The 72,089-nt window shown below is 40.0% G+C and overlaps 1 long non-coding RNA gene and 1 pseudogene across 1 annotated transcript; one reads left to right on the forward strand and one right to left on the reverse strand.

Moving 5' to 3' along the window:
- Nucleotides 1-13,548: 13,548 nt before the first annotated feature.
- Nucleotides 13,549-58,143, reverse strand: LOC127054430 (uncharacterized). The gene is made up of 3 exons (XR_007775255.1): nt 58,068-58,143; nt 40,585-40,660; nt 13,549-13,989 (listed from the first exon to the last, which is right to left on the reverse strand). It is a non-coding gene; the product is annotated as an uncharacterized LOC127054430 (long non-coding RNA).
- Nucleotides 58,144-66,789: 8,646 nt separating this feature from the next.
- On the forward strand, nt 66,790-70,734 carry LOC127053801 (parapinopsin-like; annotated as a pseudogene).
- The last annotated feature ends 1,355 nt before the right edge of the window (nt 70,735-72,089 follow it).

Here is a 72,089-nt window from a genome sequence, read left to right on the forward strand (position 1 = left end):
ACAGGAGTCAGCAGTGTGCCCTTGTTGCCAAGAAGGCTAACGGCATATTGGGCTGCAAAAGTAGGAGCATTGCCAGCAGATCAAGGGAAGTGATTAATCCCATCTATTCGGTACTGGTGAGGCCACATCTGGAGTACTGTGTCCAGTTTTGGTTTCTTCACTACAGAAGGGATGTGGATAAATTGGAGACAGTCCAGTAGAGGGCAACAAAAATGATTATGGGGATGGGGCACATTACTTATGCGGAGAGGCTGAGAGAACTGGGCTTATTTAGTCTGCGAAGAGAAGAGTGAGGGGGGATTTGATAGCAGCCTTCAACTACCCAAAGTGGGGTTCCAAAGAGGATGGAGCTAGGTTGTTCTCAGTGGTGGCAAATGACAGAACAAGGAGTAATGGTCTCAAGTTGCAGTGGGGGAGATCTAGATTGGATATTAGGAAAAACTTTTTCACTAGGAGGGTGGTGAAGCGCTGGAATGGGTTACCTAGGGAGTTGGTGGAATCTCCATCCTTAGAGGTTTTTATGGCCCAGTTGACAAAGCCCTGGCTGGGATGATTTAGTTTGGATTGGTTCTGCTTTGAGCAGGGGGTTGGACTAGACGACCTCCAGAGGTCTCTTCCAACCCTAATCTTCTATGATTCTTGCAAGTATTCTAGTCCTCCAGTTTCTCTCCAAGTTAGCAATGCCAAGAAAACACCTTCCTGGCTGGATCTGGATGAAACCATGACATGCAGAGGCATCATGCAACATTTTAAACTTACTAAAACAAAAAAAAATTCCTGTTTGGTCCAATCTGGAGAGAAGTATCAAAATACTTTACACGTTCCTTTTATTTGTTTTTAAAAACCACAACAAATGTTCCAAGGAGTACATCATGGAATAGCCATACTGCAGAGTTTGGAACCTTTACTGTAAAACACTGTTGTACTTTTTAAAAATAAGGAATAATACAAATCACATGTTATCCTAATGTGCATTGCCATTGTGTGCACTGACTGCACAGCGTTGGGTGATGAGTAGTCTTAAATCTAATGAATGGACTACAGGGACCTGAGGGATTTCTGCTGTGCGAGATAATGGCAGAGCCAAAATGCATCTCATTTTGCACATAGCTTCATGAAAACCAATGTCTACACTGCATATTGTTCTGGTACTAGATAGTAAACAGAGAAGGCTGTTTCTATTAGACAAGGTGTTTGACACAGCACTAGCCCACTCCAAATAGCATTGATTAACAATCCTTTTTACTGAAAACCACCAAGCGTGAAAGGATATTCCAAGAGTTTTAATACCTGAAAAAGAGGCATAAAATACAAGATTTGCAGCACAATAGTTATATTTCTGCTAGTATCTCCAAAACCAGAATATTGAAATCCAATTAAAAAAACGCATTTTCTTCTTCTATGCCAAATGATATCAGGAGATAATGGAATATTCCTCTTGGGACCCAAAGGAATTACAGAAGGGACATGTGAAAAGAGGTTATGCGCTGTTCTTTACAGTAAAGGCAACCAGGACTTGACCCAAAAAGTGTCATAATCGTAGCTTATGTCACATGTCAGATTACTGATTGTTATTGGAGACTCTATCCTGGACAGAATTTGAAACAAACCAAACAAAGGAAAAAAACCCACATACAGTGGATGGATGGGTATCCAGAAGAAATTACAACATGGATATTTGTTGTTTTTACAAGAGGTTGTTTGTTTTTTTTTAAATGGTATATGAAGCAAAACCAAGTTCTCAGGAACGTGCCTGCCCTTGTTCTGTGAGCAATGATAAACCCAAAGAATATTAAACTATCTTTAAAAAAAACACTACTAAAAACAAGATGAAAATTAATTAAACTATGAAAATTTTTCAAAAATGAATTTCAAAAGAGATAAGGGAAAGGAAAGGACAAAAAGTGGAGTACATAGAATGGAAACAGAGAACAAGGAAGTGAGGGGGATTTTTATATAATTTCTTTTGAGAAGTTCCTCTGCTTTCTTTTTCTTACAAATCTTTCCCTGACTGCCTCCTGCATCCAAGAATCCCAGCAATGTTCCTAAAATAGACGTTTTAGTTTAGCAAATATAAAGCTAGTGTTTAATATCTATTGTACCAAAGTTTTGAAGTTTCTTCAAAGTACAAAATTTGAAACCATTCACTCTTATTTAAAAGAATCATAGAATCATAGAATATTAGGGTTGGAAGGGACCTCAGGAGGTCATCTAGTCCAACCCCCTGCTCCAAGCAGGACCAATCCCCAGAGTTTTACCCCAGTTCCCTTAATGGCCCCCTCAGGGATTGAACTCACAACCCTGGGTTTAGTAGGCCAATGCTCAAACCCCTGAGCTATCCCTCCCCCCTACAATAACTGTGCAAATGCATTATGTTTTGGGCAACTGTTGCTTTCCCATTGCCAAAAACCTGATTACAGTTGGGTTAAATATTAATTCAGAAGGTTTTTCCATTAACAGTTCCCTGTTTGAGTTTGGAGACAAGCATTTTAGCAGTGTTTTTCACATTTGCAAAAGCTTTTGATTAATTTTTGCACAAAATATTTTCTGCTATCTTGATGTCTATTTTAGAGGGACCAGGAGGAAAGCATGCAGATGTCAACATAAGGCTACAAATCAGGAGCAAACCTATTACAAGTCCTGCCACGGATTCACATTGTAATACTTTGCACTTACAGTATGTCTCACTTCACAAATACTTGGTAGGTTTTAGAAGCCAGGCCTCCTGGTTTACCTGCCTTTACCAATGTACTAGGTAATAGTAGTACTGTACTTGGTATGCAAGTCACAACTTCTGTTTCCCATTTATAAAATGGAGATAATTCTTGCCTTCATACTGCATACTCTACAGGCATACCCATTTCATGGCCCCTTTAAATTTATAAAGATGGTTCTCAGTCTATTCACTTTAAAACCACCCAGAAACTGTAGCTAGTGTAGAATATGATAGTCTGTTTAGAGCAGGGATTCTCAAACTGAGGGTTGGGACCCCTCAGGGGGTCACAAGGTTCTTACATGGGAGGTCACGATCTGCCAGTCTCCACCCTGAACCCCACTTTGCCTCCAGCATTTATAATGGTGTTAAATACATTTAAAAAATGTTTTTAATTTAAGGGGAGGGGGAATGCACTCAGAGGCTTGCTCTGTGAAAGGGGTGACCAGTACAAAAGTTTGAGAACCACTGGTTTAGAGTATCTTGCTACTAGCACACTAAATCAGTACTTCATGATCCGCACTACTTGCCTGGGGATTTTTGAGTGAAGTTAAAGTTTTTGTTTTGACCTGTAAAGACCTAAAAGGCTTACAATCCAAATACCTGAGACATTGCCTCTTTCATAGCACCATACTACCAGCGTTAAGATCAGCGGAGGCATGCAAGCTCTGTTGACATAAGGAAGACAAAGCTGCTGGCAGGCTGTTATCTGTGAAAGTGTCCCAATTTTGGAATTTGCTCCTCCTCCCCCCCACCCTCAGTCTGATATGCTTCAGGGAATATTGCAAAGCTATTTTTCCCCAACAGGCATTTTGAAAAAGGGTGGAGATTGTTTGAGTGGGAGAGGGATCTGATGATTTAGGCAGGGCCTGCTCCTCTGGGGAAGAAGGGGGTAAAACAGGTCTCAGCCAAGGTCACTCCTCACCCTCCCCCACCTACAAGCTCTCTCAACTTTATAGATGAGACCTGACCTTTAGCAGCACTACGACCCTGACCTTTGCCACCATTAGCACTCCCTGCTGTCATGTGGCCTTGAGGAAAAACTGCATGGAGTAGTCAGCCAGAATTCAAGCTGGTGGTAAGAGCTGCAGACATGGCTTACCAGAATCCTTGGAATACTGATGTCAGAGCATTTTCTGTGGTTTTGCCTGGACATTCTCCCCGCTCTGTTGATTGGCTCTTTGCTCTGACCCACTCCCACCTCCTATCTAAGCCTCTCCATTTCAGCCTCATACCACACTGGTGTACCACATTTTCAGCCTCTCCTACCCTCCTCCTTTCTGCCCTGCCTGACCTCCCACCCCCTTCCATCAATGTGCCTTCACTTTCCATTTAGGCAATTCAGTTAATCTCCCCCCGCCCCCCAAAAAATGTCAAACTAATATGTTTGCTGCCATCATGGTGTTCACTTTTGCTTGTATGTTACATCCTTTTCCTCTATCTTGTATCTGTCTTGTGTATCTAAACTGAAAGCTCTTCAGGATACAGACTGACTATTACTGTCTTTGTACAGTGCCTAGCACAATGGGGCACTTATCGTGGCTGGTCCCTAGGCACTGATGTAATAAACATTATTAATCTGAGTTAAGCTGACTGACTCACTGGTTATCATAAACAGTACTGCGGAAAGTAGGATGCATTTTTAAATTGTCTCCAGGGTGCTTAAAAAATGTATGGATCGGTGTCTTATAAACTAATAAGTAACAGATGTAAATAGAAGGTCTTTAGGCTAAAATTTTCTAGATTGGGTACCTGAGTTTGGGTATTGAATTCCATATTTAAACACTTGAATTTCAGAGGTGCTGAGTGCTCTCATCTACCATTAACTGAAATAAAAAGTTTGGATGCTCAACAAAAATCAGCAAGTGAGGCCACTTAAATCTGTATTTAGACATCTGATAAAGCGCCTAACTTTTGGCCTAAAGTCTTTGTGATTCGATTCTTATTACTACTGCATTAAAATAATCTTTTCTTAGTGTAATAGAAAATGTTTTCGTTATAGCAGAAACTTTTGATCATATTCTGAGGTTTTGATATGAAAGAAATGTAAAGGGTAACTCGAACTTTTTGTTTTAGATCTAGCAAGACATAAGCCTTGCAGGAAAGACAGACAAAGCAAGCCTCTATTCACAGCTATTGCCTTGACCCCCACTGAAAACAAAATTCAATCTCCCATGCACAGCTTCTAGAATCATTAAAACAAGGCTTGAAACATCAGACGTTATTAGTAACTCATTATTATACAGTTATTACACTCAGAGTTACTTTATCCTAAGATTCCCCCCACCTCCAAATAAAAATGAAATGACATTTTTGCCAGCACTTTCTATGGCTAATTTAATTATGCTAATTATGCTAGAACCCACTTTAAAATATATTTTATTCTTTTACAGTTTATATGTTGGTAAAATACAGAGGAAAAAGTCTAAAACAGCTAGTTTGAAGAATTAATGACATGGTTAGGCAGTTGGAATTAAAGGCTACATTAGTTATTTCTATCTTCAGATACCACATAAAATATACCAAAAAAATTCCATGAAGGTGGTCCAAACAGTTAAGAGGATTAGTAATAGGATTGTGATTCAAACCAAACCCAGATTAGCAGTGACTCAATGTTGTCCCCATCTGGTGGTTTTTCGGTAGCCTATGCAGCAACTCAGTCCAAGTCCTCGAGTTAAGTGTCCACACCATAAAGACTTCCACTACATTTGATACTCATTAGGAACCTTGTAGGCATCCTCAGCAAAGAGACCACATTACAAAGTGGTCCCTTTAAGCTGAGGCATAAATCATGACGCAGTTTGTGGGAAACTTGTATTGTCATTGATTGTGCTCTATGGGCTTTACAGCATTTTCACCAGCACTAAATTAAACATTTTTTTAATAAAAAGAACTCATTATGTAAGCAAGCAAAGTGCTATATCCAAAACATGGAAGTAACTACAGAGAAACCTCAGTTAACCAGAAGTCTCTTGGCCAAAGGTGGGATATTTTCTGAAGTTCTGATTTCAGTGCAGTAAAGGCTTGATTCAAAGTCTACTGAAGTCAACTTGAATTTGAATCAGACCCAAAGCTCCTTCTGTACAAAGCTTTATGTACTCAGATGCTTACAGTGTAGTTCTACTCTGAAAACTGACCATGGTAAAAAGACATCCTCTGAACTCAACAGCTGTGAAACAGAAGATTTGTTTTGAAGACAGCTTTTGACTGAGCAACTGGGCAGTGACTGAGGAGATGAGACTGAATCTAATGTCCATTTGAATGCTATGTCGCTTCTCCCAGTTGCCATCTTGCTGTGTGCCTAATGTTGCCATTTTTATTACATTTCTTTATGTATATATAGAAATACCACATTTCATGTATGTTTCACAAATATATTACACACACACATATAAATGTGTATTTTTCACTCCATATTCTTTATGAAACTATGCTTATGATATGGATGATTTAACATACTTTATGCAAGATGGCTCATGTAAGATATCATTGGAAAGATTATGATTTTACTGAATGTGATTATCCAATTTGTATGCCTATATCATTTTGCTATCTGAAGTTAGGAATATTAGCTATGCATCTGTATTTCAAATGTGTTACTTTGGGTGTCACCCCAACCAGCCCTTCAGGTACAACAATGGAAAAGCCAGACAGGACTAATAGACCATTAGCAGAGACAATGGACTGTAAAAGAGCTTCGTCTTCCTGTGGATGCTCCAGACAGTCTACAAGCAATGGCTGCCACAGCCCTGCAGAGACATGGGTCTGAGTCACCTGGTACTGGACCCACCCCTTGGAATGCCAGTGTTCTTCCACCAGGAGACAAAGGGTTCCAGCCATACACAAGAGCTATACAAGGTGGGGAAGTGACATCATTGTGGTTCTCCTCTGGGTAGGGAGGCAGAGAGACACTGAAAAACACCTGGGGGCAAGAACTGAACTGAGAGGAGAAGGGTTGATTCCAGGCTGGGAGGGTATCCAGTTTGTGAGTGGAAATACTGGAAATCTCCAGCTGCAGGCCAGTGCAGCTGCCTTTAAAGACTTTTTGTAATCTACCTGTGACAATATTTAGGGTGAGAATTTACATTTTGTAGTATGTTTAAGTATATTGAGCTTAGCTTGCCTATTTCATTTTATTTGCTCAGTAATCTTCTTTGCTCTGTCTGTTACCTCTTATATTCACTTAAAATTCACCTTTTGTAGTTAATAAATGTATTTCTTGTTTATAATATAACCCTGGTTGTACAATTCACAATTGCAGGGGGGGAAGAAGTTGTGCATACCTTCCTCCACATTGAGGGAGGAGGCAGATTTCATAATATATTTTTGGGTCTGCACTCCAAGGGAGGTGGACACCTGAGTGCTGGGGGTAAGTCCTTTAAGCTGAGCCCTCACAGAACTGATCTCAGTGTCTGTTTCATTCTGCAGTATGGTGTGGCCCTGCCTGTGTGTGTGCTGGAGGCGGCTTAATAGAATTGCTTGGCTCAGGAAGACAGGGTACCCAGGCTGGCATAATAGATAGGCTCAGTGGTATCTCAGCACGTCAGGTGGCATCCTAAGAGGGGCAACCTGTCACAATGTGCATACAAGAAATGTAGTGCACTTTAAATACATTTTTATAATTGAAAATTCAAGACCCTTGTCCTAATTTAATTTTGTGAGTGTGAGGGGTTAGGGAGCTTTTTTATTTGTTTTTTTTCAGGTTGTTCTTTTTCCTGAAATAGTAAGTTATTCTTAAGAGGTCTGATCCAAAATTAACTGATATCAACAGAAATCCAGTCATTTCCAGTGGACTTGGGGCTCAAGCCTTAGATTCTACTCTTAAAGAGATACTAGCAAATTCCTTGTTGATTTGGCTATTCAAAGGACTACTGCCCTGTACCTAAGTGTGAGTGGTCACAGGGCAGTTCATTCTAGTAGCAGCAGATGGTGCCATGGACAAAGGAACCTAGGTGGCTCCATGTGGAGAAGTGTGTGACAGGCGGTTTCTTTTTGGGTACACAGGCTCTAGCATTTCTTTTAGGACGTTCAGACACTAGAAAGTGATCATGATACCTGAAGTCATTATTCAACCCATTAATCTCCCTTTGATTAACAAACACACACACAGAAGAGGAACCCATTCTTCAAAGTGGCCAACTCCACTCAAGTCACTGGGTCTACATTAGAGTTGAACTTGGCCCGATACCTGTAAACTAAAGTGCAAACTAAATGTTTTTGTGTATAGTCCTCTTTTCTCAAGTTATATGAAGGGGAGTAGTTTTATATTCCATTACTGACCTCTGACAGATCATGTGATCCAAGGTCCTAAGAAAACTAGGATCTGGAGTCCACAATGCTAAAGCAAAAGGACTTCATGCAGATATCATTCCTGTAAAGAGAAAAATCAATGGGGCATTCTCACCCAAAGTTGAAATAAAGATACTCGCATATCCTGGATTTTCTCACAATTAAGACTGCCATTTACCCCCAGGTTTAAGTCCTACAATAGATCAATCTTAAGAGTCTGCACTCCTCTTATAGGACCTTCAATTCCAATTGGCTTCAATTGCTCCTAAGGACATAATAATTCCCTCCAACTAATGTCAGCTATATTCCTCTTCATGGAAGAACGCCCTAACAGCCTGTTCAGAGAGGACAGATAATTAGGGTTTGATTTTTCTCCCATTTGGGTTAATAGGAGTTTTACCACTGACTTGAATGGGAGAAAGCTGGACCTTAGTCAACATGACCCTTCTTCCCTACAAAGCTCAGCACACCTTTGTTTTTCTTTTTGTGTGACTTATGTAATAATTGCTAATATAGTTTACAAAAAAGCAAATATCACTTTATTTGCAGTGTTGTTATAGCTCTGGATATGAGAGAGAAAAGGTAGGTGAGGGAATATCTTTTATGGGACCAACTTCTGTTGGTGGAAGATTCAAGCTTTACCTTCAAAAGCTCAATAGCTTATACCTTCTCCCAACAGAAGTTGGTCCCATAGAAGATACCTACCTTGTCTCTCTCTCATCACTTTTGAACAAATTAGTGTGTGTGGGGAGGAGGCCAGAAATCTACTAGTGATGCATTTTCCAGTTTAGAGGCTTCCAGGGGTTGTTTAATTTATGTTATTTTAGCTCTGTTTCAGCCTTTTTTCTGAATAAGGTGTTGGTATTTTCCAAATTTGTACAAGCTTTTCATTTTGGGTTAGCGTTTTCCATCTTTGGCTTCTGTGTACGTCTTCATCACAGAGTGCCATGAGGTTAAATTAATTGATGTTTGTGAAATATTTTGATATCCTTAAAAGGAAGCTGCTACAAAAGTGCAAAGCATTATTATTGTTTATTATGATGTGTCAGCTGGGCTTAGAAAACTATCCATATGGTTGTAGAAAATGACAAGTTTGTAAGAGCAAGAATGAATTACGTGTGTATATGTGTGTGCGCGCGCACGGTGGTTTAACACTACTGAACCCATATCTACTCTACTCACAACACAATCATTTGTATATTTTCTCCAAAACACCCTTAGTATATATTGGAAAAGGCAGTTGATACCGTGTATGTGAATATGTATATCCATTTCTGCTGAATTCCTGAAGGCAAGAAGAAGAGACTACACAGCATCTTTCTGCAACCTAGCATGCTAGGAAGGAAAAAAATCTGATTGAACAGCAGTTAGTCTGGTCTGCTTATTAAACACAGGCAACCTGCAATATCAGGAATTGCAATTTAAATCCAATCCTTTAAAAGAATTCTGATCTTAACAAGTATTGGGAGAAAGCGATGATTAGTGGTTTGACCTAGGTCTTGAGGGCTGGGGATGCTAGGTTCTATTTCCAGCTGTGTCACTGACTGAGTCAAATCCTGTCTGCCTTATTATGTCTGATTAAAATGGGATTACTCAAGTGAGTAAAGTGATTGGGGTTTGGATCCTTAGGCAACTCACTTAGGGGGCGAGCCATGCACCTAAATTCATTCAGTGACTAAGTTTTTGCCTCTCAGGCATGCATGCTGCAGCCTCGTTCTAGGCATCTGGTGCCCATCTCCCACCCAAGCCCCAGAGCAATTCACAAGTAGGGGAAGGTAAGTGTTCAGCAGATGCAGGGGAGAACACATTTTTGAGTTATTTTCACATGCAGCCTGATTTTGCTGAGCACTTATAACCTCAAATGAAATCAATGGGGAGAATAGGTGATTCCTTCTGAAAACTCAAGCTCCTGAGACCTTCATGCCTATCTTTACATATCTGTAAAATGGATATAACAACCTACCTCCTAGAACTGCCGTGAGCGTTATTTAGTTTAATTATTAAGTACTTTCAGGTCCTTGGGAGAAAAATACTATGCAAGAAGTAAAAAATTATGTTAACTATTTAATTTTTGTATTACAGTAGAACCCAGAGGCCCAATCAAGATCCAATTCCCAATTTACTAGATGTCATACAAACACAAAAGAAAGACATGGACCTGATCTAAAGACCGAATGTGGATGCCAGCCATTTGTCTAAGTTCTGTATTTAAATGCATAAACTACCACCACTGAAGTCAGTGAGTGCTGCATCAGCACATCCCACGGCAGAAGGCCTTTTGAAGTTATCAGAAAACTGGTAGCAAGTGGGGCTATTAAAAAACCCTGCTTGTCAATAAATGTTTGCAATTTTCAAGTTCCTGTCTTATCTAGTCCTGATAATTATTAGCTGAACCAGATTTAAAAAGCCATTATAAGGATCTATATATATTCTTTGAGGTTTTTGCCCACTGATTTATCTTTCTCAATTTCACTGCAAGATGGTCCCTGTAGGACTGAAGTGATTGCACACAGCTTCCGTGAACAGGATTTTAGAAGTATTTCAAGTTAGGCAGCAATAAAAGAAGACATTTGACCTTGAGAAAGCACTGTACTATAGTTTTGTTAGAGCACTCAGCAAGACTGCCTAGTTTCTTTGCTGCTAATTTCTCAAAGTAGTACATACTTCTAAATTTAGGCTTATGGAGTTATTGAACCTTCCCTGAAAAAGGTATCTGAAGTCCTGCCAACACCCAGAGCCTCTCGTTTGACTGTTAAAAGACTGATTTCCTTATTTAAATTGACCTTGTTCTATTTCACTGCAAATAGGTGAGTGTTTCCTCTCTGGACTGAAAAAAAATCAAAAAATAAAAGAAAGACTGAAGTCAACATGCCCTTTGCAAAACCATTAGAGGACAGGAGAAAATAGCAAATGAGTTTCAAATACCATGCTCACGCCCATGTTCCTTAGTCAAATAATAATCCCATTTAAAAAACAAAACACATTTTTTGCTTGACTGGTTAGACAAACAGGCTTATCTTCAAAAACTTCTCTTTTGTAGAATTTGAAAAAAAACCACAGTTTAAAAGTGTTCCTAAATGTAATTATGTAATCTGTTATGATCTCATGTACAAAAAATTTTTAACTAGTAACTAAAGCTGCACACATTTCACCAAACCTGATGGCCTTAGACTACAACCATCCCACAATGTATTTCTACAAAGTTGGAACCAAGTTTCACTTACCAACTGATACTAACCACCCTCCCTGAAGAAAGAAAAACATACTGACCTTAACATTGATAGCTTAGTGCTGTGTCCAAAGTAAAGTCTCAACAATTTGAAGTCCATCAGACAAACAGTTCCGGACACCCTACAACTATTCGTGTTTACTGGGACTTCAAAAGAGTAACTTGTTTTGTAACAAAGAAACAGAATGGAGATCTAACAATTTACTTTACTGGACTCTCAAAAGTGAGAACTAAAGCCCAGAATTATCTTGTATTTGATTACAGTCACATTCATGAAGTAACTGATATTTACATTAATGTGTCACTATGGGTCTTCAACATCAAATGACAGATATCTAAACTACTGCAGACTATTGCACTCATGTGAGTCCCACTGACTTCAACTTCAGAAGCAAGGCCTGAGAATGCATTTTGTATCAGCATTGCAAAATGTTTAATTAACGTTTATAGTGTGTTAGTTCAGCTTTCAAAAAAAGTCAGAACTTTGACTCTGATATGAACTTACACTTCCAGTCAAATCTTGCTTTCCTTGACTACAATGGAGCATTTCTTGTGGAGATACTACTACTAACCTCTTAGATAGCAAAGCATAATGTTTTTAATCCAATAAGGCAAGCAGGATTTGGCTAACTGTCCTGTAAATCAGTATTATGAGAGCAAACCTACTGGAAAGATCTAACGTATTTGTTGAGTTTACATCTATTTTTAGCAGTTTTGTCATCACAAGCTCTGTTCTTAGGAGGAGTTCTGAGAAACTGACTTACTACTCCCGTGAAGAAAACAGATGCTAATGCTTACGTTGATCATTTTCTACCTGTGGATCCTCGGTAAGTATGCAACCTTAACATTCTCTTAACTAGGGTGACCAGATAGCAACTGAAAAAATAAATAAATAAATAAATAGGGACAGGGTGGGGGGTAATAGGTGCCTATATAAGAAAAAGCCCCCAAAATCAGGACTGTCCCTATAAAAATCGAGACATCTGGTCACCCTATTCTTAACTTAGTTTTAGTCTGGTATCTATATAATACCATGATATTTCTGGAGTTGCTCCTTTGAGACAATGAGGTGGAACTCTCAAGAAAAATGATATTTTCGATTTCAAGCAATTCTGTGCCCCTGCAAAGCTCCATAAGGGCTATTACAGAAGTGGCATAGTGTAGGAAATCCTCAAGGCTGCTTTGCCTTGCAAAGATGGGCCCAACTGCTCCTAGCAGCACCTTAATAAAGGACACACAAGACACCTGTGCTGCTGCCTAAATCTGTCCTAGCATAAGCAAAAAGTGTGCAAATTTCTGCCAGATAACCTTGCCAATGCACATCAAGCTTGACCTGTAAGATTTCCAACAATTCCAATCCTGGTCCCCATCTCTCATCTAAAGTGTCTTCATTCTGGGCAGTGACTCCTGCTATCCTAATTATGGATCTCCTTACTAGTCATCTGAACTGTGTCAAACTGCAGCTTGGAAGTGAAGATCAAACTCACATTTACCTTTGATCCATATTTCTATGGACATATGCATTTATTCATTCTATAATTCAGGAAAAAATATTTGGTTACTATAGCAACCTCTTGTACTACTCTACAGATACCTAATTAAAAGTTCATTTATCCATATGAGAAATGAAGTTAATTAACTGTTTACATCAAATATTCTAATCAGATATGTTGCGATGGCAATAGTGTTTTAAAACGACAACTCATTCCTGTTTCAGACAATTTTGGATCACATGGCATTTATATCATACTTTCAGATTAGAATGCAGAGTTTCATGTTGAGCTCTTTGCTTAACTCACAATCAGATTTATTCAGTGTGTACCATTTGGAAACTGAAACACTACCAATACGTAGACATCAGATGCCTTCACATCCAGCGTAGTGCAGACTACCGGGATAGTCATTTCTTTTCCTTGTTTAGAGTCCTTTGAAAAACACTAGCAGCAAATAGGGCATATTATACAGAGATTGCAGCCGTAACTGTAAACCCTGGTCAAAAACAGTGTAATTAGGAAAAACTATCAGCCAATAGGATTGCTTTTAAGAATCTCAATAATTTTTCCTATGTGGTTTGTTGTTATAGTTATCTTTCTATTCCCAGTGCAGTCAATCAACTCAAGACCCAGACCCTTCCAAAACAGTGAGGGGAAAGTGCATCTAGTCTTCATTACCAGAACATAAGCATATTTAAACAGAATCAGTTTCCAGTCAAAAGATCATTTAATTGTAATGTTTAGTCAGATGTGGTGCCCCCATAATTAATTTTGCATCAACCCTTATATTAGTCTTTACAAGACGTAGCTTAATTAAGATCTACAGCACAAGTTCAGCAGAGTGATTACAAATTTTTATAAAAATGTAGAATATTAAACTATGGGTTCATCTGCTTAATTTCTGATTCTATATTCAACACACTTCATTGCTCATATTTGAGACGCGTTTTGGAGGAAGCATTTTTAATCCCTTGCAGACAGTGTATACAACCAGTGGCTACCCTGACGTCTGTTTTTCTCTTTGATCACATTCAAAATGTTATTTGTTACAAATGATAAAAGTTAAGTCAGTCTGATTTTTCCCAAATCTCTGAGTTATAGTACATAAATCCCACCAGTGTCCGATAGGCTTAAAACATCCATTAATGTCTTTCCATGTTGCCAATCAATATATTTTTAATCACACATTTTGCTTCAGACTCATATCCAGCACTTACATTTTTATTAATTTTGTTTCCATCTTGTCTGAACTGCACAGATATTACCTGCAAAGGGAAGCAGAAAGTACATTACTGCTAAAATCAGCCTTCTACCTTTCCATGTTATTATTCACCATAGTTATTTCCTATAATGTTTTTCTTTAATGGATAGGGGAAGCAGAAGGCTGCTATTGAAGGGGGAAAAAAAAGGTCAGTACATCAGATTTTTCCTAACTTTTGGTCTTCTCATTATGGTCTCTTCACGGGGGTGAAGTAAAAGCATTTGAACTTGATAGGAAGTGTTCTCAAAACAGTCTGTACTCCCTAAAAGGTATTACCATATATGGGGTTGTGAATAGAAGAGTTTGAAATGCCCCCCACCCCAAAGAACATCTCTTCCTCCCTTTACTTTCTTTTCCAACCTGAGTGAGTACAGTTCTGACAGAAAGCACAGCAAACCCTATTCCAGCATTTGCCTTCTCTCACCTTCTGTTCTTTCCTTTCCTATTCTGGAAGATGAGTTTGAAAGAGGAAGACCCCCAAATGGGCCACTCAATTTTTAAAATACATCTTCCCACAGGAGAGATGTCAGTCAGGGAGCAGAACGGGGATATACAAGCTGGAAGAGGAGTGCATGAGTACCCTTGCTGTGATGTCAGACAGTCTGGGTTAGCTCTGTAGACAAGAGGAATGATTGGAGCAATGCAAGCTGTTTCCCTGACTTGGAAAAATATATTGAAGCCTGTACTTAAGGATGCCTGACATTCCCCATTATCAGACCCTGTTTTCAGTTGCTTATAACTTTGCCAAAATTTTGTAGCTCAGGCTGAAGTTTCACATACCAGGTGCCTGGCTCGAGCCAATTCCCCCCTCTCCCCTCCCGCTACACAGTTTCAGCAAAATAAATGGTCCAGCTGCTTCTGAGAGTGGGGGGGGAGGAAGTGCCATGTGAAAAAACTGTGCTCTAGAACTAGAAAAAAATCATATAACTGTGATTTGTAGCAGTTCTGCACACTAGCAAAGCATGACAGGAGTTGTTATATCAAGTGGAACAACTTAGGGAATCCCCAGTGCTGTGCTACCACCCTATTCCCTCCAAACCTGGCACTGCTTCCAGCCCCCTCCAGCCTGTCCCTGTCCTAGTCTTGTCTTGCCTTCCCATTCAACCCTGTTTTCCTACCTGCAGCTCCTAATCCCCTTCCCCAGCCAGTCTCTCTCCCACCACTCAACTCCCAGTATTTCCCCCTTATCTCTCCTCTCAGCTCTCATTCCCAGTCATCCCTTCATCTGCAGGCATTTTGTCCCAATCTACTCCCTCTGCTGCTACCCCCGAGGTCCAGTTCTTGTTCCCTCTGCATTCAAGTCAGCAGTCTTCCTCACACCTGCTGATTAGATGCCAGCAGCAGCACTGAGACCGTAAGACAGTCTCCCTATTTTCCGTCCCCATACTTGTTGCCTCAGCAGCCACCTGGAGCTGGGAGCAGCCAATTGCAGGAAAGCCTTTGCTGTTCACGCACCTCGAGGATGGAGCATGCTCAAGGCAGAGGGATTCTTCTGAGAATTTAGCTGCCAGACTCTATCAAGTCTCTACTGAGCATGTGTGAACTGCTATTTGTCAGAGGCTTATAACTTGGCCAGATTTAGACCTTTAAAAAAAACAAACAAACAAAAAACATACACCACAGAAACAGCTAAAGCAAATCCCTGATACAAAAGCTACCTTCCTACCAAATTTCAAGCCCCTGCTCCAAAGCAAGACAGCACTAAAGTTTTTCAACACAACAGTTGTAAGATTTCTTAACATGGATAAAACATTTTTCTTACCTTATTCTCAGAAACAACTGAGCTATTTCAGCTGAAAAACCCTCCCACCCCACCCAACAAAACATTAGCCTGAGGCAAACAATCAGCATAGAAAATTTCATGCCTGCACCTTTCAAGTTTGCTAAAGTTACAAGCTACTGAGAAAGTATCAGGCAACCCTATCTATTGGTATCACACTCTGCATCATCTCTCACAGATACTCAGTTAAATTTGATCCTCTGCATTCAGTATTCACATTTCATAACCCAGACACTTTATACTGCAGCAAAGTCTATGCACAGAATTGTTATTTACCCATTTTTCACCCTTCATAGCCTAAGGCAGAGTGACAGTATGTAACCAGATTGCTTAGGCATCCTTTTGTGTTGCATTAGGACACAACTCACCCAGCTGCAGGTCCCCGATGGTCAGGTGCAACCCCTCACAAGTGCAGTGCCATGATGCCTTAGCTCTTCAGCTATGGCACACTTGAGTCCCACCCCTCCAAGGTATTAGGGTCCATAATAAAAGGGAAACAGTGAACTCAAAACCAAAAAGGTTCATCAGCAGAACCCCACCCTTCTGCTCAGGGTTTCTTTCTGTACAGCCAGTGCCTTTTGTTAGTCTTTCTGGTTCCAGTCACCCCATCCACCAGGAAGCTTGTCCAGGTAGCAAAGTGTCTCAGGCTCTTGGCTGGAATCAGACTTCCCTCTCAAGAAAGACAAAGAACTCTGTCCTCCTTTCTGTTCAAGCCCTAACTGAGCTGGGTCTCTTCCTTTTAAGGCCTCTTCCTCCCTCCACTTCTAACAACAACTGCAGGTGTATCAGGGTGGGGCCAATTGCATCCACAGGCCCTTGTTAATGCCCTCTCTGCTAGTGTGGGGCCTGCATGCCCCATCACATAGGGGTACCGTTATGTGAAATGGCAGTTAGATCTTACTATGAAATGTCAATTGTCTATTTTATCTGGGCTGTAAAGAATGATATAGTATACTTAGACTAAATATAAAGAAAACATTTCTAGTTAATGAAATGTAAACCTCAAAGGGCTTGGGAAGTTCAGGTCTGCACGGATAAGTGTCTAAAAGTTCAGACACCCAAATATCCTCCTGGGTACAAAGTGGAGCACAATCCCCAAAATTTCAGTCAAGGAACCACATGGTGGAGCTTTTTAAAGAGAGAGTTCTATCATCCCCACCAATGCACCCTGAGGAATGGAAGGAATGGTTGCAGTGTGGCAGCTGCACTGTATAAGGACAGAGGGGTAGCAGATGAATCTTTGCAAAAAGATAAGGCAAAAAAAAAAAAAGTTGAGAATGGTAATCCATACTATTGAAGACATTGCTAGGCAGCAAGACACAAGTCTATGCCAAGAGACCCAGACAAAACAGCTTGGAATATGTAGAAGGAATTCAGCCATTTCTAACAGCACACACTGCTGCTACTGCAGTACACACACACACTAAGGTATGTTTGCACTGCACATAGGGTGACCAGACAGCAAATCAGGATGCGGGTGGGGGGTAAGAGGACCCTATATAGGAAGAAGGCCCAAAAATCAGGACTGTCCCTATAAAGTCAGGACATCTAGACACCCTAACTGCTCATTCCTTATGGCGGTTTGTGGGATATATACCCTGCATGCTCCCCTAGCATGTGTATAGATGTGAGACAAGCCTGAACCGTTCGGGTACATACCCTACATGGTGTTTTGTGGGCCCTAACTGCTCATTCCTTATAGCGGCATGTAGGATACATACTCTGCACGTTCCCCTAGCATGGGTATAGATGTGAGACATGCCTGAACCCTTCGGGTACATACCCTACATGATGCTCTGTGGGCCCAAGCAGTGCCTCCCCTGTCTACACTGCTATTTTTAGCAGGGTAGTATCTGGCTCTCTCTCTGCTGCCGGACCCTTTCCCTGCTTCAGTGAAAGACTCTGGAAGCAGGGAAAGGCTCCAGCAGCTCCCTGCTGCTCTTTGTTCTTGTACTGAAGAATAAGCAGCAGCTACTATGAACCTGTATTGATAAAGTGAATTTGAAGCAACAATATAGACATGAAAGGCTTCAGACATCTATTTTGAGCTGTCCAGTCCCTCAGATGTCATGTAATTTTTTCTATATGCCAGTTTACTCACATTAAATATCTTCCCAAAGGTATGTCTAATGTTAAATATTCATATGCAAGATTTATCAAAGCAAGCATTGCTAAAATATTAGCAGTGATAATTTCCAGAGAATTAAACCTATAAAACTTTACTCTACTTTAATATTTTAATTTCCCATGGAGGGAAACCATAGAGCATTGAACTATAAATGTATTACTCTGCAGTTTTCACTGTGGATGAGGGAGTCTGAATAGGATTAATTTTGATGCAACTCCATCATGAAGGAATTTTCACAATTACTTAAATGTTTATTTTGCAGTAGTGCCTCGATGCCTCAACAAGCTTGGGCCCCATTGTGCTGGACACTGTGAAGACATAAAAAACGACAGTCCCTGTCACAAAAAACTTGCAGTCTAGAAGACAAGACAAAACAGGTGCCGTAATCATAACTCTCCACCTGCCTACCCATTATCAGGCTGTAATTCACTGTTGACACTATGGGAGATGTGAGTTTTGAAGAGGGACTGGAATGAGGACAGGTTGGTGGCTTTACGGATTTTGACTAGGAATTCTCCTCACTCAAAGGGGATCATGAGAGAATGCTTGTCTGTGAAGCAGAGAATCAGACAATCAGCCTGGCAACATTGACAGTGTGGAGGTGAGAGCCAACCATGTGATAACATTAGATTAATAGATTCATAGATTCCAGGACTGGAAGGGATCTCGAGAGGTCATCGAGTCCAGTCTCCTGCCCTCATGGCAGGGCCAAATTCTGTCTAGATCATCCCTGATAGACATTTATCTAACCTACTCTTAAATATCTCCAGAGGTGGAGATTCCACAACCTCTCTAGGTAATTTCTTTCAATGTTTAACCACCCTGACAGTTAGGAACTTTTTCCTAATGTCCAACCTAAACCTTCCTTGCTGCAGTTTAAGCCCATTGTTTCTTGTCCTATCCGTAGAGGCTAAAATGAACAAGTTTTCTCCCTCCTCCTTATGACACCCTCTTAGATACCTGAAAACTGCTATCATGTCCCCTCTCAGTCTTCTCTTTTCCAAACTAAACAAACCCAATTCTTTCAGCCTTCCTTCATAGGTCATGTTCTCTAGACCTCTCCAATTTCTCCACATCTTTCTTGAAATGTGGTGCCCAGAACTGGACACAATACTCCAGCTGAGGCCTAACCAGTGCAGCGTAGAGTGGAAGAATGACTTCTCGTGTCTTGCTCACAACACAGGTAGACTGGACTAGCTTTTGGAAGAACTTTGAAAGCAAGGACAAAGGACAAAAAGCTGGTGTAAGTCAGTAAAGTCAATGGAGCTACACCCATTTACACCCACTGAAGATATGATCCAAAACGTTTGCGCATAACAGTGTGTCAAGCCAGAGTATTTATTCTAGCAGCAGCATTTGAATGGCTTTGAGCAGAGTGGGCATGCAGGCATCAAGGCCAGAGAAGAGGAGATCACAGTAGTCAAAGCATAAAATGATCACGGATTGGACAAGAGTTTTGGCAGCATGGGCAGACAGTAAGTGTTCGATACTGGAGGTGGTGTTGAAGAAGCAGCAGCATTTACCTGGAAGTGAGTCAAAAGAGGGTCAACTCAAAGCCAAAAAGATAACAGATTAAGACTTGATAGAAATATACTTCAACGTGTGCCTCCATATCTCAGGCCAGGCTTTAAGCACCAAACTACTTACTTATCTACCCACCTTCCCAAATCAAATATTTAAGGTTTCAATATGAAATCACAGATATTGTCACACAATTCCATTTTTGCAAAAATGTTCAGAAAGTTTTGTTTTCATTCCAGTGCAAAATGAAAACAAGTTTTGAAAGTGCTGCGAAATAGAATTACTGTTCTCCTGGTCAGTTCTAGGTGTGAATGAAAGTGAGGGAGGTCATAAGATGAGAAAGGATGAGGTTACTGGGACAGATGGAGGTGTTTGACATTCCCCCAATTTTCCTTATCTATGTATGAGTGACAAGAGAGGAGAAGCAGAATGTGGTGGAGGATGTTGGGATTCACACTTCAGAATGAACATTTCCAACAGTGATTTGCAGATTCCAGGAGTTGATACTACAAAATATCACAGAATCATAGAAATGTAGGGCTGAAAGGGACCCTGAGAGGTCATCATCAAGTCCAGCCCTCTGTGCTGAGGCAGAACCAATAAACCTAGACCATCTCTAACAAGCTTTTGGAGGTTTTTAAAAACAGTTAGACATTATAAGGATTCTACAACCTCTTTTGGAAGCCTATTTCAGACTTTAAACTACCTTTATTGTTAAGTTAGATATTAGGAAAAAAAATTCTAAAATGTCCCTTGCTGCAGATTAAGGTAGCTTCTTGTGCTACCTCCAGGGGAACCTCGGAGGACAATTGCTGTGTGTCCTCTTTGTAACAGCCCATAACATATTGGAAGACTTATCAGTTTCTCCCCTGCCAAGTCTTTCTCAAGACTAAACATGCCCTATTTTTTTTAAATCTTTCCTCGTAGATCATGTTTTCTAACTCTTTTATTACTTTTGTTGCTCTCCTCTGGACTCTCTCACATTAGTCCACATCTTTCCTAAAGTGTGGTACCTAGAACTAATTCTCTCTGCCCAAGTGATTTTCTTTATCCCACCCAGCTAGGTGTCATCCACAAATTTTATAAGTATACTGTCCACTCCATTATCCAAGTAATTAATTAAAATATTGACTAGCACCAGACCCAAATCTGACCACTGCGAGACCCTGTTAAATATGCCCTCCCAGTTTCACAGCAAACAATTGCTAACTACTCTTTGATTGTGATTTTTCAAACAGTTGTGCACCCATTTTATAGTAATTTCATCTAGACCACATTTGTCTAGTTTATCTATCCTAGGAAAATGTCATGTGGGACACTGTCAAAAGCAGAGGTGGACTAACTTTTTGGCCCAAGGTCCACATCTGGGTGGGAAAATTGCACGCAGGGCCATGAATGTAGGGCTGGGGGCAAGAGGTTGGAGTGCAGGAGGGAGCATGGGAGGGGGTGCAGTGTTCAGGAAGGGGCCCAGGGCAAGCGGTGGGGCCCAGGAGGGGTGCGGGGTTTACGAGGGGGCTCAAGGCAGAGGGTTGAGGTGCAGGAGGGGGCTCAGGGCATGAGGTTGGAAGTGCAGGCTCCGCTTACCTTGAGCGGCTCTGGGGTGGCAGCAGCATGCAGTGGGACTAAGGCAGGCTCACGGTTCCCCATTCCCAGCCAATGGGAGCAGCAGGGAGCGGTATCTGCAGGCGAGGGCAGCGCATGGAGCTCCCCCGACAGGGACCGCAGGGACATGGTGCTGGCCATTTCTGGGAGCGGCATGGGGCCAGGGCAGTCAGGGAGCCTGCCTTAGCCCCGTGGAGTGGCAATCCCACTGGCCAGATAGTTTGCCCACCCCTGGTCAAAAGCTTTACTAAAATCAAGATATATCACATCTACTAAAGCAGCAAAGAGTCCTGGGGTACCCCCCGAGTCTACTAGGCCAGTAACTGTGTCAAAAGAGGCAATGAAATTGGTCTTGCATAACTGACTTTTGACAAGTCCATCAGTGTTAATACTGTATTAGAGTAATTTCAATATTGTGAATATATCAGGAATTTGAGACCTTATATACTTGGTTTCCCAATTATTTTTCAAACAAACAATCTTTTGACTTTTTTTCCTGATTTGTATTCTGGGCTTATCCAGAAAGGATAATTTTTGCCACAACTTTAAGATTAGCCTCAACAACAGTAAAGCAAAATTGCCACTGACTCTCCTTCCCTCTCCCAGACACTTTTCTCCATGCAGCTGGCCATTCTTTCTTTAAATCTGTACAATGCTGCATCTACAGTTTTTCAACCCGTTAGATCAGGAGGCATCAGAACAAGTGAACTCCCCTTACAAAACTTGGAATATTTTAAGGCACTGCAACATTTTAAGAAAAAATATCCCCAATTAAAAAAACCCACAAAGATGATTAGAATAATAAAATAGCTAATGAAAAAGCAAAAGAAACTTTACCATATACTGTAGGTTTACAGAAAGAAATAAGTACCCAGCAAAAGGAAACTGCCTCACATACAATTAATTTTCATAATACATTCATCTACATATGTTATTTATGTGAAGGACCTCCATTTTCTAACAAGTTCTCTATGCCACTTGGCAAGATTTCACTGCCTGTGCTGTATTTTATAATTACAAACAATAAATGGCTGCATACTTCTGAAGTATGGATGGATTAATAGAATGTTAAAGCATTTCAGAGATGAACACAGGAAAATATTCCTTTCTTGGGTACACCTTTCAAAAGATTCATTAATTTACACCTCTATCTTCACAGGGCCTCCAAAAATAGTTTGACATATGAAAGTGAAGAGAGGTTTCCTTCCAGCAAGAATTCATTCTGTTTCTACTTCTAATTGAGTCTCCTGTATATGCCCAGGAGATGAGTATTACTGTAGAATCATGTACTTTGATTAAGAAATGCCTGCTGAGGACCAGATTGTGAATCCCTTTCTTGCCCTGGTATGCAAATACTCACATGAATAGCGAAGAGAGTGAAGATAACAGGACTACTTATGCAAATAACTGTTCACCAGTGGAAGTAGGAAGTTCACAATGTGGCCCTCAACGTCGTGCGCCCGGTTAAAAGAACCTCCTTAAATAGTGGTACTGAAACTCACTAGTTAAGGAAATAATTATGGCTGATAAGCAGTCATAGGATAAGAGGGAAGGTCCTCCTCAACAGCTGGTTAAAAGATAGAAAACAAAGGGTGGAAATAAATGGTCAGTTTTCACAACAGAAAGATGTAAAAAGCAAGGGCATCCCAAGGATTTGTACTGGGACCTCTGCTGCTCAATTCATTCGCAAATGATTTGATAAAAAGGGCAAACAGTGAGGAGGCAAAATTGCAGATGATACAAAATTCCTCACAGCCGCAAAGTCCAAAGAGGACTGTGAAGAGTTGCAAAGAGATCTCACTAAACTGGGTGGCTGGGCAATAAAAATGACAGATAAAAATTCAGTGTTCATAAGTGCAAAGTAAGGCACAGCGGAAAACATAACCCCAGCTATACATACAAAATGATATGGTTTAAATTAGCTCTTATCACTCAAGGAGACTTCTTGGAGTCATCGTGGATAGCTCTCTGAAAACATCTGCTCAATGTGAAGCAGCAGTCAAAAAAGTTAATAATCTTAGGAACCATTAGGAAAGGGATAGACAGTAAAACAGAAAATATCATAATGTCACCATATAAATCCATAGTACACAAAACTTCTCGAATACCATGTGCAGTTCTGGTAGCTCCACCTCAAAAAATAAAAAAGATATTAGAATTGGAAAACGTACAAAGGGCAACAAAAGTGATTAGAGGTATGGAACAGCTTCCACATCAAGAGAGATTAAAAAGATTAGATCTAATTAACTTGGAAAAGAGACAACTAAGGGGAGATAGGATAGAGGTCTATAAAATCATGACTGGTGTGGAGAGAGTGAATAAGGAAGTGTTAATTTACCCCTTCCCATAACACAAGAACTAGGGGTCACTCAATGAAATTAATAGGCAGCAGATTTAAAAAAACAAACAAACATAAGGAAGTACTTTTTCTCATAAGGCACAGCCAACCTGTGGAACTTCTTGCTGGGGATGCTGTGAAGGCCAAAAGTATAACTGGTTACAAAAATAAGAATTAGATAAATTCATGGGTGACAAATCCATTAAAGTTGAGGGCCAAAATTACCACTGCAATTGTCATTTTTAAAAATGCTTATTCATAGAACACTCACTAAACTCCCAAAGTTCTATTCCAGCATTCACTTCCAAATCTGTCAAGGTCTATCCTCAAGCTAGTACTTAATGTTAGTTTATTTCTGTAACTAAACCACTGAGCCACCACAATGACAAACACTTTAGACATTCTAATAACAATAGTTAACGTTAATGAGACTTAGGCTTCTAAGTCACTTAAGCACTTCTGAAAAATTTACCTTATGTTTTTCCACAGTTAAAGCCTCCATCACATAAATGTTTGCTGTCAAAAATGAACTACAATGTTCAGTGTTACCTCAAGTTGACATATCCTTTATGTAACTTTGCTCAGTTTAACTTTGTGTGCCCCCTAAATATTCAGCAAAGAGGCACATACAATTAAGCAGCTGTTCCTTCTGAATGTCTTTTTAAGAAAAAAAAATCAGTCTGGGTCTGCAGTTCTATAAAAGATATGGCTGCGGGTATGCCCATATTGAGGGGAAGGGATGCTGGCATATGTTGTTGGACTTAAGGATGAGGACCAAGATTTTCCAAGCCTGAGTGCCTAAAGTCAAACTTCTACATCCCTTTTAGGCACCTAAATATAAGAAGCCTGGTTTTCAAATGTGCTGAACACCTGCAGGACCCATTGTTTCAGTATGATTTATGGGTGTTCAGAACTTCTGAAAGTCAGGCCACTTATATTTAGGTACTTAAACATGGGATTTGGAAGTTTGACTTTATGCATCCACCTTTGAAAGTCTTGGCCCAGATATTTACTGAAACCCAACAGATATTTTTAGCACTTAAAAAAAACTAGCTTAAGTTTAAACCTCAATGTTGCATGTATTTTAAATATTCTACAAATACATAAAATTCTCACATAGAGCCATGATGAATGTGTTCTATAGATAGCAGGACAATGACTTCCCTTTTGGAATTAACCATGTACACGTTCTAAGCACTTCTTTATCTCTTTTAGAGTATGCAACTTCTGGTAGTTATGAGAACACCTATAAATCCACAGATAAAAAAAATCTGCTATCCTCGTATACAACAGCAGCAGATGGAAGCAAAGCAGGCAACAAAGACTATATGCTGAGTCTTTCTGAAGATATGCAATTCCATTTCCCTCATCAGCCAAAAACTTGCAAGTAAGACACCATATTTCAAATATAAATGTCTCAGCATAGTAGAATACTGACATGATCAAAATATATTTGCATAGCATAGATTCCTCAGTGGACTATTAGACTAATACAATCCTAAAATAAAAATCAGAGCAAACAATATGTATATTCATGAGTATAAACATTTTACTACAAACATCAGGACTTGATCAAACTTGAAACTAGTGCGGTAGTACTAGTAATACTCTGCTGTTTTTGCCAGCTATTTATGCATTTTGTTGTCAGTTGAAGAAAACTATATTTTGAGGATCTGATGCTGTACAATACTCATCCTTTAAATAGTGGGTTACCCAAATTGTAACTACCTCAGTAGTACTTAGTAGTATCTATAGAGAGAAAGTGCATGCTGTTACTGCATACTTGGGGGAAAAAAGAACTAGTACAAAACTACAGTCATGAAGAAGAGCCATTGGAATGAACAATTTATGTGGCAGGGATGCAGGCTGCACAGCAGGACAACCAAAAAAACCACCCCAAGTAAGAAAGCACATGACACTAACTGGGGTTTTAGTAAACTTGAAAGAACACAGAATTGAAGTATGGATTAGGGTCTGAAATATGCAAATTTTCTATTTCCACTCCAATGCCTCGCTGTACTGCATGTTCCAATCTTCTCAATTACAGAGAAAATTATTACTAACATTACATCAAGATTGGATAACTTGATCATACCAAGTAAAAAACCTGGTTACCCCCCCCCCCCCCTTTGTGAAAACAGAATCTGAACTTCTTTAAAAATAAAAACAAACTAACAGAAAAACAGGGAACACACTGAGTGGTACTAGCAAATGAGAGGATGCATCACATTTGAGCAGTGTTTCTCCAACTTTTATGAGCAGAGGCCTCCTCTCAGGAAAATGAGACAATTGAATCCCTTTTCAACTTTGCAGTGTGTTGTTAAAGGCCTGCACAAAATGACTCATCATTCAGAATAGATTGCTCCTTTGATTAAGATCTATGCAGAGAGGAAAGGAAGGGACATATTACAACCAGTTAAATAGATAACCATATGGATATTAAGTATTGTATTAAAAATCACTGGCATCTTAGCACTTTTTGAAACAAATGGGACAGTTCATCTCTCAGAGCTATTGTTTCACGCTCTTGACAGACTCAAGCAGACATCACTGCACTGGTTACCCCTAGTCATGGTCACGTGTTCAAGGTTCTCTCTTCAACTGTAACAGCTAGAGACTTAACTTTGTTATTTTTAAAATACAGTGAAACTGGAGAACAACTGAAGTTTTTCCATGCTCCCATCCTCAGTTCGTCCTTCATGCCACCTCCAGGGAGTGCACTCTCTCTTTTCCGCCTCAGGTCTTGAATGGATTATGAGAGCAACTCAGAAGTTTTGGAGATTCATTTACTCTTTTGATAAAGATCTGTATAATTTAGACATTTAGTTTCTTTATTACTTATGTTAAGTGTATTATATAATACCTGAGTTCTCAGCTTAATTTACTCATGATACTTTAAAAGTACTCCATTCTGAAGAGCTCCTGTTATATGAAGAAGCAGATTAATGAAAGAAAAAACACACATGAAAAGTTGCCTCTCTTTACAGACTTACATAGGGAGCGTCTACACTGCAAGTGCTACAGCAGCACAGCTGCAGCTATGCTGCATTAGTACAGACACTTGCTACAGTGACAAAAGGGGGTTTTCTGTCATGGTTGTAAATCTACCCCCAAAAGACAGTAGGCGAGGTAGGTTGATGGAAGAAATTTTTCACAGCCCTAAGTAAAGTAGCTAGGTTGACCTAAATTTTAGGTGTAGACCAGGGATTAGATTTTTTTTTTTTAAAAACACAAGTCTGACAAAAATAGTTCACCAACATGTCAGGAAATGGCTCTCTTCTTCATATAGGAATGTAGAAATCTGTACAATTTAAGTAAATAGTTTGAGAATACTGTAATTATACCATCATCTCAGCAATGCAATAATTAAATTTCATGTCAGTGCTTCCACTATAAAATCTCCCTATTTTCAGAGGTTGTGACTTTCCATTAAAAATGTTCTCTGGTGTGAAATACATAAAGCAAGTCAAGAAGGGAAAGAGATTAATTTTTTTTCTAAATGCCTCTGAAATTTTTTTAGACCAACACGGACAAGTTATTTGTGTGGTTTCTATCAATTTTCTACTGGCATCTAAAGGAAGAAAGTCTGAGTTTTAAGTTTCTTCCATCTAGGCAAGAGAAGGAGGAGGACCAATAGTTCTATTTCTCAGGCAAGGATTAGTAACATGAATGACAAGCTTTAAGGAGAGGCCTTCTCCAAAATAAGATCATGTTAACAGAATGGTTTCCAATATCAGGGTGGTGGTGAATGGGATGGGGCTTGAAAAATATTCCTCCTTCCCACTTTCTAGAAAGTTACCTAAGTGATCCAGCATGCACAAAATTCTGCACAGGCCACTCTCCTTGGAGAGATAAAGGAAAGTTGTTAGAGTAGGAAGAAGAAGAAGAAAAAAAAAAAGAGGATATCGGACATAAGCTCGCCAGGAAAGGGAGGGGCATGAGTAAAAGCTGGCCCTTACTTTGCGAGAATTTAACTGAAATAGACAACTGCCTTAGAGGTGTTAAATCAAAGCTCTTCTGATGGAGCTGATCTGCTGCATTAAACTTTTTTTTTTTTTGGAAGAGGGCAGAAGGAAAAACATATTTAAGCAAAGCCCTTACAAATTATATTGTTTTATTACACACATTTTACATTTCAGAAGTCTTCATGGTCATCCAGCTGATTTTGCTCACTTTTCATTCTTTAAGACTTGTGTAGCTGGTAAAGAAAAATATATGTACTTCTGAATTTCAAACATGTTTTAAAGGTGACTTGTAACTCCAGCTAGTTCCACCGTGCAATCCAAATTAGGTTTTATTTTATTTTCAAGTCTGGGTTAATCTTGAATTATTTGCAATTACTTAGAATTTAGTGCTGTGCAATACTCATCCCTTCATGTGTGTCCATTTAAGGACTTTAGAAGATACTGAGGGAAGCTGCAGTTGCCTGATACTTTGCATGATATAATGATGCTCAGAGTTTCATCGTGATTGTGTCTTATTCCTCTTTTCAAATTCTACTGAAAACACAAACTGACATATAGGAAAATGAATACAAATAAAGCTTCATATGTAGCAAAAATATTTCATTATGTAAAATATGTGTAAGTAGTGCAGTTTGAAAATAAAGCAGAGTATATTATTCAGCTCCAAAAACTTCTAAAATTATGAGATAGCTCATAAACAGTCTCATTATATAAATCCAGATTCCTTCAGTAATATCCAAGATAAAAGCTGAAACTGACAGAACCTATTTGTGGCTAAGCAGCAGTCTCTGCACTCACATATCTGAAGTTCATGTTAGTTCTACAAAAATGCTTTGTTCCTAATCTTTTGAGCTGTTCTTCATTAGCCATGCGATGCTTGCTCTGGTATAATTTGAGAGGGTTGAAAAGGCAGACAGAAAAAGTTTATATATGGATAACAGGAAATATAACTGAAGTATTATTCAGATAGTCAGAGGAGGCTGAACAACTATACAACCTCTTTTAAGAAAATTCTAACAGTTTATAAATTTAATACAGAGAATACATTATAAATGATTGTACCACACAGAGCATAAACACCTTATTCTATAATGCCAGCAATTATTTCCTGAACAAAATGCAAGATGAATCTAGTAAATTTGATATGCTTTTTCTAGTTTTATACAATAATTTGAAGATACTGTTTTTTCAATCAGTTATACTTTATAGATTCATGGTTTCTATATTCAGAGGAATAATGAGTAGATATTTCATTTGCAATGAATACTCTCTAGTTTGTTGTTTACCAACAGCACATATTGAATAGAGAGTTTTAATGAGTAATTCTAGTATTAGATGTTTTCACCTTTATTGGAAACCAGTACTTCCGAGTCTCGTAGAGTGATTTGCAGACTTTAAATTAAGGGGAGATTTTATTAAAAATGCCTATTGTAAGCAGGAATAATCTCTTCCTGCATTGCTAGCTATACTCCAATCATTTCATTTTGTTCCTATGCCTCAGTAGAACCCTCCATAAAGTTACATGAGCCTGTGCATCAAGTTTCAGGATATATGTATTTATATTTCAAACCACATGGTCAAAAATATTGTATGTTATGCCTGGAAAGTCAAAACATTCTCAGAAAAACAAAGTGCTGCTTCCAGTTATGAGTCCATATTCTGCTCTCAGTTACATATATAGCACCACACTGAACTCAACAAGATTATCTGAGAGCAGAATGCAGACCAAGGTTCTAAGTAGCATAAACATCAATACTACAGGGATCAGTGCTTTAGAAATGCTTAAACTAGTCACTGTGAATGTGTATATTAATGCCTAATCTATTAATATTTCAAACACAACTAGAGTGATTTATATTAAAGTATATGTAAACCTGCAATTAGCCACAAGACTAGTATTGCTTTCAAATTACCACATGTAGGTAGAATGAATTAGTTATCTTGATTCCTTAGTATTTGGAATATTTATGGAGTATTCCATGCATGTCAGTCTTTTGAATGTGTTTATTGGCTCTTTAAACTAATCAAATTGTGGACTTGTAGTTACAAGAAACAGCCAAGTAGTTTCATAAAATAAATACAAGCTACCACAAACAATGGATATGTGCATATGATGCTCATTATACAACACCACTTTCAACAGATTCAGTAGCTGGTAAAAGATATAGTTATGACTGTCATCATATAAGATTTGTACAAAATATACAGTGATTTTACAAATAAGATAACCTGAACCATATGCTTTCTTTTCACGTTCAGTATACTGTATAGTTGTCTCAATGGCCAGGGTTACCACTGTGGGCAAAATCCTAGTTCAAATGGCCTGAGTCAGTCCTTGACTTGGACAGTGGTGCTTAAATTAAAATCAACAAAAAGCAGAGTTAATAAACATATTCCTTCCCTATACTCCGGCAGGCACTAAGTTGCTTTGAGACATGGCAGAACGTTTTTTCCTTAAATCCCAAGCTCTACTGCAGTCTTTCTTCCTGTTTGTCCCTTTTTGTACTTGGGCTCACCCTCATTAGCTACAGCAGCTGGGGCATGTCACCCCTACCTGAGATTTTTCACAGCTAAGCCAGGGTGGATCTGATTTTGCTGTCTGCAGGCAGGGAGGATTCTCAACAATGCTTTAGGTTCTTTTCTATCAGCCCCTTGTCCAGAGTTTCATAACTGATTCACCCTCTCTGCAAGTGGGTTTTGGAGTTTGTTTTTTGCCACTGTCTAGAACTGCAAACATTAGTTTTCCAGTCCATTATCACCTAAGTATTTATTTAGGTCTATTTACTAAATGACTATAACATACTTTACAAACAATTTTGAATTTAGCTTCACAACACTTTTGAAGTAGGTAAATAGCATTACATCCCCATTTATAGAGAGGAGAGTGAGAAAAAGATTAAAGGTAAAATTTTCTAAAGCAGCTAATTGATTTAAGAGTCTAAGTCTCATTGACTTAAGTGTATAAGTGGCTTTTGAAAATAGGACTTAGGCGCTTCTGAAAATTCAGGATGAGTATATAGGAGTTTTAGGTTTTCATTGAGTGAATTTAGTGCTCATGAAATATGCCAGATCAATAACACTTATTAATCTAGCCCTCTGTTTAGTCCCAGAACTGATAAAATTAGGCAAGGACAAAGAACGTAAGGTCTTTGGTGGGGATTCTGGAGGAGAGTATTTTGAAGCGCTGTGAAAAATCATAGCTCATCAATTGAAGGAATTTGTCCTCTAATAATCAATAATGTATGCAGTCTGGGGTTGGAGGTCCTTCTGTATCCCCTCCTGGATACCCAGATGGCATAGACAGCCAGAAATATCTTCTGCCCTGTTTGGATAGCCAAAAAGCTGCACCCCTTTATTATAAAATATTTATCATATGGTAGTGCCAAGAGGTTGCATTCATCATCATCATCCTTTTATGCTGGGGACTGTACAAACTCAGAAGCAGGCACAGTGTAGCAGATGCATATCTGACTAATACAAGGTCAGACAATGTTCACCACCTTCATGCTCAACTTAGTGTAATGTGCTCTACCTAGGAATGGAAGTGATGGCCTTGAAGAAATTCCAGATGGCACGACATGCAGCCGCTCATCATTGAGACAACATGAGGCATAGAAAATATCTCATTTTTCAATTCTATGCATTACACTGGTTACTGGTGCAATGCTGGACCAATGCAAATTCTTATTCTTAATCTTCATCTTCAAGTCCCTAAACAGGATGAGTTTCAATTATCCAAGAGCCTGCCTCTCTGGGGCTATGACCTGACAATAGTGCACTGCTTGGGCACTCCAGATTTGACAGTGCCAAAGGTGAAATATGTATGAGCAGGGGATTTTCAGCAGTAGGCTCAACTATGGAACTCCTCTGCACGCTGTTACTTTAACAATGGATTTCCAACCTCCAGATCACAATTTAAGACCCATCTCTTAACACTAAAACTTCACAAAGATAGCTGAAAGATTCCTAAACATCAAAAACCCACATCCACTTTCTCAACCTACCACCAGGCAAAGAAAAGAACATAGCCTACAAACTAACTGTATGTTTAAAAAATTCTGGTAGCATTCAAATATAGTGAAATATATACCCAGATAGGTTACATACATAAAGCTTCCCCACACTGCCCTGGCACAGTGTCTAATCCTTATTCAGGAAAGAGCATGCTAGGCGCAAGAGGGAAGTCATGTTTCTTTCATCCTTTTTTAATCCTTGTCCTGTCTATTGCGATCACCAGTAAGGGTCTAATACTCATGTGTGGAAGTTGGTATTGTGATGTGAACATCTGTCCACTGGGCATTGAACTGAGACTTCTGTCACACAGGCCACACCACTGAAAAATGTGAGAATAATTTTTAGTAACTACCAGACTGAACTAGATTTGAACCAGTAAATTATACAAGAAATATAATATATTTAGTGATCATATAGCCTAAAAAATAAAGAGGCTCACCTATTCAGCAACACTCCAATGGATACACTCCCTCGATCTTGAGATATTGTAGCTCATCACAAGTCCACTTTATGTTCCTTCAGGCAGTTCTGATCTGGGTGCCAAGGTTTTCATCCAGATCAATTTGATCTAATATTTTCAGTAAGATTTTGAGTTTAAGCTTAAACTTAGCTCTTTGTGGTGTTTGCAATATCTACAGGCATCTACTATTCAGAGTTTTAAAGACTGACAATAAAATTATTCCAGTTTCTTTAGTGCAGCCTTGCAAAATTCAACTTGCCAATTCATCCAGGGCAAGTAATTTTTTTTGACAGGTGAATAAAATATACTTTTTTCATTATATTTGTTATATTAATAGGAAGGTGAGAAAAATTAATACCTGGGCTGGTAAATTTATGAGAACTGAAAAAAAAATCTACATTAGTATATACCTTAGACATCTACGATTTTATTGTAAGTAGTTTTAGAGCCAAATTATATCCTTAATTATATCCTTAAATACCTACTACATAACTCCTAAATGTGCAGGAGATTAAGACTATCATGATAGCTAGTAGTCATTTTCAAATTAATCTAATATTATACTATCTTTCAAGTAGCATGAATCTTCACATCCCCTGCATTTTAATGGAGGTTCTTCAAAAGTGGGCATGATTTTGCAGTAAATTAAGATTAAGAAAATGCTTAGTCACTAAACATAGTGACATCTGAGAGCATATTTAGAGAACATAATTTGAACTGACCTTGGAAGGAATCATTTACATTCCTCATGTGCATAACCAGTGAGGAGCTATCTATATGCAGTTTCACACCTCATGAACTTTTGCCCATTATCCATCTAAATCAGAGATCCAAATACAAAATCTGGCACTCGGGACATCATGTGGATTTCTGACATTCCTTGGAAAATGTATGGTCCTGAAAGCAATGGTTAGATTATAATGATTCGCAAATGTAGAGGTTTTTTGGTTTTTAGCCAGGAAGCATAAAAATAATAGGGGCAATCATCATTTTGCCTAACTGTTTCAAAATATCTCATTTAACAGAGCACAACAGCATGGAAACTGCTTATACAAAATATGAGAAGGGACTGCAGTGTTTCCTGGCATCTGGCATGTTCCTCAGTGAAGTACAGGGCTTTTCACATGCAGGACTTTCAGTTGTGGCATGCCACCTAGGCTCTGCTATGCTACAATCAGGGGTTCTCAAACTGTGGGTCGAGACCGCAAAGTGAGCTGCAACCCCATTTTAATGGGGTCACCAGGGTTGGGACCCAGGGCTGAAGCTGAAGCCCGAGCTCCACCCCCAACCGGGGCAGTGGGGGTTGGGCTTTGGCCTCCTCTCCCCCCACCCCGGGACAGCAGGGTTTGGACCCTCCCCCTGTGGTCATGTAGTAACTTTGTTGTCCGAAGGGGGTCACAGTGCAATGAAGTCTGAGAACCCCTGGTCTAGCTGGCATGACAATTCACTGATTTTCATGAAAATGTACTGATATGCCAATGTGTGACATGCCTTTCATTTCATATGCCATGCAGATATGCAACCCCTAATGTGAAATGTTGCAATGCAAATTTTTCAAGTCACATTAGATTGTGCTGCTGGGCTATAGTACTTTTGCAATTTAAAAAGTCATAATTAGCATTTGAGATTAGAGGACAAATGTTGGCCAAGCTGTTCAGATGCTGTGTTTTAACAGGGGATTGTTTGCTGCTGTATTTTTCCCCCCTTGCATAGTACTAGTTTACCATTGCTACAGTGGTCTATATATGTCCAGTAGATAAACCGATATGATTTTTTGCTGGATTCGACCATCAGAACAGGGCAGACTCAGACATGTACATTGTGACCTGGATATAGCCAGAATTACATCTGTAACACTGATCGTGTTTGGCAGTGTGATGAAACTGAAGTAAAGTGGCAGAAAACACTATATTTTCCACAGACAGAAACAAAGTATTTTGGAAAAAACAACAGGAGTACTTGTGGCACCTTAGAGGCTTACAAATTTATCCTCACACCTTCTATGGGTCATCTTGATTATCACTTCAAAAGCTTTTTTTCCTCCTGCTGATGATAGCTCATCTCAGTTGATTGGCCTCTTACAGTTGGCATGTCTACTTCCACCTTTTCATGTTCTCTGTATGTATAAATATCTTCTTGCTGTATGTTCCAGTCTGTGCATCTGATGAAGTGGGCCATAGTCCACAAAAGCTTATGCTCAAATAAATTTGTAAGTCTCTAAGGTGCCACAAGTACTCCTGTTCTTTTTGCAGATACAGACTAATACGGCTGCTACTCTGAAAAGTATTTTGAGTATATTATTTAAGCATATTTTTTTTACACCTCTAGCCACAAATGTTGTGTTTCCAGACACAAACAGCACCATTTACAAGGCCAGAGAGCATGTCCCTTACACACACGTTGGATGAGGGGTGGGAGAATGAGCAAGGACCCTCTCTTCCTCTCTTGTTCAAGGGCCTGCCAGAGGCTGCTTCCTTGCTGCACTCCCAGTGGCATCTAGCAATCTAAAGGAAACAGTGAGGACAGGCCCTGGTCACTTTACAGGGCATGCTGACTGCACTGGGGGAGCAAACTTTACCTTATTAAAGGCATCTCAGTTTCACAGCTACCTGTACCACAAAATGTAAATATATTAGTTTTAAACACACAGAAGAAAAATCTTTTCCATGTAAACTTGCAGCAAAATAAAAAACTATGCAAACATGCTATGAACACTGTTAAAGTTTCTATCTAGCCAAATTTCTCAGTCAAATAATTAATGCTATTTTTCTAATGCTCGCAAGTATGTACAAATAGATAAATAATGTAGGGTATGTCTACACTGCTGTTTGACACCCGCAGTTGGTCCATGGCAGCTGACTCAGGCTCATGGGGCTGGGGCTAAGGGCTATTTAATTGTGGTGTAGATGTTCAAGCTCAGGCTGGGCTCTGGGACCCTACAAGGTGGGAGGGTCCCTTAGCTCAGGCTGCAGCTGGAGCCCGAATATCTACACCACAATTAAACAGCTCCTTAGCCTGAGTCAGCTGGCACGGGCCAGCTATGTGTGTCTGATTGCAATGCAGACATACCCAGTCTGAGAGGGACTCCAATTAGGGTTTCAGATTTCCCAGGACTCCTCCTATCCCCATAACTACAAGGGTCTTGAGACTCTTCAGTGTTGCCGTTTCTCAAGGTTCATCATAAAATCATGTTATACTTAGGTTTTGGGGGTGGGGAAGAGGGTTTAAGCCCCATCTTCCTGGAGACATGAGTTTCATGAGATCTCAGCTTTCAATTTTAAAAGAAAAAAGAGTAAGGCTATGTCACACAGGGGTGTGAATTAGCCACCCGAGTGAGATAACTTATGCCCACTTAAGCGCCTGTGTGGACAGCAGTATGTCAGCAGGAGAGCTTCTCCCCCCACTCATTGGGTCTGGAGTAGTTAAGCCAAAGGGAGAGCTCTCTACCCTCAGCTTAGAGCGGCTACACGCAAGAGTTTACAGTGGACATAGCCTCCATTTCTAGCCCTCTGGGTTGTGGAGAAAAGCTTGAAATTGGGCCTCTTGGTCTGTTTAAATGGAGGGATATTTTAACTATTCAGGCTAGGTATAGAAATCTGATCCTTGCTGGTTTTAAACTAATGTCAAAGTTTTCAAGTAATAAAGTCAAACATATTGAGAAAAATTCACTGCTGGTTCAGTAGAGTACAACTCCACAGCCATCAATGGAATTGCCAACCCATCAGAAGTGAATATAGTCAACTATATTTAGCTGTGAAATTAAGGTCCTTTCAGTTTTACTGGAGGAAGAAAAGCCCGATGGTGAAGTCCTCTACAAGGCTACATGTGGCAGGCTCAAAGGCACTCAAGAATACATTCTAGAAGGAGGGTGAAGAGAACTGCAAACTGCTAGATTCATTTTAAAAAATGCAATGATGCTGCAAACCATACTATATTGTCACTTGAGAATTTTTTTTCCCCAAGAAAATAACTTAAATTAGTTGCCGGGTAAGGCCACTGATCATTATGTATTAAAGCTAAGTCACGTGAATTTCAACAGATGGACTAATTAGAGACGAAATTATTTGCAGTCTAACAGGGTCAGAAGCAGATCTTTTGCAAAGAATGGTCAGTTGATATTTGCAGGATAAACCCATCTCTCACTGTTAACAAGTAACAAGAGAACTGAAAGGCCTCTATTTAAAAATACACACGAAGGCATAAATGCAAGAGTAAGTAGAAACCTGGTTTGCAATAAACATGGTGGCAAATACAAAGTAATGCAAAGGTATTCTGCACAGAGGTGTGCTGCCATACATGCAATAAAAGCTTCCCTCCTCTTCCCCCCCATCCCCTCCCAAAAAGTGCATCACTCAGAACAAAATTTTAACGACCACACACCTAGGACATAAAGCTGTGATGGTGATCCAGAAACAAAAGTTCTTGACCGATGTCTTAAAATGACAAAGCAAATTATTGCATCATACTGCTTTGTGAGCCTGGAAATAAATATTTAATTAGCAAAACCTTACCTTCCTCCCTCAACCCATTTAGCACTGGGCCTCTCTATCTTTCCATCTGGTCTAGCCACTATTGTTGAAATCATAGACTCATAGACTCAAGGACTGGAAGGGACCTCGAGAGGTCATCGAGTCCAGTCCCCTGCCCTCACGGCAGGACCAAATACTGTCTAGACCATCCCTAATAGACATTTATCTAACCTACTCTTAAATATCTCCAGAGATGGAGATTCCACAACTTCCCTAGGCAATCTATTCCAGTGTTTAACTACCTTGACAGTTAGGAACTTTTTCCTAATGTCCAATCTAAATCTCCCTTGCTGCAGTTTAAGCCCTATATTATTTTTAATAAATAAATGTTGATTTCTCTGTAGGGTTAGCAAATGTAGGTCAGGTGGACTGACTTTTTACCCATTTCCATGCACTTCCATTTGGGCTAGTACCTTTGCATATACAGGTCTGTCGCATCTTAGGCGCATTTAACGTGCACGATTTCAGCTTTACGCGGTTGGCAAAAACAAGAAAAAACCAAACAAAAAAGAGAAAAATAATTTAAATACTGTTTCTGTAGTGTGGGTGATTCCGACCACCATTACACTCAATGTAATTTTGACTATATGCTTTTTTCGCTTTAGGCGCTGGCTGCGGAACGTAACCCCAGCGTAAGATAAGACAGACCTGTACACAGACCATACTACTTTGTCTATGAGATTTACAACTACTTTGTACAACTACTTACAATGGATTTTTTTAAAAGGAAAACTCAGAATAAAATATGCAAATCAAAGCAACACAGTTGCAGTTCATGGCAAGGATAAAGTTCTTTTCCATCACAAAACCAGTACAATACACAGATATGCCACAGTGCAAGCTTCCACATTACTTTGCCAGCATGCCTTAGTCCTCATCTAGATGTGTCTATCGTAGGGTAATTCAATCTCAATGCCGAATTAGTCCCTAGTGTCTCTGCTAAGGTGACCCAGTCACTGTGCCCATTCTGAAGGGGACTTGGCAATGCAGACAGTTTGGACACCTGCCTCCTAAGAGAAGGGCTGAAACCACCAACTCACTTCTTATATGATAGTCTAGTAAACAGGTGTTTACCCTGGGCTAGAGTCTGAACAGCTAAGTAGCGACAAGCTCTATCTCCATTCTACTTATTCAATTTTCTATTAATTTGGCACACAGCAGCAGAACTAGCAATCCATTCTTTTCTGCTATTTCATCTATTGTTCCAACCCTAAAACACACCCAACATCTTTTTTTTCCATGTAGCCTTCTTTCTTTTGTAAAATTGGATCTCCTTAAGGCTTTATAAAGTTTTGACAATAAACCTGTAGATCTTTTGATACTATTTGAAATTCTATTACAATAAGTTGTCTATATATTTTTTGTTATCATTGTGGGTCAGCAGAGATAGGTTGTACAGTAAAAAGGATAAAGTGGTATATTTAGAGAACAACATGTATCTTTATACTTTTCGCAGGAGATACTCTCTGTCATATTCCCCCACTTTCCCTGCCACATTCTCCGAAGGTATAGTTTGAAAAAGCTGGTTTGTTTGCTGTCCGTTGGTATAACCTACTTCTTACGGACACATTTGATCCCAGATTTTAAACACATCTTACAACTAGATGACAGCACACATCCTGCTCTTCGTATTATAAATTGTGGTATCACTAAGATTAACGTCTAAGTAGATACTAATAAACACTCCAGTCCAAATCAATGTGTGTTTGTTTTTCAGATACATAGAATAATTCTTACACATCCATACAGCATTACTTCTGTACTAACATTGTACACTATTAACGTGTAATATTGCAAAATAAATAAAGTATAGCATACAATGTACATTTAACAAATTGTGAAAGAATTAGTTACTGATAAGATTGGAGGCAAAGTAAATTAGAAAAGCAAACATTTTCTTCTCATAAAGAGGGGCAAAAAGGTACTGAATTATCAATAAAAAGCAATGTTAGCAGTCTAATATACATATACACACACACACACACATACACATCCTAAATCAGTGGTCTGGAGCCCCATGGGAGGCCGTGAGCAGGTTTCAGCGGTCTGCCAAAATAAACCAGAGAGGAGAGCTGGCGTTAAGACTCGCTGGGGCCCAGGGCAGAAAGCTGAAGCCTGAGCCCTGCGGCCCGTGGCTGAAGCCAAAGCCTGACCCCACTGCCCAGGGCTGACGCTGTAACTCGAGCCTCCAAATCCCGCCACTATCTGAAGCTGAAGTCCAAGCAACTTAGCTTCGTGGGGCCCCCAGGCAATTGCCCCACTTGCTACCCCTTAGTGCCAGTCCTGGCTTTTAATCTACTGGTTATGCAGTTGTGGTACAAGTGGGCAGTGTAGTTTTTATAGCATGTTGGTGGGCCTCAAAAGAAAAAGGTTGAGAACTCCTGCCCTAAACCATCAGCGAAAATAATTTTGAAAAATAAGATCTTTTAAGTTTAAAAGGCTGTAAACAAAACCTCCTATTCCTACACAATATTCATTGCACTGACTGCCACTTTTTTTTTTTTTTTTTTTTTGCTTTAGTTGAATCTGTCTTCCCCTCATTGGAGCAGTGAATGAATCAAGCCTAAGAGTTTGAAAGGATATTTATTCCTCAGTAAGTGTAAAAGCCATGGTATGCTATAAAGCCCAGTAACTCTCAGCTGTGTTCAAGTTTATGATGTTATTTAAAAATGAATAATTTATCAAACATTTCCCATAACTTAAATTTTATAACTCTCCTACCAATTTCATGCCAAAATCTTTACTTTATATCTGTTGTTCTCCATCCCCTCTCAATCCTTTCTAGTGGAATGAGGAACAGTCCATATTAGGGTGTATTTTACTTCAAAAAACAGATGACTGAAGTTAATACTTGGCAATTTTTAGGTCAGTGAAAACTGTTCAATTTGATTGGTGAAGAGCTATACAAAATTAAGTAGAGGAACAAGAACATGCCAATAAATATATTTTTTCCTAACATGTTGACTGAAAACAATGCATAAAGGCATAAATTTATAGCAGTAAGGGTAATTAACTATTGGAAAAACTTACCCAAGGTTGCACTGGATTCTTTATTACTGGTAATTTTTAAATCAATATTGAACTCTTAAATTAAAGCATATTTTTATTTAAAAATGCTTTAATTTAAAAGGAATTTAGGGAAGTCCTATGGCCTATGTTATAGAGCCTGGACTAGATGATCACAATGGTTCCTTCTGGCCTTGGAATCTATGAAGATATTGTGCACAGTATAAGTGCCAGGGACAGTGAAACTGGAGTGGCAGCCGGGTCTAGCCCCACTGCAATGGGAATATTGTGGGGGGTCTGCCCCCAATTTGAACTTTTACACACATGAAGAGATAGAGCAGTAACCACAGGGCCCAGGATCCAGCAGGAATTTCCAAGACCTCCCTTTTCAGCCTGGAGCTGGCTGTCCCACCCACCCCACCAAGTCTCAGTACCTCCTCTTCCTCCCCCCACCTCCCACTACGTAAGTGCACATACAACAGTCTTCATAGGCCCTGAACCAATTAGTGTATTGTATGTGCATACACTGAATATTCCTACCTAGCGTGTGAAATTTGGCAGGTCTGTGGACAGACTGTGCACTTGGCTGGTCTCCCAGCATAAATCAGATCACCATGAGGACTGCCAGCAGTACCACCTGTAGCCAGGGATAACCCATGTGTAAAACCTCTATAATGGCTATAGCCCTTCAGAGGATCTGTACCTCCAGAGGACTGTCAATGCTGGAGTGATTCTCCTGTGGCCAATTAGACTGGTTTTAGAGTCACTTTTCACTGATGGCATGGTGCAGACAGACTACAGTGTAGGTGAGGGCAAAGGTATTTTCAGTGATGGTCCCAATGCTCTGAACACCCTACTGGAAAAAATCAGAATGCGCTTCAGTCTGATCACTTTCAGAGTCCAGTGCAAAAAACCAACCAACCAAAAGCCAACTACAAAATAATGTTCCCACAATGAAAGAAGTTAATAGAGCACTCTCACCTACACCTACTAGCAGCTACATTCAAAGGCAGGAGTAGAACCCATTTTGCTATTGAGTTGACAATAGAAGTTCCTAAGATAAAATGGGCATGTAGGCTTTTTCCAAGTATTAAGCAATATATAAAGAGGTATCAAAAAGTCTTCTTTTTAGAAGAAGTTACAGTATATACCTTCCATGTAAATTTTGTGCAATTATTCAATATGTAGGACATTATGAATAGTGTAGCACTTTTACTGCTATGCAATGACATCCATGAATAAAAATGCTGACTAACCTGCAGCGATTGTACAGGAACTTGCTGCTGTTGCAATCCAACCTTCCTCAACAATTTATACTGCAAGCTGATGAAGCTGAAACATTGAGGAAGAAACAAATGGAGATAAGTAAAAACTGGCAGCCAAATTTGCTCTGCTTTCAGAAATCAATGCATTAAAAAAAAAAAACCACTCTATCTGCTACCACAATTTCTTACAACAAGACCACTATTGGAACAGCAAGAATTTGGAAGTACTGTACATTAAACACATCTAGGGGAAAAGCCACTCAAATAGTAATAAAATCCAAAGCCCTTTTTGCAAGCTAATATTTTGAACAAGCCTAGCTACTTGCAGTACACGTATTTTACAGTACTTTATGATTTTTTTTATACGTGGCCTCATTAGAAATAAGTTTAGGCTCTACATCAGCTGCAGTTATTTCAGAAAGTTGTGTCAATGTCAATGATGCATTCAGTGAAATCAAGTTGCAGAAGTTTGCTTTATAACATACTTTTAACACATTCTAGATTTCTGAAGCTTTTCAAATTTTCGAACCTTCTCATGGCCCACCTGCCCTCTTGACTACCAGAGTCTGGGCCAGAGCCAGTGCATGGAGTTAAGCCAGTTTGCACCACTCAAGGATCACACCAACCCTTGATTCTACACCTTTTTTGTGGCAAGTGCTTGTTTACATTTTAAAAAAATCATTTGGCTCAGTTTTAAAGGAGAGAAGATTAAAGTCAATTTGACTTAATGTATTCGGTAACATCTGCTTATGTTCTTTCCATGCTACATAAATATTTTTGCTAGGTACAGGATCCTAGGTAAAAGCAAAGACCAAGGAAGACAATATAAACAAGTGAATTCATGAAGCTCAACAGAGTCATGGTGGTGGAATTCAAACCCAGATTATATATTTGTCTTGAGATGAAAGCAAAATTTGGGGCTTGTCTTCACCTACAGAGCTGCTATAGCACCTGAGTGAAGATGCCACTATGTTGACAGAAGAGCTTCTTCTATTGGTGCAGTTAATCCATCTCTGTAAGAGGTAGTACCTATGTCGACGGGAGTAGCTCTCCCATTGAAATAGTGCTGTCTACCCCGGGGGTTCCATTGGTATAACTATGTTGCTCAGTGGGCTGGATTTTTCACACCTCTGAACAATGTGGTTATACTGATACAAGTCTGTAGTGCAGATCTGGCCTTAGATAAAGTCACGCGTATCTCTGAGAGCTTGTCTTCTGATGTGAATATCATTTCAGTCTTGTAATCATTTTTGTTAGCCACCTTTTAGATGTTTGGCATTAGAGATGCAGAACATTAAAGTGAAAAAAATCTCCTCTCCTTCTGCAGTACTCAGAAGTACATGAAGCTACAGAAGCAAGTAAGGAAAGGGAAATTTCTCTCACTGACTCAGGATTGGTTTCTATGACAGCTGAGCTACAAAGTTCCATGAACATTATATTCCAAAAGTCAAGAGAATACTTTCTGAATACAACCTTGGTATGCTATCAGAAACTTTATTCAATAGTATATGGGGGAAAAAATATAAAACCCTCTCTTACAACAACAACATGATACATTTTATGATCACAAAGTTCCTTGTGTGTTGTCCAAATCAGTCTCTTATACTGTGAGCCCCTCAAGGCCAGAGACACTGTATTCTGTGTTTTATACTGACCTAAAAACATGATCAGTGATGAAAAAAAAATCATCCCCTCGCAAAACTGGTTGTCCATTTTTTAAATGGAATGTTTACTTATGTTTGTTAAATGATGTACAATTTAAAAGCACATCTAAGAACGCCGTCTTTATATTGATATTCATATTCAGTAAATTAGTCTAATATTTGAATTGAAACAAAAGGACAGATTATGAGGATTCTCTAACTACAGGAGGGGGTCCACATATTATTGATGTTTTCTAACTTATCAGAATAAGTTCTGGAAATGAATAAATCCAAACTTCTCTCTCCGATTTCATTATATTAAATGTCAAAACTTCAGCTGGGAGCTAGTGCGGATAAGCATTTAGCATTTAGTCTGGATTCTTGTTATCTATTCCTGGTTCTTCCCCTGATTCACTGTGAACAAATCATTTCATTGCTTTGTGACTCATTTACCCATCTTTAAAATGAGAATGAAATTTGTAACAACTCTGTCTTATAAGTCTTACAAAAATCATGTCACCAAAGGTTCTTGAGCAAGAGGTGTTATATAAATAACTAAATTTATTTTTAAAAATAGTGCTTCTAATATGGGAAAATACTTCAAAACTGCTCAATTTTGTGCTGCCCATGTATTGACGGCTATGTTTCTTCAAACTATGGCTGACTTTCAAAAACTCTGCTTCAGAAGAAACCCAAATGAATTCAGGGGTTGGGAGAAGAGGGTGTGTATGCCTAGGACAGTATTTGTATTGCGAATGCAAATATATACATATATTGCCAGAAATCCTAACTGAGTGACTGTCTGAATGGCAGGTTTTTGTTTTCTTGTTAATTCACTCAGCTGTCCATTTGTTTCTGCTCATGTCCTGCACAAAAGTGTGTGAGACAGATTAATAAAAAAATGATATAAAGGTACGTCTGAAGCAATGATAATGAGATGTGAGAGAGTTTGCAGGGAGACTACACACTGAGTGAAGCCCATCTGTTTTAAACATTTTTAAATACTGAGCCATTTCAGCTGTTCCAAATGTTAGGCATAATTTAAAATATAAAGAATTAAAGAGGGAGGTTTGTCATCTGCAGGTAGATATGCACAGTGTGGTGTCCGTCACCTTTAAAAACTGAACTGGAAAGGCACAGCAATGGAACAACAAGGAAGCAGACATGATGTTTGTGCTAAATGTTATGCCCAGTAGGTCATAGCTCAATATGGATATATCTATACAGCAGTTAGACACTACAGCGTCTCTCATATAAAGGGCACAGGTGCAGATTATACTAAGAACTAACAATTATGCTCTCACATGCCTATTCATGGCATGTGGAGAAAACAATGTTTTGTGATCCAGTCATTGAAGTTTCCCACGGAGCCCTAATGGCACCACCAATTGTGCATTGACTGCTGTCTCTTGTGTCTGTCAGTAGATGTTTAAAGCACATACTGGGTGCTCTATGGGAAGAATGATAAATGTGCTAAGATGAAAATGACATTTTCTTCTAGGAATATTGATTGAGCAAAGTTATAGGATCTCTGGATCAGGGCTCTGTAGTTGAGGTACTGAGGGGGAAAAGACAGTGGGACTTTTCAAATTTGTCACTCCATAGTGTGTCTACTTCTGCTTTGACATAAAATGCCTCAAAGATAAATATATCATCCTGGACTTGATGTAAATAATTCTAAGCTCACCACAATCCAACCAGAAAATGGATAGAGATAACTCAGTCAAGTTTCCTAAGATCTCAGATCTTCAAGTCAGGTTTTATTAGTTGAGTGCATTATGTATAATTTAGTACTAAATAGCATTCAGAAGTGTAATATACGCACACATTCCCTCCTCATTCAATATGCTTCCACATGCATTTTCTGAAAAAACAGTCTTCTTTCCTGTGCTATGTAGTGTGGAGACACCTAGTGGAAAAAAAAATAAAGTAGAACAAAAGCTGGGAACTAATTTACTCAAGGTAACGTAAGATAGCTCAAACTTCTAGTAAGAGGAATTATATAAATCTTCATTAGTGTTGCCATTGCTCCTTATCTCAGCCAGCGTAGAGCACCACTGAATTTAATTTCCCCCTAGTTACTGGTTGTGGGATTGAGAAAGTCTTGTTTGACAATATTTACAACTAATGCTTTAAAAAAAGCTGGAGTCCCTGGTTAAAGACTTGCTATTTAAACCTCTCCAAAGCAATTTCTTTACCACACTACCTTTCTCATGTTTTATTACTCTAAAAATAGACAAAAGACCATATTCAACAGAATAACATTTAAACTTGACATATGATTCTACCTTCTGGTATTTTTAATCTTCACATCTCTTAACAGTTCTACATTTTGAGATAAAGGCAGCATTTTGAATTAGATTGTCAGTTCTGCTTTTATCCTGCTTTCTTTAATATCTACAGTATTGTAGAGAAAAATGATTTAACTAGAAAAATGTGTATACTATAACTTGAGGGACTAGAGGGAGGGGCATTTTAAGAGAAAAAGTATTGAACAGGTACAAAAGTCATAGGCTTGGTTTAAAAAGGGATGAGGAGAGAGAGGGCATATTTATTTTAAAATTTCAAAAAAAAATTTAAATCAGAGTTTCTTTCCAAACATCTTTCATGGCAGTTGTTAATGACATAAATATATCCAGCGAATGATGGCATCCTGAATGAAAATATTTGTACAGATGCACAAATAAAATACAACCTCCCCCCCAAAAAAACACACAAACCACGATAAGAAACATGTTTATATCTGCATGTCTCCACAAAGAGACTTTACACAATTACAAGCATTTGTTTCTAAATGAACAATTGCTATTCACAAAAAATGAGGTGAGAATTACAACCCAAGTTTTCCTGTGCTACATGCTCTCCTGCTTCTGAGGTCTGCTCAGCCCAGGGAAGGTGCACCATGAGGGAGCTGGTTATGACCCCACCAACCGTAGCCTTGGCGTGGTACCGCATAGACATATAGGAACATATACCAGCTGAAAATCAGTGGGGCAGAGCTCTGCCTTACCCCTCATGTGAGGGCAGAAGAAGTGTCCAGGGTAGGAACCTGTTCTGCCTCCCCACCATGAGGGGAATTCTCTGATGGCCTGTGAATCTGGCTCCTTTGCACCACTTGAACAATACCAAAGAGCCAGATCAGAAGTGATAATCTGTTACTTAGTAAATATTAAAAGACACTGATACTCCAGAAGGTGGTAGATAATGGCTACTTGTAAAATGTGTGTCATGGTATAATTCCCCACTCTGAACCTTAGCGTCCAACAGATGGGGTACCAGCATGAATTCCTCTAAGCTCAGTTACCAACTTAGAACCTGTAGCGCTGCCACCAACCAGGAATTCAGTGCCTGGTACACTCCGGTCCCCCCAAAACCTTGCCCGGGGACCCCCAAGACCCAGACCCTCTGGATCTTAACACAAGGAAAGTAAACCCTTTCCCTCACCGTTGCCTCTCCCAGGCTTCCCCTCCCGGGGTGACCCTGGAAGATCACTGTGATTCAAACTCCTTGATATTTAAAACAGAGAGGAAAATGCATCTTCCCCCCTCCTTCTCTCTTCCCCTCCCAGATTCTCCCTGAAAGAGATAGTAATCCTAACACAGAGAGAAAGTAACCTCTCTCTCCCCCTTCCCTCCTTTCTCCCCACCAATTCCCTGGTGAATCCAGACCCCGTCCCCTGGGGTCTCACACCAGAATAATAAAAAAAAAACAATCAGGTTCTTAAACAAGAAACTTTTAACTAAAGAGAAAAACAGTAAAAATTATCTTTGTAAATTTAAAATGGAATAGGTACAGGGTCTTTCAGCTATAGACACTGGGAATACCCTCCCAGCCTAAGTATTCAAGTACAAATTAAAATCCTTTCAGCAAAATATAAATTTGAACACCTCCCAGCCAAATACACATTTGAACACCTCCCAGCCATATACACATTTGCAAATAAAGAAAACAACCATAAGCCTAACTCGTTTTATCTACCTAGTACTTACTATTCTGAACTTATAAGAACCTGTATCAGGGAGATTGGGGAGAAACCTGGTTGCACATCTGGTCCCTCTGAGCCCCTAGAGTGAACAACAACCAAAATCTAACAGCACACACAAAAACTTCCCTCCCTCAAGATTTTAAAGTATCCTGTCCTCTGATTGGTCCCCTGGTCAGGTGACAGCCAGGCTCACTGTTCTTGTTAACCCTTTCCAGGCAAAAGAGATATGAAGCACTTTTGTTCTATTAACTCTTACTTATCTGTTTATGACAATATGTAATTATTAGAATAAATTCATGGTCTTAATCACAAAATTAAGTTGGTCCAATAAAAGATTTAATTTGAAAGAGAGACAAGGTAAGTGAGGTAAAGTGAGTGCCTTTGGAAATGATCGATGGGCATGTACAAGTTGCTGGCTGAAAAACTATTTTTCTCGAAAAACAACTAAATTAATTCGAGGTTTTCCATGAAAAGTGTTATTTTGTTTCACTGGGAAAAAACTGTCTGCTTAACTTTTTTACCAAATCACTAGAAAAAGGATGGAGGGGAATAGTGTTTTCCCCCTTGGCAAAGTGAAATTTTTCAAGTTTTGGTGAAAAGTGACGCATTTCAACTAAAATCAACATTTCCTGCCAGAAAGTTAGTTTTGGTCAAAAAGACATTTTGACAGTAACGTTTTTTTACCACGGTAAAAGCCTTGGTCTTCACAGTGGTTTTCTAAACCTCCTCGTTTCCATTTGCAGTTCCTCTGCCCCCCTTCTTGAATACATAGGGCTTTTTTTTAATTCTTAAAGATACTTGTGCATAATCTGAAAATATTAGCAAATCCCTATACCCAGCAATAGCAATGGAAATTCTTGCAGATTCTACCCTTTATAGTGGGCCAGGTTGAAAATGCAGTTATTGGTTCTGTGCTTCTGTCACATATGGTAAGTGTTACCTAACCAACACGTAGGCTCATATTAATTTACTTTTTCCGTTGTCGTGAGCCTAGGTCGGGCTGCTAGTGACCTAATTAACCTAGTAACTTTTTAGGGAACATAAGGAAGATTAACATATGAACTTGAAACTACATTTTACTTAACTATTTTCCTGACTATTGCAATACTTGCTATTTAAGGAAGACCCTCTCTGTACACTTAAGTAAAATGTCATCCTACAGCTCAAAAAAAAAAATGAGTGCCTAAGCACAAAAGGAAAGCAGGGCCGCCCAGAAGATTCAGGGGGCCTGGGGTCTTCGGCCGCGGGAGGGTCCTTCCGCTCCGGGATAGAAAGACCTCCCCACCGCTGAAAACTCGGAGTGGAATAAGCTCTGGGGGCCCGGGCCTTGTGGGAGTTTTCCAGAGCGAGTGAAGGACCCCCACTCCAGGGGCCCCGAAAAACTCTCGTGGGGGCTCCTGCGGGGCCTGGGGCAAATTGCCCCACTTGCCGCCCTGCCCCCCCCCCCCCGGGCAGCCCTGAAGGAAAGTTCCAGACAAACAGTTCATTGTCACCATCTGATCTTGTGGAGACGTTTGAAAAGCAGGTTGGAATCATTATCTGTGCAACTCCATTCACACAACTACTACTTTAAACAACTGAAGGGTCGACTATCAAATTGTTCCCATTTTGGGAGGTCCATTCAGTGAGAAGTTAAAATGGTTGACCTAAAAACAAAACGTGCTGTCTATGGTAAGGGAGGGACAAGTGGACTAACCAGCTACACATGCTTTATTTCCGTGGCCTGATCATTTCACTTCAGTCTCCAAGAGAGAATCAGAAATAGGACTGCTCCTAAACTTGAGATATTTCCATAGTTCTCTTTTGCTTCCTCAACCATACAAAGGTGAAACATCAAAGGACTCATTAAGGTAGGTCTAAAATACTGGAAATACTATTAGCTCTTTACAAGATTTTTACCACTATTTAATACAGTGAGAGACATCATTCAACAGTTAGGTTTCTTCGATAGCCTTGAAAATTTGCAAAATTGAAAGTATTTCATGATCCATTTTTTAAAATAGTAAATTGCTAACAGAAATACCTCCAAATTGTTGTTTTCAGCAGATTTCTTAAGATGCTGGTACTAAGATCTGACAACAGATCACTTCCTGGCAGAAGATCATAGTTGTATGTTTGGAATCCAGAAGCAAGTTAGAAGCTTAATAATAGTTAATAAGAGATTAACTGAACTGCATTACCTGTAGGAGAGGAACCAAACTCCATCTCAAATGATCTCCAGCAAACTGTCAAGAGGACTCATCTAGCTAAATACAGAGTGTGATCCCAGCCTCTGGCAATGGCCTGGCACCATTCAAAATCTTCTAACAATGGGTGCCATTAAACTAAATAAAAATACACAGACTGCCCTGTGGTTGCTAAAGTTTAACACATTATTTCATAGGTAATGCCAAATGGGAGTAAAATTAATCTTTGTGCAGAGGGACTGAAGAAGTGCATAGGTGTTGTGTTTTGTGCTGGGCGCCATCACAAGGATACAATAGATTAGTTAATGCCACCTATTGTACCATTTCTCAAGTAACCTTTCATGGATGGGTCATGCACACAACAGTGAGGAGGAGTAGGGCTAGAACCTGAGCTGGTGTAACTCAGCGCTGCTCCACTAAAGTCACTTAGTACAGCCTCACGTTTTCGTAAATACAAAATACCATACAATAGAACACACATCATTATTATTAAGATTAAAACATAAAATAAAAATAAAATAAAACCTCACTCACTCCACAGGAACAGCTGCTCCTGTCCTGCAGGACTAAATCTGGCTTCCTAGTTCAGGGTTTGTGACTTGTCACATGGAGATGCAGCACCATTCACTCAAATTTGGCCCTGGCAGCCCCTCCGCACCCCCATCATCATGACACAGAAGGGTGGCCTTGGCAAACCAGGGTCACAATGCTGCTCATTGTGCCAGATCACAATCCCTGGAGCAGGGAACTGGACAGGACTCGCTGACATGGGGCAAGTGCAGGGGAGACTCTCTCTCTGCAACTCCACCCACCTTCCAAGGGCAGGAACCAATCAACGGGGAGGAAATCCATAAAACAAAACAAGAAATTCCTGAAAAATGAAATGAAGTTATAAATAGGAATTTCACAGGTCTCTATGAATTGGCATAGATGCATTGATTTCAAATACTGATTTACATCAGCTGAGGGACCTAGTCCAATATACTCAAATACATTCTATAAGGGAGCAATCTTTAAAAAATATAGGGCTTCCTGAATTTGCTGAGCTCTACTTAAAAGCACCAAAAGGTTTCAGGTGTATAAATTTTAATTTGTGTAAGTCTGAAAAAGCCAGACAGATTTAAATCCTAATGTATCCATTTTTCTCATTGGTGGCCTGACAGAACAAAGGATTTAAGAGGAGTATTTTATCAATATCCCATGAAAAACTGGTCCTCTCTCCTTCAGTCAGTGCAGGTAATCACATATCCAGTAAAACATTGAAATAGGCATTCAGAATAAAATCATTTTACAGGAAATATGCAAAATCTTATTGTGCATGACTAAAATTCAGCAGATTACACTAGCACTGCAGCTTTACAGCTGGTTCTCTAGACACCCATTATATTTTGTGAGCTGTTTGTACTGTAGCTTTTGATATTCTTAAAGGATTGACGGCATCCATTTCCTTTCAAATAAGGCTGTTTTCAATTTAGCAGCATTCACCAACCTGCAAATCAGTGTCTGCGAGACACTCTTAAGAATATCACTTTCAGACGATGGATGTTTTGCAGGTGGTTTTGCAGAGAACCATGAAATGCAGCTGCTACAAAACCTTTGATGAGACAGAAGTAGAACAACATCAAAAAGTGTGCTGCCTTTTGAGCAAATACATGAAAGTGCAAAACTAGCTAACAGTGTCACATCATGGAATTCATTTTAGCTAGCAGACAGAAACTAAGAGGAAAGAAAGATTTGTGTTCATAGCTTGGAATTTAGGCTGCAGAGAGTAAAAAGAGAAATATTTTTTAAAACCCCTATTATTTCACATTCTTGTAGGCTGAAAATGGAAACTAATCCTTTCAAGGGGGATTTATGGAAATCCTGATGTCACAAGCCACAAAACTGACTTCTATAAAATTTCTCAATGCTTTATATTTTTCAAGACAGTAGTTTAGCCAAAATTAATTTTTTCATGGGGACTTTTTTATTACAACTTTAAAGACTTGCTCAAAATCTGAACATTCAAGTTTAAAACAATGGGCAAATGGCAGCACACTATAGTTAAAGTTACAAAACATTTCTCATTTATTACATGCTGTTTTCACTCAGGTTTTCACCTTTAGCTTGAAACATTGTATGCTTGGTGTCTGTACGAAGACTCCAGCGGTTGGTTTAAATTTCAGCAAAAAGTTCTTCAACTAATTTTGGTCTTCTCTGCACTATAAAAAGAATTGTGTAAGAAGTTTAAATGTGATTGCTGATCAATCACAAATGGGTTTAGTCTAATTTCTGTGCATGCAGCCACACCATGTTATAACCAGCACTAAAAATAATAAATAGCAAAATTATTTAAAAAAAAATCTCTCTACCCTATTTAGATACAGCTCATTTTGTTTAACTTAAGTCTTGCTCAGTCCTGTCCACACACAGGCTCAACTAAACTTTTCTGACAACATGACAGATAACTAAGCTTAACCACTACTGTTCAGCTCAGTCAATGGACTTAAGCACCTGATTCAGGTTAGGCGTGTGTTTAAGAGTCCTTCCTGAACAGGGATACTTTCCTGAATCAAGACATAAATGCTTTCAATAGGGATAGAATTATTTACATGTGTAAAGTTAGGCATTTGTTTAAGCGCTTTACTCAACTGGGACCATAGCCTTTTGCCCATACCAAATGTCAGCTATATTTCAGCCATTATTTTTGGGAGATCATTTGGGGGGAAAAATGGCTGCAACTTTTTACGTTTATTTTGTTTACATTGCGATAAGTATATTTTTCCCCAGCTCAAAACCAGGAATTTTAGTTTTTTGGAAAATGAATATTCACTTTTGGGCACAGATCAAGGTCCAGCTTATAGCAACTCTACTCCACAGTAGATTGGGTAGGTATGACAAGAGGGGTATGGCCAAACAACTTATTGGGTCTGATGGCAGGTAAGTCAGAGTAGAGCTTGGCCAGAACTGAGAATCTGAGTCATTCTTCCTCAAAAGTTTTCAAATGTAAGGCATTAATTTTAACTCTCCCCTTATTACTAAAAGCACTTCCCTGAATACATCTGCTCAACAGTATTTAGAAGTTCATAGGACTTTTCAACCTGTGTGATCCAAACCATTACCCAGATGCTAGGTGCACTCCTCAAAGCCTGTGAGAGGGAACTCAGCAAGACAGGGTGTCTGGGGGAGGAGGGGAAGTGTGGCAATTTGCCCCAAGCCCCAAACCCCACAGGGGCCCCCACAAGAGTTTTTCAGGGCCCCTGGAGCGGGGTCCTTCACTCACTTTGGGGGCCCCGGAAAACCCTCGCGGGGCCCGGGCTCCCGGAGCTTCTTCCGCTCCAGGTCTTTGGTGGTAATTCAGCGGCGGGGAGGTCCTTCCACACCGGGACCTGCCGCCAAAGTGCCCCGAAGTCCCGCAGCAGGGGGCTCCTTCCGTCCCAGGACCCGCCGCCGAAGAACTGGGTTTTCGGCGGTAATTCAGCAGCGGGGGGCCCCCGCCGCAGGTCTTTGGGCACTTCGGCAGCGGGTCCCGGAGCGGAAGGACCCCCCCACCGCTGAATTACCACCAAAGCGAGAGCCCCCCCACCGCCGAAGACCCCAGGCCTCCTGAATCCTCTGGGCGGCCCTGCAGCAAGACAGATATGGTCACTGAAGACCAATAAGCCCGATGCAAGCAAAAGATAGAGCTATAGTCATTCATCCAGTTATCAGAAAGCATTTCAGAACATGCATTCCACCATATTCATGTTTAAATGAACGTTTTAAATATTACTATGGATTTCTACATGGTATTTCCAGCAACACTTCTGAAAGTGGAAACCACCCATTCTGATTTTTTTGTTTTAAGATTAAAGTTATCAGCACATCTCTTTTTTCACCCTTTGCATTCTAAGAGGAAATTTAGACTTCAATAAGCCTTTCTGAATTCTGCTGTGGACAGTAGAATTTTCCTTAGCAATATGCAGAATTGTGGTTAGACAATGCTACTTTGTAAGTAAAAATACAAACTATCTGCTATTGAAAAAGATAAAAAGGTTGACATATTAGTTGAGGTATACTATAGCTTCCTTCAGAACACATTTACTTGGAGTAGGAGGATAGGATTGCTTTGACAGAACACGTTTAAAATGAATGCCTTCATTCAGTGTCCTTGCCAGTGAGTCATTCACAAAATTTGAATGCATCTGGCTTTATTTTGATCAACAATTGGGGTTATTTTGACTTTCTTGGCAAGGAATTTGAACCTATGGTTACTTGAATTTTTACAGAAGTTTATTCTTAGCTAGAGGGGGGGCAAAAAGCATTAACTTATATATGTATTTATATTTGATTCAATATGAGGAGCAAATTTTCAATTGTTGGTAGTATATTTGTGGCCACAGCAAACTCATTTCTAGTGTCAAATGTATGTTCCATGCCAAAGGAGACTTTGTAGGTAACTCTCTCTTTAATCAAGGTTTATTAAATGCTATATTTGTGTTTCCACAGTTTAAAGGTCTGTCAGCATTTCCATTAAAACCCCTCTAACAGGAATGTATAACCAAACCATAAAAAAAATTTGCCCTAGGCTGAAATGTAGCTGGTCTCTGGTTCAAATAGGTTTTTCACATGAAACGGTTTTTGGAATGTATTTAACTTGTTAAAACCAAGAATAAGAGGCCTGACCCTGCATCCACTGAAATTTGTTTCACCTGTACCTGAAGTTCTGTGATGTGACTAATTTGGGTTCTCCCTTCAGCATCACTGTTCTTTGGTTCCTTTGGTCTTAAGAAACCACCTTTACAGCAGTACAGCTGTCCTTGTACTACCATCATGTACAATCTTGGTGCTACATGGCATATATGTTCTTGCTGTCTTGTCTGTCATTAGGCGCTTGTTGTACATTTACTGGCTGTTCTATCTGAGTTCAGGAACTTCTTTACTACCTCTATCCTAGTGGTATTTGGCTTGCTGTCACTGCTGTTTGATTTGTTCTGACATCTTTGCTACTACTTCTGGCTTCAAAAATTTGTTGATGAGAGTAGAGTCTGTGTGTGACAGGACATGCAGCACCATACAGGGCTGCTGCCCAAGCCTTCTGTTGGTGTAGTTCTCTAGTCCAACTTTATTGTACATTGATCTAATTATCCTGGTATGCCTTGTTAACAATTTCTTGACTCCACTCTCAGAAGACAGGATACTAGGCTAGATGGAGCTTTGGTCTGACCCAGCATGGCTGTTCTTATTTTGACAATCTTGATAACTGTTTCTGCCAATAGGCTAACTGTGGTGCTGAGAGAATGACACATGCAAATTCTGCTGATGTCAACTGTGCAAAATTCCCAAACAGGCAAACTGAGGTCTATTATATGTAATCACAGTTGCTGGATTTCCATGCTGATCAAACCAAATTTTGCAACATTCAGTGACAGAGGCTGCTGCTGTTGCATGAAAAGTATTCTGATTATTGAGAAATAGATCCCTATCAGCCATCAGAAGGTATACTTGATTTCCTAATATACTTGGGTCCTTACCTAGTTTACTCCATTGTTGCACAGATGTTTCATGTGTTGTATTAGCTAGGGATTTATTGAAGATACAGCACTGGCTTTATCATCTTTGGTGCCTGAAATGACACAATTCTCTACTGAGTTTGTTTGTAAGTGAGCAAAATTTGCATAAAGAGGCTATCTGGCTGATGCTAGTGGCCTATTGGTCTACAACTTCAGTTTGATCAGATATATTGAAAATGAACTTCACTTATTTTAGGCACAAAATAGTCCTCTTCCTCCCCCACCCTCACTAACTCTAACTGATGGCAAATTAGGAAGCAATCCTTACTCATTGTGATATTCAGTATGGCCACTCTGATCATCCTGCTTTCATTACCCACTCTTGAAGCTACTTATAGTTTGTCCATGAAGCCTTGAAGCAGCTCTATTTTTCCACAGGTTTCCACTATATTTGTATCACAGCAAGGAGTGCAGTGTTGCCCACAACCACTGCTGAAGTATCTAGGTGCCTACAGTCCATCACAAAGAATTAAAGATTGCAAAAATTATTTTACTTTGCACGCCCTGTTAAGAGCTGACATAAAGCATGTCACAATGCACACTGCCTTGTACTGGTCCTACAAAAATCGATGTACAACACTGCACGTGTGAGCACCCTGTCCTGGCAAATGATCTACTGTGTAGAGCACTCTCACAATATCAGCCACAGAATTTTGATTTTGGGTGATCGCACACAAATCAGAAAATACATGAAACTATGCATTTTGACTTTCAGACTGTAAGTATAAATCTGCAATGTTGGCAATAAGAAGAGCTTTACATTCACTATGGAGAGAACCCACTGAGAGTAATTAATTGACATGCAAACATGGAACCCTACGTAATGATGGGTATTTTGGTACACTATAAGTCACTTTAAACCTTATGACTGCCCTATTCTGGATATAAATTACTTTCACATTAATCGGAATATAGCTGGCAGCAATTCCTTCTGTTTAAGAAGCTGACAAAAAGCAATGCATAGAAACAGGAACTGAAGCACAAGTCACTTCACTCTGTAAAGTTCAGATTTTGGCTTATTAGTGTTACACTTCATGGATGCAATGGTCATTTTTACACCAAGAAAAATGAAGTATTACAGAGGCTGAGTATTAATTAAAGTATTTTTAAAAACTCTGAGGCAGAGAACAATTTATTTGACGCACAGTGGTGTTGATGAGGTTGTTAGTGTTTGTTCAATGAGTGAAACAAATGCATCAGTAATGAGTTAGCATTAGAACATCAGCCAGGAGACTCCCACAAACCCTTTGTCATGCCGCAGTGACCTTAGTAATATTATAGTGGATGTCTTCAACCAAGCTGACTGCTGTCCCAAAGTGTTAGCGTTTAACAAAACTTTCCCCAAGCCCATAAAAGCTTATGCCCAAATTAATGTGTTAGTCTCTAAGGTGCCACAAGGATTCCTAGTTTTTTGGTTTTTTTCTGCTGATACAGGCTATCACTGAAACCTGTGTTACAAGTATCACTCAGTTGAATAAAGCATGAGTAACAAGACATGGTCAAGGAATTAGTCAGAAGTTACAGACCTCTTTTTCTTATTGATCTCTTCATAATAATCTCTTGGAAACTAGAACCTAAAGATATTCCATTACCAACATGTTTTTTGTCCTTTGCAAGTTGCTAAGATGTCAATATTTTCCTAGACAGTTTTCCACAAGAGCTGGGGTCTGGGGCCTTGTGTTTTCTCTGCACAGAAGGGCTCTGTTTTTGCTCTGGTGAGTTTTAATATTTTTCAGTTTGATTATTGAAGACTTATATGGTTTGTGGTTGGATAGCTATGCAGCAGCAAAATACTTAGTCAAACCTATGGAGACCACCATACTCTGAAGCCTCACGATCTTCTCCCTCCACACAACATCACCAAGCCCAAAAGATTCCCACTATACCTGCAACAGCCTCTTCGGGATGAAGACAAAAGTGAACGGATACTCTCATAAAACAGACGGCATCCAGTATGCTTGTTTCCCCCCACTTTCGCATCTTTAGAGAAAGACAGTAGGCCCAGTTTCCCTTCATTCGAATCTGAGTTTTCTCCCTCTTCCTGTCTCCCTGGAGTAGAGAATAGGAATTCTGTATTCTCAAGGACCTGGGATCAGTGGGTCACCTTCATTCCCCCTCAGGGCAGCATTAAGATAGATCGGTTGGGTGTCTGTTTCTTGTGTACCAGACATGTATTTCGTATAGAAAATAATGTCTTGAGAGACTTTGTCCTCATAAAATAGCTTGTAGCGTGGGGATGTGTGCACTAAATTGCATAAGATTTGGCAGCTATGTGGGTGATAATATTGATGCTAATTCTTGATATTGTCATGAAGATCTGAACAAAGTGCTGGATGTACTGCCTGTAGGGTAAGAGGTCTGATGTGTTTCCCCTGGTTTTGCTCCACTCTAGATTCTCACTTACCAGGAGAGCCCAGAGTAACAGCTGAGCCAGCAAGAGCAGGAAAGGAATTGTTGGCCAGATAGCTAGTTGCCTGTATTAGCAGGATATCACTGACTTAAAAAAAAAACAGCTGGGCCAACTACCAAGTACGTGGACCAGGACTGTCAGCACTAACTTTAAAAATCTCATGACAGTCTCAGCCAAAATGATTTTTAAGTATGGATATGCATCTATTAAAATGCAGGCAATGCATCTATTAAAATTGTAGGTGCATTATGTTAACTATTCAAGTTTATCTGACTGTCTTTTAAGTTCTACTTGCTGATCAGAGATTCACTGAGCACACAAGGTGTAGGTCAATGGAACAGGAAGGAGAGTAGCAAGGGAAGTGATCTGCCTGTGCAATTGTGGATGCAGACAGAATCACTTTCTCTGATGTCTCTTCATAAGAAGAATTTTGAGGGTTCAAAGGAGAGAGTAACACAGCAGGATCATTTTCATCACACACAAAAATTCAGCAAGGCCTGCACAGAATTAGAGGATCTGTGGGGTACTTCCAGGTCCTCATTGAACATGAAAGCAGATTTCCTCACCCTGTTTAGAAATGCCTCCGAGAAAAGCCAACTGCTGTATGATTACCTGAATCTAAACTAACAGATTGCTCAAGGAGACTTACACACTTTGACCAGAGTTTTCAAAAGTGGTAACTGATATTCAGTGCCACTTGGTTTTGGGTGCCCAACTTAAGGTGTTTTGGGCCTCATAGTCAGATGCTAAGCACATGCAGTTCTCGTTAACTTCAGCAGGTGTCATGAATGTTCAGCCCACGATGTCTAAAGTTGAGCACCTACTAATTGGAACACATAAAAGAAAGCATTTTTGAAAGTTCTGAGATTAGAAAACTGTTGAGATATTTGTAGGATATTACTGAGTAAACCAGGGATCTGATAAGCTTATTAAAAAGGAACTTTAACCCCTGCATATTGCCACTTACACTGATTTGTTTTCAGCTAAATTGAAAGGCAGAGCCATTACATTCATGGTCTCAAATCTTAAACAACATTTTCAAGTTCTGTATCCTGCTAACTGAAAATGCCCAACAGTTTATTTTTAAACTAGAAAAGCAATGCCATTCAAACAAGAACTACTTCTACACAGAGATTTCACCTCAGTACAGACAACAGTTTCTTGAAGTTTAAATATTGGGTCAAACAAAGAGCTGAAGGACTGAACTTTACAATCTGTTGTATAGTAACTGAAGGTCATGACAAACTGAAATGTCCTCTAACACATACAATAGGAAATAAATGTCACAAGTATAGCTCAGACTGCAATCCAAAAATCTATTAAATCCATCTTGAAGGCACACACAAGAAACCGCATTTGAGGACTTGTCTACATTGGGTTTTTCCCAAGTAGAAAATTGGCAGCCCTAACACCCTGCCCCGACCCCTGCCCCTCCTCTGAGGACCTGTCCCTTGCTCACTCCATCCCCCACTCCCTCTGTTGCTTGCTCTCCCCACCCTCACTCACTCATTTTCACCAGACTGGCTCAGGGGGCTGCGGTGTGAGAGGGGGTGAGGGCTCTGGCTGGAGGTGCAGACTCTGGGGATGAGGAATTTGGGGTGTAGCAGGGTGCTTCAGGCTGGGACTGAGGGGTTTGGAAGGCAGGAGGGGGATCAGGACTGGGGCAAGGGGTTGCAGTAAGGGAGGGGGTCAGGAGTGCAGACTCCGGGCAGTGCTTACCTCAGGCAGCTCCCACAAGCAGTGGCATGTCCCCCCCTCCAGCTCCTACATGGAGGAGCGGCCAGGTGGCGCTGTGTGCTGCCCCGTCCACAGGCACCACCCCCGCAGCTCCCATTGGCTGCACTTTCTGGCCAGTGCGAGCTGCAGAGCTGGTGGTTGGGGCAGAGAAAGAATGCAGAGCCCCCTAGCTGTCCCTATGGGTAGGAGCCGGAGGGGGGACATACTACTGCTTCCTTAGCTGTGCTGTGCCACCGACCAGACTTTTAACAACCCGGTCAGAAGGGTCCCATTTCAACTGGGCATTCCAGTCAAAAAGTGGACACCTGGCAACCCTAGTCTACATGACAGGGTAATGCACTACTGGGGTGTGATTTCTAGGGTGCACTAATGTGTTGTGGGTTAACTGGTCTGTGTAGTCCCTGCTGGTGTGCACTGAAAGTTCCCGAGGGTGCTTTAACATCATGCAACACAACATTAAAGCTCAAATTATTTAGAGACAGTTTCAATAGTTTAGGTTATAACTATCTTTCATTATAAATTCAGTTTTAATTCTTGCACTCACAAATTCTCAAAGAAAATCTAGCTGACATTCCCCCTGTGTGGTCTTCTGTCAGGGTCTCACCAGAGCTCATGAGTTTCAGTCAGTGCCTAGTTTAGAAGTATTACAGGGTTCCCCGATCTCTAGGCATGACCTGACCTTGTGAAACTCATGCTGCTTGCAGATAATCATTTTGCAGGGCTAACACACACACACACACACACACACACACACACACACACACACACACACACACACCCACCCCTCTCACAAAATCTAGGAGATTACATAAGTATTCTGTTATAAATGTTTGCAGTCATTCATTTCTATATTTTGAATTGTCTTTGTAAACTGATGGAATGACTCAGCAGAAAATAGTTGCTGACAGCAAACTCTTGCTCAAGAGACTGCATAAGCAGAAAAAGAAAACCAAGTCCCTGCCTTAGGATCCAGCTCAGTCTTGTGACCTTGGATGTGAAGCCCAGCCTGCAAAGCCTTCTTTGTGTGTCTTGGGGTATGGCTATGCTGTGGAGGTCTGATTGCAGCAGGGGCTGGCATAGCATTAATCTAGATAGCATGGTTAAAAATAGCAGCGAAGGCATGGGTTTCAGCATGGGCTAATAACACAGGTATGTTCTTAGGACCCCCAGTGGCTTCTACAGCTTGCACTGATGCTGGTGTAACCACATTTGTCTTGCTATTTATATCCATGCTAACTAGATTAAAGCTACTGCAAATATACTATGCTCCAATCATACCTCCTCCTGCAGCATAGACATCCCTGTTGGCTGTTGGAGGGTGAGTACCTTTACCTGGACACAGGAAAACTGGACTCTCATAAAACCTTTAAAATATAAATACAGGTTATTTTAAGTCATTTTAGAATATAAATTGTGTAGTATGAGAAATTTTGCTCACATTCAGACATTTTACCTTTTCATATTAGTATATGCTGCTGCATCTACTGCTAAACTGGTAAATGAAAGTAAAAGATTCACAGGTCTGTCTTCCGGGGAAACCTAAATTGATTAGGAAGGTTTGAATTGAATATCATCTTTATTCTCAGAAGTATGTTGTAATGTTAATTACATTATCTGTTTCATTAGTGAGCATGTGATTTTTAATTTAGACAGGCCAGGGGGATAAATGTCTGTGGGCATATGGGCCTGCAGTCAGTTTGGACTAAGAATATCAGTGAAGTGCAATACTCTTAGCTATGTTCTTAGTCCAAACAGGTGCATTATCTGACTACATTTTCCTCCCTGCCAGAGAAAATGGCATACATTGACCACTGCTTAGAGTCATAGGGTTAGAAGGAACCGCAAAGATTAGCTAGTCTAACCCCCTGCCAAGATGCAGAATTTGTTTTATCTAAACCATCCAAGACAGATGGCTAGCCAGCATCCTTTTGTAAACATCCATCGAAGGAGCTTCCACAACCCCCCTAGGCAGTCTGTTCCATTGTCCTACTGTTCTTACAGTTAGGAAGTTTTCCCTGAAATTTCAATCTAAATCTGCTATGCTATAGTTTGAACCCTTAACCTCCTCTTTTCCAAACTAAACATATGCAGTTCCTTCAGCCTTTGCTCATATGGCTTGCATTCCATCCCTTTTGATCATCTTTTGTTGCTCGCCTCTGGACCCTTTCCGGTTTCTCTACATCGGTGACCAAAATTGGAGACATTACTCCATCTGAGGCCTAACCAGCACTGAGTAGAGCGGTACTATCACCTCCTGTGACTTGCATGTCTTGGTTAATACAACCTAAAATTACACTGTTTTTTTTGCAACAGCATCTCATTGCTGACTGATGTTGAGGTTGTGATCCACCACTACTCCCAGGTCCTTCTCAGCAGTGCTGCTGTCAAGCCAGTTATCCACAATTTTGTATTTGTGCATTTGTTTTTTCTTCACTAAGTGTAGCACCTTACATTTGTCTTTGTTGTCTATATCCCTGGCCTCCAATTTATCAAGATCCCTCTGAATTTTAGCTCTGTCCTCCAAAGTGCTAGAAACCCCCCCAGCTTTGTGTCATCTGCAGATTTGATCCAGGTCATTAATAAAGATGATAACCACCACCAGACCCAGAACAGATCCCTGTGAAATCCCACTTGAGACCTCCTTCCAATCGGACATCATTCCATTAATAGTTACTCTTTGTTTGCAGTGGCTTACTCTTACAGCTACAGTTCTATCCACTGAGAGTCCATATGCCCAGACCTTTTTATCTCAAAACAAAAACAAAACAAACAAAAAAAAGTTTGACGACCTCTGGTGACCCAGAATAAAATGATTTAGCATAAACATGAGACCTTCAAGCTAACTACAGCATTAGCAGGACAGAGGTAGCCTAAGCCTATTAGACGTAAATAACCATTTGCAGAGAAAAAAAACTGTTCATTCCTCGCTTTTCTCCTTCCTCTTGTTCCACCCCTGTACTATTTCTCTCTTTCTCACTCATTTTATTTCTGACAATGTGTATACACAGTTTAAGTAGTTTTACACAGATGTCACTGACAAGTCTGAAGGCAGTGAGCTTGCAGAGGTGTAACTAAGGGCTAATTTGCAGAACCGCTATTTCCCAGTGATGATTAGAGTTGTGCAGACAAACTGATATGTTGTCTTGCTGTTCCAAGAATTAAGAAAAAAAATTGTTCCAAGCAAACAAAATTTTCAGCTAAACCAAATATTTATTTTTTAAAAAATGTTTTGAATTAACAAAAAACATTTTGTTTGACCCCAAAACAAAATATTTTGGTTAGATTTCAAGCATTTTTAAAATGATTGTTTTCAAAGTAACAGAAGAATTTTTGAACCCTCTCCCATCAGAACTCAAAACATTGTTTGAAGACCATTGAAACAAAAGGTTTCAATTTTATTTGTTTAGATTTACAAAAAGTAATTTGGCAAAACTGACATGAACATTTTGCAAAATGTTTTGGTATCATTGAATCTGCATGTTTCACTGAAACAAGTTTTCCCAGCTCTAGTGATGGTACATTGTCAGAGGAAGAACCCAGCTTGGCTGTAGAGCACAGGGAGTGCTACTAGGGCCAGCAAGACTCTTTTTTTTAAAAATACACATTTACAAATGGAAGCACATTTGATACGGAATCAGTTAGACAGTAACTCTGGAGGCCGACAATCTCATTATTACCAAGTCGCTGTCTAAGACAAAACTACATTGTAATGTTAAGTTTCTGTTCTGACAGTAGTAATGATTGAGCTTATTTAGAGAGTTACATTGTCCCAGGTACCATCTGCAGAGACAAGAAGGGTTTATGGGAGGAAACAGAGGTGTGAAATCCCATCCTGTCCCTTTTCATTCTGGCTTTTCAGATGACATGAGGAATCCAGGTGGAAAGATATGCTCTCCATCTCTGACTATGTGGCAGAAACGAAAATGTAATTGATTAGTCTTATTAAGGAAACTGCTTTTGCCAAAAGCATTTAGTTACCCAGGTTACCCATAATATGAATTATATGCTGTGCAGCTGTAGGAAAAGTACAACTTTCTGTGCAAGGCAGATATTTTATTTTAATTTTAAAAGAAGTAGCTTCAGTTGCATGAACATATCCAACTGATAATAATTGAGGAGTGCAATGTTAGCTTAATTAGAAAATTAATGAGAAAGGGGCATTATGATCAGAGAAATCCAGATCTAAAGGATTTACTTTAAATGTTGTATAATCTCTGTAATATCACTTCTTGTTCCTGTGGAAATATTAAGTGAGAAGAGGTGATTCAAAGCCATCAAGAGGAAAAACATTAGCAAAAGATAGGCAGACATATAACATTAAGTGAAAGATTCAAGAGAAACAGATCTTCCTGGTCTCTCTTTAGTTCATGCTTCTAACAAACAAATCATTGGCACATAAGCATTTCTGCAGAGTATTACTTGAGAGGACAACATGCTGGAGTAGTCTTGATGCCCAGCATTGGCTACACCATGTTGGCAGTTATAGCAATATGTTGCACCATATCAATGATCCCATATACAACAGTTATTGTTAGCTAACAAAGTTGTCTATAGTTGACAGTCAACAACTATTCCCTAGTAAATTCAGCTATAGTTGATCTTGGAGTAGATTTGGCTGTAGAAACAAATGATGTTGAGTATTTTAACCTGGGTAGAGCTGCTTTTTCATTGAAGGCTTTGCAGTGGCATTTTGGGGGGGGAAGGCAAGTACTACATATCCAAGTGAATTTGTTGCATATAATGAAAAGCAGAGCTATTGCTTATATCTGGCATTTGGTCCTAAATTCAGTTTTGCATTTATGTGGGTTAACTTTTCCATATCACAGTAACTTTATGTATGTTCACACTTTAGAATACAAACTATTTCTAAATCTTGTATTTTTATCAAAATAAATCTACATTAGCATGTTTAACAGTTAGAGTAGTGAAGCTGGAAACTGGGTCCATTTCTGACTCTGCCATTGATACTTAGTGTAACTCCAGTAGGCAAGTTTTAGTCTCTTCGCCTATCAAATGGGTATGATCCAGGAATGCTTCAGGCCATGTGCTCCTGCCTAGATTTAGCAGTACACCAGGTCAAGTCATCTCTCCTCCACCCCACTTAAATAATTAGCACCAAGCAGGGTAACTGTTTGCCAGTTTCACTCTTCCCTTTTAAAAATGGGATGAAACTCTCCACTAGATTCACTCTTTTCTTCACTGACTGCAAAAGAGAACTGACCTAGGCTCTATCATCTTTGACAGTTTGGAAACTTAAGTAGTAAGGCTGACCCCGAATGCAATACTTACCTATTAGCTCATAAATCACATTAGAACATTCCAGAGCAAGATGCTATAGACAGTCCTTGTGAAGTGTATTTTGGAAGTCTGTGTGACCATATAGTTGACAGCATTGCTCTTCAAATAGGAGAGTGTCATTGTCATATTTCATGTTTTACATTTAAGAAGAGGGAGGCCAGATGCCCAGTAAGGCAACCTTGTTAAAATTTTAAAAACCTATGGATTGTAGCAGCAAACTTTAGACACCTGTATCTGATTTTTATTATTGCAACATATGGTCTGAATCAAAGATGGATTTCTCTAAGATACTCATGTTCTGTAGCTTAATTGCTCTCTTTGGGCCTGATCCAACACCTATTGAAGTCAATGGAAAGACACACATGGATTTCAATAGGAGTTGGATCTGGCCCTCCACACTGTGTTGCATCTCAAAGTGAAAGCAGCAAACCAGCATGTAGCTGTTCATATAGCTTTGAATAATGTTAGCTGTCTTATGCCTGATGCAAGAATAATCCTGTTAAGAGAAAAGGTTCTATAATATTGTATTTATGAGAAACATAGCAACTTCTGCTGCTTTTTTCTTCTTCAAATTCACATTTCATCTATTCTCTCCTGATAATTTTCCAAAGTGGTAAGAAATTTATCCAAGAACATATTTAACCTTAGAACCTTGGCAAATGTACAGTCTATATTTTCCATATTATATTCAGGTTAACAAGAAATATTCACACACTAAACCAACCACTCTACTTTTCTAACACAGCCATTAATAATTGGGCCTACCAGTTTGACTTAATTGTAAGCTCAATTGTAAGGAGTGAGTGTAAATTCATAAAACGTCACAGTAATTTATAACAACAAATGCTGACGGGGAAAGGTATAAAAAGGGAGAAAGATTGAATTATTCCAAACTAAAAGACCTATCTAGCCAATTAATTCAAAGACAGTGTTAAGATCATCTGTGGTAAACAAGAACTGAGAGAAAAAAAATCAGTGAACCAAAATGTATCTGTCTTATTAGGCGTGAGTGGTTGACAAAATAACAAGGAGAGGGACTATTCTGCCCATTACTCCCCTTTTGAGGTCCCAGTGGGAAGAGGTTATGAGAAAAAAAAATTGGAAACTGGAGCAAACTCCCACCATCTCCTTCATCCCCAGACCTCTTGTCTGATCCGTGGGGGGGAGTAGGGGGAAGTGTCCTGATCAGGCCAGAAAGAGGGAGACAGATGACATCATCACTTCTACCAAGTCAGCTAAATCCAAAACACCACCCCTCTGGGTTCTCTTCACTCTGCTTCCCATTTGATGAGGGAGACAGCTAAAAACGATGTCCTAAATAGCCTAATGCTGGTATGAGTTTGCCAAGTCTCAGAGTGGCTGATGAGACTGTGTGCTGGGCCTGTGGTTGGTTTTTTCTTTTTTTAAATCAGTGAGGTTGCAAGTGAGAATCAACACTGGAGACAAGCTACATTTTCTCTCTTTGCTGTCCTTTTTCCTCCCACTTTCGTGGGAGTTAGTGTTGTTTTGTCTTACAGGAAGCAGGATTGGACTTCAACAGCAGCAGCAACTCCCTTTGATTTCAATGACATTAGTGCAAGCTTCAAAAGTGCCAAGGTGCCTATCTGCACGTTAATTCCCTTTAAATGTCTGATCTTGGAATCTACATGGTCTGACTAAGATAAGTGACTTAAGCAAAACACAAGCCTTCAAAAACCTCTCAACTTTTACTACATCTTCAAGACAAGAGGATTTGAGGTCCTTGAAGTATTATATTCATGGAATCCAGTAATCTACAACAATGCTGGTTGTACCGAAGTCTATATCCTCACTGGAGGATAAAATGGAATTAATCACCTTACAGAATGCAGAACTGAACGTGAGTCTCTCAGAAGATAAGTCAAAATCTATTGAAACAAAGCAGTTTACTCAATGTGTTCAGCATTAACTTATTTGAGAGAAGGGAATTGAAGTACTTAAGAATTCTACCCAGGGGGAAAAAATACCTTCCATTTTTGTGGATAATCAGTAGTAAGAAGTGGGTACTGAGTCTGACCTTAAGACAGATTTTCAGAAAAGATCCAATAGATTGGTATCCCTGAACTGTGTGCTTTCATTAATACATGAAGAGCCTACACGTATATCCCCTAATCTAATGATTGGATTTACATGTACAAACTTGGATTGTACCTAACCTCTGAAATTGGGCACTTTTGAAAATCTGACAGATTTGTTATTTCCTAGAGCTCAGCAAAAAGGAAGATCTTTTCCTTTTAAGTGTTACAGGAATAAAGCTTTAGGCAAGGAACCCCAAAATTGCACCTTCCTAGGATGATCATATGTCCTGTTTTGGCTGGGACAGTCCCCTTTTTAAGTGCTGTCCTAGACATCCCAATGTTTTTTGGCAAAACTGGGTGTTTGTCCCATTTGCTCTTGCCAACTTATGATCAACATATTCTGTGCTATGGAAAACTCATTTTGAAATACCTCAGTGTCCCTGCTGTGTGGTTCCACCCCACCCCCAAATGAAAACAGAGCACAATGGAAGCCAACGGCAATACAATGTAGAGATCCATGCTACCAGCGCAAAGCCTTGGACCCTTGATGCTATAGACTGATACCAGAGATCTGTAGGATTTGGAGTTTGCTTTCCCATGACTCTCCACTTTATATAAGAACTAGAGACCTCCAGAAGAGGAGTATAGTTAATATTTATAAAAAGCTAATTAATGTTTTTTCTCAGAACTTCTGTGAGGCAAATAGGTAAGCATTATTCAATTACTATGCCCATTTTACAGATTGGGGAATAAAGACAGAATTAAGTGACATGCCCCAAGGCCACAGAGACTTGGGGGTAGAGCTGGGATTGAAAGCCAAGTCCTTATGTAGTTTTAGGGTTAAATTCAGCTCTATGCAGAGAGCCAGAAAAAGGTCTGTGTACCACTTACTTTATTTTGACAGTTCAGACAGGATTAATGTGATGTATAGGCCTTGTTCTTTGCACAAGGTTGAATTTCACTTCTAGTATGTTAGATGAGATGTAGTAGTTAGCAAAAAAATCTCTTTCTGTGAGTAGAAGAGAATTAATGCTCTCAGGACAATAAGAAATTAAAACATTCCGTCTACTGAGTAAGGAAAAGTATTCTTTATTGGAGCCTGCATCACTATATACATATCTTTGTGAAAGTTGCTTCTCAGAAACAGTTTGGCAGACACTCAAACCCTGCATGAGGGTAGGATGTTCGCAGAAAGCTAGAATGGAGAAAGGTAACTATTTGCAGGTTGCTTACTGTATTTAAGAAGATACTGTACAAAACAGTATAGTAGATGGTTCTATGTTCTGGTTTAGAAGTTGAAATTTTTATTTCATTAACTTGTTTGAGGATTTTTATTATTTGGGGTTTTTTAAACTATGAAAATGTGATTCTGTGACAGAAATACTGTTGCAGATATTACAACTTTGTGCACTGCAGTGATAGCTGTGGATGATGTAACAGCAGTGTCCAAGCCCAAGGGAACACTTGCTTTCTCCACAAAGGTGGCTCTAGTAGGACCGGTGATGTCCCAGATGTTTGAACTACACCGCCACTTTAAAGCTAGAAAGTATTAAGTCCTCCTAGGTTGCAGACTGGTACAACAGTGACCCAGTTCATGTTTCCTACATGATCTTTTAATTGGAATTCCAAAGCAGAAGGAAAAGTATCTTGATTTCCCATGGATATATAGTGTAGACTCTATGCTGCGTAACAACATTCCATTTTTCTTAACATACTGGATTCCTAAAAGTTAGCTTTAAAACAGTTTAGTATCTCAAAAGAGGAAAAAAAGCTAGATTCTCAGCAGCTCTACACTAGTATTGTTTCATTAGGTTCAGTGGAGTTATGCTGATTTATGCCAGCTGAGAATTTGGTCCTGTATTTTTAATTCACAAGTTTTGATTTAGTATAATGGATCTATCTTTATGCAAGTATTTCTATAGCATGCTCACCACCTTGGTATCTGAGCACCTAGAGACTTAATTATAGCTGGGAAAAACTGGTGCATATTTTTTTCCTAAAAATATTACACCAAATCACCTTCTGGCAAGATTTTACATCCCCCAAACTTTTGGGGCCTGAACTGTTTGCACTGAAGCATACAAACCTGCAGTTAAATCATGAGATAATAATCTGCCCTGAGAAAGAAGTAGGCAGAGTGTTTTGGGGCTGCATCTGTAACAGACAAAGATAGTCAGAATCACCCTCCCAGTAACCCCAGTGCTCCAGGGATAGTGTTAATGATGCCAGGTCTGTACCTGGAACAGCAGCACACATAGCATGTAGCAAACCTACCCTATGGGGCAGAGACAAGGCTCCCGTTATCCCTGTTGCATTCTGCCCCTTCTGACCCACCTGAATTCGAGGAAGAAATTAACAGTATTGCTATTTGCTTTTACTCTCATGCTGCTGCTCACAGTGAGAGCAGAGTGGATAACTGATGGTTTTGTTTAGTCTCTTGCCTTTCACAAAAATGCCTGTGAACTACTCATTTTGAATCAAACAACTCAAAAATTGCATTAAAAAATAAAATAATAGAAAGTGTTTTCATTTGGCCCCAAGTGGATTTTTTATTCATTTTAAAGGCCTATATTCACAAAGTGTCAGGGGGTGAAAGAGTGTAGTAGAGCAGTGCCAGGGCTCAACTCTCCTTGTGGGCGGAGGGGAGCCACACCGGCCCACCGTGCGTCGTCGACTCGGGGCCCGTCCCTTGCTGCGGGACGGAGTGAACCCACAACAGTTAGCAAGTGGCCCAGGCCCTGAGGCAGGGCGGGGCAAAACACACAGCCTATGCTCAGGCCTTTCAGAAGGGGCTGGGCGACAAGGTGGCAGTAGATAAGTACGCCCAGGCCCTTGGGCAGGGCGGGGCAACACACACAGTCTAGGCTCAGGCCTCATCAGCAGGGCTGAGCACAGGGGACCAGCATATAGCCTCCACAGGTCAGGGGAGCTGGAGTCTGCCACCCTTGAAGGGGTGGCAGGGGGAACGCAGGCCCTCCCACTCCACTGTGTTCCAGCCCGGGGTCCTAGCAGCGGTTAACGCTGCCGATGGTCAGTGGGGAATCCTGACCAAAACACACTGCCATTGGCTCAGGCGAGCCTGCAGCCTGATTGGGGTCGGCTTCCCCCGGGCCACTTCCAACCTCCCCCTCACTGGGTACCTGCCCTCTGCCAGCATCGTCCGGGGGGTCCCAGACCATGGGTTCCTCAGGGTGTCCGGTGTCAGGAGGTCCCATCCACTCGTCGGGGTATCGGGGGTCAGGAGGTCCGGTCCACTCCTCGGGGTATTGGGCGTCATGTGGTCCAATCTACTCCTCAGGGTACCAGGCGTCGGGAGGTCCAGGCAGCTCCTCCACAGGCTGAGCGTCGGACCGCTCAGTCGGCTTCTCTGAGTACTGGCCCCAGGGGAGGTCAGGCCAGTACCCCTCCGGGTACCGGGCACGGGGTAGGCCGGGCCCAGTGGGAGCTTGGGCCCTAGCATCTGCCTTCTCTGGCAGCCTCCTCCTAACTGAGCGCTGGGGCCGGGCTTTTGTACTTCCTGTCCCGCCCCTTGACTTCCAGGGGGCGGGGACAGGCAGCGGTGTCCTTGGACTTCCTGTCCTGCCCCTTGACTTCCGGGGGTGGGGGCGCGGGGACTCTGCCCATGGCTGCACCCTTTCTGGCCTGTTCTCCTCAGGAGCGCGGGAGAGCAGGGCCCCCTCGCTACAAAGAGATGTAGCCTTCCCTCTAACTTTTATCTCAGTGGTTAGGGTATTCATGTGAGACACAGAGAATGAATTTAAATACAGGCCTTCCATTTCTCAGAAGCATGCTGAAACTACAGGGCTATGAGATAGTCTGGTGTAGATCTCTCTCAATTTCTGCTGATGAAGCTATTCCATCTTTTGTAAATTAAATAGTCACTGGAGCAGGGACATAATGTGGAAGACTCAAGTTCATAAGTGAGTACTCTAACCACTAGGGTAGAGTGTCATTCATAGTGGCACCTCAGTCACTCATAATGACTATTTGCTATTCTCGCCTCATCATAGTGCTTCTTCATTGAATAACCATTAGGCCAGAGTGAGATTTGCTCAATAGCCTGGTGGTGAGGTTATTCATCCAGGATGAATTATGCACCTAAAGTGGCAGTTAGACACCTACATCCTTTTGAGGCTCTAGCCTTTAGTTCTCATTCCTACTACTGCCATTGACTGATTTCAGTACTTTATAGTTACATAGCGAACTAAGAAAAGCAAGTCTCCATGCAAAAATTTGGGGATAACAGAGAGTGGGATTACCAAAAGCCTGGTGTGGAAATAAACCAATTTCCCATTGAAATCAATGATAAAAGCATCCATGAATTTCAGCAAGAACACAGCTAGGCGAAAGCCAGGGCCGGATCTAGGCACCAGCAAACCAACCACGTGCCTGGAGCAGCACAATTTCAGGGGCGGCATTCCAGACATCTTTTTTTTTTTTGGCTTGGAGTAGCAAAAAACGTAGAGCCGGTCCTGGCGAAAGCTTTTGCAAATCCCACCAGAAAAGTTAAGTGACTTCCCTGGGAGTCATCTATTGCATTTACTTGTTTGTGAAGTGCTTATAACTGGTAGCTATATCCACGCATCTAAAACCAGATCTCTCCCTCCCCGCCCCCCATGAATACATGCATGAAATTTCTTGTGTAAAAGTGTGTGTGTACAGTTCGCATGCACAGATATGCCATCTATGCATACAATTACAACTGCACATACAAGTTACATTTTTCCCCCCTGCCCATTTATGAATGTTACAGATTATCATGCAAATGGCATGACGATTTCAAATTCTTACATAACAAAGTTGATTATAATCAGAAGTATGCCCTTCAAAAAGCATAAGTCAAATGCAACAGTTGTGTCTCAGCTACATTAACTAATTTGATTAAAATAATGACTTTTCCAGAGACTGTACCAACTTATTCATGAGTTTTTAATAAACTCATCAGAATGATCCAGTTGTCTCATTACTATTTTGCTCACCAAAAGTGAAATGCAATTGACCTGATGCATTGGTTTTTAAGAGAGATATCCTGTATGCTATTTTTGAACTAGGCTGCTAAGCTAGGAGTAGCTAAAGGATGTTCAACAACTAAAGCTGAAGCCCAGATGTCACAGATGGTCCTAGTAATGATTATGGCTTTTTTGCACTGCTGGCTTCCTCTTGCAGCCTTTGCAATGGCAGCAATGGCTAATCCTCAAGTTCATATTAATCCTGTTATAGCTATCCCTAGGTACATGAGAAAACCCAGCACTGTCTAGAACCGAGTTAGCTACATTTTAATAAGGAAACAGCTGAGTTTTGAATTATTTATGTAGTATTGGGAATAGAGATTTAAGAAGAATTTGCTATTGTTCCTTAGTGGAGTGTTTGTTATATTGAAAGACTAAACTTAAATTATAAAATATATTTTTCTACGTGACAGAGGAATGACATTTCACCCAACCTGCAGAGGCTTCATGAACCTCCAGGGCATCACAACTGAAGAGACAGTTCCACATTGGGCAGGGTGAGGCTCACAAGAATCTGCATTAAACCATTTATGGAAGCATACAAGACAGCAATCAAACTGCAGCCAGATTTAACAACAAAAATAAGAATAAACTTAGTCAAAATGAAATAGAAGATACTGTTGCAATTTAAAGCAACCCTTAAATTTTATTCTTCCATACATACCTCAGACCAGGCATTCCTAGATCTGTCTCCTACTAGAAACAAAACCTCCTGCTCTACTACGGCCTTATATACCTGTCCCAGCTATCCCAGAATGCACTGCTCACACTGACCTAAAGCCCACTGAAGTCAACTAAAGTCCTTTCACTGACTATGTTTTGCACTGCACTCAATTCAGACAGCAAAACAAAGGTAAATAACAAAATGTAGCATGCTGTTGCAATACCCCTGCTTCCAGCTGTTCCTCTCATGCACCAGATTCAGATTTACTCAGCTGGCCCCTACCCAGGACTTATAGAAGCTACCCTGTTTCCCCCACCAAGCAGTTCTACAGCTCCTCAGTATGGAGTAGATGGTTCTTTGTCCCCTCTCCCTCCAATTACACACAACCAGATTATCTCCTATAGAGGAAAGCCTGTCCCACACAAAAGACTTTGTGGCCCTTTAATAGATAGCTGCATACACAATCTCCCCCATAAGGCCCATAATGAACACATTCATTCCAAGAGGGAGAGACTTTGCCAATCTTTTAAAAGACAGATCCATTTAGGTAATGATTAGTATTTCAACTGGCGAGAGCACTTCAGTCATTTTGCCACCTATTCTCCTTTGGTATGTTTACATTTTTACAGTCTTTAGGTACTGATACTTGCTTAATTATCACTATATTTAATTGCCAGAACCTAAGCAATATGCAAATATGCATATTAGACTAAATCCATAGTTGAAGTATCATTAAATCCTTTCCAATCACATTATCATCTACAGCTGGGGCACAGTTCTGATTTGTTGGCAGTGCATTAGGGCACAAGAGAAACATCCACATCACATCCTTCAACTGTTCTTTATAGTTACAATTCCTACGGATGTCTAACTATTCCTTTTAATTTCTATAAATGTTGGCTTTTCTTAAAAAGTTAAGTAATTTTTAGCATCAAATAAAATATTATAAAGCACAGCTATTCACATGCATATGTTAACATTGGAGACCACTTTTTTC

This window comes from Gopherus flavomarginatus, chromosome 6, assembly GCF_025201925.1.
Source record: "Gopherus flavomarginatus isolate rGopFla2 chromosome 6, rGopFla2.mat.asm, whole genome shotgun sequence".
NCBI classification, from domain to species: Eukaryota; Metazoa; Chordata; order Testudines; family Testudinidae; genus Gopherus; species Gopherus flavomarginatus.